Source organism: Rhipicephalus sanguineus, chromosome 2, assembly GCF_013339695.2.
Source record: "Rhipicephalus sanguineus isolate Rsan-2018 chromosome 2, BIME_Rsan_1.4, whole genome shotgun sequence".
Classification (NCBI taxonomy): Eukaryota; Metazoa; Arthropoda; class Arachnida; order Ixodida; family Ixodidae; genus Rhipicephalus; species Rhipicephalus sanguineus.
Window position 1 is genome coordinate 20,275,109 of NC_051177.1, and position 72,089 is coordinate 20,347,197.

The 72,089-nt window shown below is 47.2% G+C and overlaps 3 protein-coding genes across 3 annotated transcripts; 1 reads left to right on the plus strand and 2 right to left on the minus strand.

Moving 5' to 3' along the window:
• Positions 1-12,128: 12,128 nt before the first annotated feature.
• On the minus strand, positions 12,129-16,030 carry LOC119382501 (protein THEM6). The gene is made up of 3 exons (XM_037650212.2): positions 15,717-16,030; positions 14,778-14,989; positions 12,129-12,408 (listed from the first exon to the last, which is right to left on the minus strand). Exons 1-3 carry the CDS (start codon positions 15,859-15,861, stop codon positions 12,142-12,144), a joined length of 624 nt encoding a protein of 207 aa, XP_037506140.1. The 5' UTR covers positions 15,862-16,030; the 3' UTR covers positions 12,129-12,141.
• Positions 16,031-16,501: 471 nt separating this feature from the next.
• On the plus strand, positions 16,502-21,654 carry LOC119382500 (MIT domain-containing protein 1-like). The gene is given in 7 exon segments (XM_037650211.2): positions 16,502-16,678; positions 16,746-16,847; positions 16,935-17,071; positions 17,915-18,001; positions 18,500-18,565; positions 18,567-18,613; positions 21,458-21,654. Coding segments are annotated over 7 exon segments (741 nt in total). The 5' UTR covers positions 16,502-16,533; the 3' UTR covers positions 21,615-21,654.
• Positions 21,655-21,783: 129 nt separating this feature from the next.
• LOC125756187 (leucine-rich repeat-containing protein 24-like) lies at positions 21,784-28,079 on the minus strand. Its single transcript, XM_049412214.1, has one exon. The coding sequence runs from the start codon at positions 28,014-28,016 to the stop codon at positions 25,965-25,967; it is 2,052 nt and encodes a 683-aa protein (XP_049268171.1). The 5' UTR covers positions 28,017-28,079; the 3' UTR covers positions 21,784-25,964.
• Positions 28,080-72,089: the final 44,010 nt, after the last annotated feature.

A 72,089-nucleotide genomic window follows, 5' to 3' on the forward strand; every position in this document is an offset into this window, starting at 1 on the left:
TGGCTGCTTAAAGGGGCACTAAAGAGAAAAACGATTTCTCTCGTATTAGTAAATTACCCTTCAACATACCGAAAGCACAACTATTGCCGCGAGAAGTCGCCGGGAAAGCGAGAAGACGCCGGAAAAGGAAATGGAGGTGGTGCCGGCACCTTGAGGTTCCCGCACCAACTTTCTGTGACGTCGTGGATTTCGACGGCGTCTACAGGAACCTAAGTCGTTCTTAATCGGTAAAGATGAAGTGCATTGTCCTCGGACGTCACGCTGACGTCCATGCCCAGAGATTTCGCCGCGAAATCTAAAAATGAAAATTTGGCCTTCAGTTACTCTCCTATAAATAAGCATACGATAAAGAAATTAGAGACAGCAGAGTATCTTAAGAATAATGTAGCCGTCTTAATTGACTCATTGTTTCACTTCAGTGCCCCTTTAAAGAAAAATAGCGCAGCGCTCATTTGCGGCTTATGCGATTGAGAGATGTGCAAAAAGCTCGAGAGGTGTGCAAAAAGCATGACATCGATACTTCACGGGTAACATTGTTATGACAATACTTTCCATCTTCCTGCTTTTCCTTCATAATGAGTAAGAAAAAGTGCGTGTTGTCTGTACGATATCTATACGTACATGGTGCGCGTATTTTATTATCTTTTAAACAAATTATGTCTTGCAGTTTGACGAGCCAAAACCACGACCTGATTATTGGGCACGCTCTAGTGGATTAATATTTTTTCATTTGCTTTCATTGCTGAACCGTGAGTATGTAGACCTCCTACAATGCCCTGAATTCAAACTCATTTCTGCAAAAATCCATGCTGGGGCGGAAAGCAGTCTGCAAAAATAAAAGAGCAAGCAACATATGGTTTTGCATGTGAGTATACACCGCTACTCCGAGGAAAGGCTCGCCCCTTTTGGGGCTTATATTGTTTCCAAACGATGGCCATGTGTCTTGCATGTCTCTCCTTTAAACACTGCGCGACCAACACTTTCAGGTCACAAATGGCCTCTGTACATTAGCATGACACAGTGTTCTTGACGGGAAAGCTGCGAGTTCTCAAAAAAAAAAAAAGTAGAGAAAAAAGATTCGCACGCCAGATGGACGGCGATTATTGTTTTATAAGGCCCCGAAGAGAGGAAGTTTTCTTAACTGCGGATCAGTTTAAGGGACCGCCCTGTCGTCGTCTTGTGTCTCGCGTTGGCGTCACGCAGGTCCCATGTTTGATACACATAAGCCGAGCAGCGCGCGCCTTCCCGTGAACGCAAGCGTCGCCGAAGGGCTAGTTCGTCTGTCCGAGCCAGCGAAGCGACAGCGAAACGCCAGCGCCGGGAGTTAGACGCACCGTGCTTGGAGCAGCAAATAGTATAAAAACAAAATGAAGGAGACCATAGAACAAAGAACAGATAGTCGCAAAACAAACCAGATAATCAGAAGAACAGAAAAGGACAGAAACTATCACATAACCACACGAAAAGAATAGAAATGAGCAGGTAAACACAATATAAACACAAGGAAAACATAGGCGTATGAATGCTCCGCAGTTCGTGCAGCTTTCACTTGAGGGGGAACTGACTTTGATTTTCGTTTTTTTTTTTTTTAAAGCGTAGTGGTTCTTAACTTGATCCAAAAGGTAAATAGGCCAGCGTTCAAGTGGTGCTTCCCGGAACAAGAATCTGAGATTGTCAGAGCGTGTGCTGACCGCTGAAGACTTGGCTACGCTAAAGTCAAGCTACGCCGACTTGCAGCGCTTGCGGCATGCATGGCTGCCGTGACATCTCGGCGCTACGCCTAACTATACTCCTTTCATCGCTAAATTGCCGCACGAATAAAAGACGACGAAAACAGGCGAGGCTTATAAGAGGGGCAAGGCCCGTGCGTCCCCTTTGACTTTGCCCGCCTGCAGTCTAGCACTGATCAACATACCAAACAGTACTCGCCGTTCTATTGCACTTCATTTAGCGACATCTGGCCGTGGTCAGGCAACGCGGCGACTTAATCACAAAGCAACAAAGGTGCACCATCTAGCCTCAGAAGCCGTGTCCCGGTGCGTGGCAAACGGAAGCATATCCAAAGTAAAGAATACAAAAATTGAGTTCATTGCGCGCGTGTCGCTGGTTGGGCCAGCGTTTCATAACGGCGCAAACGTAAATGCGCCCTGGATAGATTACGTGGGTCTGCTATAAATTGCATTATTTTTTTTATGCTTCAGTCAAGAAGTAAACCGCTCTGGCGCTCTCGACAATCGAAGCCTCGTTACGGTGGCAAGTCGGGGCGGCCGTCGCTAAAGCATCGAGGCCCGAGTACAGAAGGGCCGCGAGCGGTGAATATGGATCAACGGAGTGTGCACATTCTTTTTCGTCTCTTCGAATGGAGGAAACAAGATGACTTTTAAGGGCTCGTTGTTCTTTGTTAGACACAACATTAATGAGAACTAACAGACAATAATGCCAAGGAAAGTATCTCGGGGATGTTACTTGTAGTAATTAGGATATAAATGTAAAGAAAGTAAGTTGGACGAAAAGATAACTTGCCGCCGGCAGGGTCCGACCCTGCGACCTTCGAATAACGCGTCCGATGCTCTACCACTGAGCTACGGTGGCGGTTTAGCTGCAAGCTCGTAAAAAGATCACGTGCTACGGGACGCCAACAGGCAGAAAAAGAGTGTTTCACACTCGCGGCCATGGCTCCCGTGGACGGGAGGATGATCGCCGCCGTAGCTCAGTGGTAGAACATCGGAAGTGTTATTCGAAGGTCGCAGGTTCGGTCCCTGCCACCGGTAAGTTATCTTTTCGTCCGCTTTACTTTCTTCAATTTATAGCCTAATTACTACAAATAACACCCCCTATACTTTCCTTGGCATTATTGTCTGTTAGTTCCCATTAATATTTTTTTCGTCTCTTTGTGATTCAAGTGGTCAAAAAAAATTACAGCATATCCACGGGTGAATGATGAAGAGCTTAGGCGCAGCTCCTGAAGCAATCATGGTCTCGGGATTCGCTTCTCGTTGAGCCCGTTTCGCAGCGGCGTCCTTGGCGCGCACCGTCAAGCGAGCGCCCGCCGCTGCGCATCGTCCATGCTCCGCCAACGATCCGACACGTACGGCGACGATCCAGGAGAATGAGAGAGGCGCTCGCTCCCCGCGCATCCCCGCGCAGCAGTCAATCGGAGAGCAGCGGCACTTCCAGTGCCATCTAGTGTCTATTCACACAAGCGCCATATTGCACACAATTCTATTGGACCAACGCCATCTAGGAAATGAGACGAGAAATGGTGATGACGACACAGATTGTGTACAGCGCCATCTAGAATATCGTCCCTGAACTGCAGTTTGTATGTACTTCTATGAGACAGCGCCATCTACTGCATTATACGGGAGATCCGTTTACGCCGGACAACGGAGACGTGACAAGGTTAGACTAAGAGGAGCTACGCCCCTAAAATTGCGGCAACGTATCGGAGAGTACGACTCACGGTCGCACTACATCCAAAGGCAGCTCAAACCAACGTTTTTAGATTACTTCAGTTGGCAAAGAGCGCGGCCTTCCAGTGGCGCAGGGCGGCTTGCCGCGATCGCCAACCAGGCGGGGGCGCTGCGGTCGCGTTAGGATTGGTCTCGGCGCGTCGTCTGCTACTGCGCTACTGATTGAAAGGGGCCGACAAGCGGCTACCACAAGGGTTAACTCGATGTGGTAGTCGCTCTCATTTCACTTGGCTTGAGTGAAACGCGCGGTTTTGGTTGTATCTCAGCATTATAACAAGAAACAGAGCGTAAGACAGGGCATGAAAAAAAATAAGTTAAAGTTAAGGCAAACACTACACGGTACACTTCCTTCATTCTTTTTCCCGTTGTAACCGGCTTTAATTTTTTGCCTGTATATACGCAAAACATTTTAGGCTCCCGTAAGGCTGAATCATATTCCAACCTCGACTGAACACGTATTACGCCAGCTGCTGAAAGAATTACCAAATCAAAAAGCCAGAAAAACACGTCTTGTCATTTTCATTCGATTTCGTGAAACAGAATGCAACATGTACATTATTTGCAGTTACGTATTTACGGGTTGTGTGCGAATATTCGAAAATTTCAATATTCAAATGGAACAGTGCCTTCTTCGATTCTACCATCGAATCGAATAACAGTCATTTGTAATGACTGTTATTCACATCACACATCGCTGTGCCGTGTCCACTTCTCGTCTTCGTCTCTGTTTTTTGCGCTGTTAGCCACGATTAATCTGCACCAACTCTCCCAGTATTCCATCCCACTTAATATCATGTGTATGCCCGAATATTTAAAAATGTCAACCGCAACGAAGTAATGCGAAAATTGGCGCAAAAAAAACGATAACTATCATTCCTGTCATAGAGTTTCCTAAAATGACCTAGAGGGAACTCTGGCGCTGCGATCGTTCAGCCACCATGGGAATGATGGGTAGTACACGGATTTGCCTAGTCTTCGTGCTTGTGGGCTTCGAACGCACTTGTGGCTTTGTTTATTGCTATGTTTTGGTTTTCTTTCAGATAAAAGAATGGATCGTTGTGAACTTCGTGACCAGATTTGAATCGGTGAGCCTAAAGAAGTTAAAGTGGTGAAGTGAAACTGCTGATTTTTGCTGAACTTCGTTTTGCGACAAAGCGGATGCAGGCGACGCGGAGCCAAACGGAGCCGAAAGAACGAAGTTTAGACAAATCCGTGTACTACCCATGATTCCCATGCTGGCTGCAGCGCGATGCATTGCAGCTCCCATAGACACTAGCGCCAGAGTTCCCTCTAGTAAGTATTGTAGGAAACTCTATGATTCCTGTAAGGCATATTAGAGGCATAAAAGGCGACAGCTCATGTATAAGGCACTCTACCTTGCTTGGGGAGCACGCCTTTACTAACAAGGAGCATTCGCGCTTTCTGAACAGTCATGCGAATACGTCTACTTATTCCCTCCAGTTGCTTCCCTCACTCAACTCCTGCTGTGAAAGGGCTCCAATTTTTAAATTTTTTGTTTAGAATTGCCTTCATTCACTGACCAAAGAAAAACAAGTCATCATTCCAGTGCCTACAAATGCTGTGTACCTATAGCATGCGCCCATTCTAATACGTATCGACCTTCTTTTACAGCAAAACGGGCGAAACCTAAATTTTCAACATGAATTTTCGGCAATGTATATATTTTCATGTATTCATGTACCCACTCGCACGGGCCGTGAAGGGCTTGTAGTATACTTTAAAAAAAAAGAAAAAAAATATCGAATACATTTCTATCTGACACCGTCCTAACCGACCTTTCTTTCTGGGATTACTCCTCATGTAATGTCCGGTTTTGAAACCATTGAGTATAATAAATAAATAAATAAATAAATAAATAAATAAATAAATAAATAAATAAATAAATAAATAAATAAATAAACATATGAATACGAGGACGTGAACATCAATTTGTATACATTCGTTCTAAGAACGGCTGTTTCAGATTCATGACTTGTTCAAAAAGTATACCATATTCACTTCTATTCGCTTCTGTCACTATTCGATTCGGCCTCAGAAATCACTATTCGCGCAATCGGAAAGCTGCTTATGTTGACGGAAGGGCACGGGAAGCCTTCGCGTTAGCTTTAATTTTTTGCTGATGCGACCTTTAGACCTTAGGGTTTTGCAAGCGCCTTTGGCAGCAAAATGCATCCTGAACACTATGTATGAGTGAAGAACATCTGCAGTAGAGGTCCGCCTTGGTGGTACAGTGGTTACGGTGCTCGACTTCTGACCCGAAGGTCGCGGGTTCGATCCTAGCCGCGGCGGTCGCCATTCGATGGATGTGCTAGAGGACCGTGTACTGTGCGATGTCAGTGCACGTTAAACACCCAATGGTCTAAATTTCCGGAGGCAGTACAACGGCGTGCTTCATAATCATATCGATCGTGGTTTTGGCACGTAGATACCCCAGATATTATTGCAGCAGTGGTGTTCTTGTGAACCGGACATTCGACACTTGTCACATCACAGTCCCGAAGTGCGCCAAGAAGGGCTCAAAAAGTGCCGAAACAGACACGGTTCATTTGCAGCTCAACTGAAAACTTGGTTTCAGTGCCTCTAAACATACAGAAAAGCTCCCATGAAGAAATGTCGCGGTACGGGACTGCCACAGCCGAAGCATACCCCGAACAGCTCGCGGCGCGCTGAGCTGACAGTTCGCGGTATCTACTCAAATACGTATGCACGGTCACTGCAAAGAGCTCATGCCTTGGTGGAACGCGTAAAACGTCAGAATATGAGTGATTAACGCGCGAGCACAAACCAACAACGCAGCAAAAGAACGCGGCTGAAGCACGCGTCGCCCTTCGTACTGCATCTCAACCGATCTCAACGCTACGCCAGCGCCACCTCTCGCGACGGCGACAAAACCCGGCCGCCTCTCGGAGCTAGTTTGCAAACTGAAAATAATCTAATAACGCTGGCTCAAACTAGGCATTAATGGCGTATTCGGGTGGGCGATTTTGAGCGCTCTAGAGCGCTCTGAAAAGTGGTCACGCGTTCGGTTGGCAAAATCCGAGCGCTCGAACTACCTTCGGGTGGTTCTTCCGGAGCGTCAGCCTCCGACTCGGAGCGCTCCCGACCGCTCTGACTTCGAAGTGAGAGCGTGGTGCGATCTGGCCGGGAGGGGCACTAGACGCCGCGTTTACCGGCAGGTGACAGGGTGACAGCACGAGCGCGCATTTCAGATGGGGAGAGCATCGGACGCGTAATACTTCGTACACGTGTGTTGTATTGTGTTCGTGGCGTTTTTGAGCGGTTGTGTGGTGAGTTCAGATATAGCAAGCCATAACTGCACCATGTCGAAACGGAGGCGGTTACTGAAGGCGGACGAAACGTAAATGGTGTTACAGCAGCTCGCAGACGAATGCCTTCACATCGATGACGCCGAGCAACTTAATAGCGTGTGGCAACGCATTACATGCGAGTACAAAGCTTAATCGGGTTGGCAAAAACAAGCGCTCTATGCCAAGCCCGCGTGTGATCGTGAACGGCGTAGGAGACGGCCGGCGTCCGCCATGCTAGGCCTACCTCTCGGAATCGTGAGTGACGGCGAGCTATTGCGATGTGCTTGTCGTTCGCGAAGGCGTAGTTGTAGTGATTATTTTGTTATATAACGAAGCGTGGCTGTGCAAAGTTGTTTGTTTTGTGCTTTATTACGAAGATACGAAGTCCTCCAAGTGTGCATGCCGAGGCGCCCTATGTGGGCGGAGCCGCTGATTGCTCGTTCGCCCCGTGTGTGCTGAATCGCCGTACGCCGCACGCCGGATCGGAGGCAAAAACGTACCATCTGTCTCGTCCTTAAACCAGCAACTCGGACGATGACGCCAGCTCGGATGGTTGACCGCATTTGTCGATGTTTACCCGGCGGCTTCCCGCGCTGGTTGCACGGTGGCGCTACAGGCGCGCTGCTCTCTGGCTGCTCCGAGATCGTCGATCCATTCGGTTGGTACGCTACCTCTCGCGCTCCGATTGCGGGCTGCCTCCGCATCTGCCGACTCCGAGCCAGAGGATCGGAGCGACCAACCGAATACGCCGATTTAGGTGCGAGTATCGCTTTAGCTGCCATGTCGAATGTTAACAGGTCGCCAGAAGCACAAATGCCGCACATTGCTTCTAAATGAATTGTTTGCTGGGCTAGTGTGTTCAAATAGACGTGGGGACACTGGACTTCCTCGCGTCCCCTGACATGTTTTCCTGCGCATGGGTTGCTTCTTGAAGTGCATGCCTTGAAGGGTGAATAGCATCAATTCGGACTTTTCTGGGGAGCATTTCAACCCTGTATGTTGTAGGTAATTTTCGACTGCCGATACCGCTTCTTGTAAGGCTTCTTCGAGTTGTCCATCACTTCCTTGCGTTGTCCAAATCGTGATATCGTCTGCATATATTGTGTGTTTGACTCCCTCCACGCTGGTGAGTTTGTTGGCAACCCCGATCATTACGAGATTGAACAGCAGTGGGGATATCACTGACCCTTGTGGTGTGCACAAGCGACGGGGGAGAAATCCCCAGGGTCAAAGCACTTAAAGTTCTAGGCCTGAGGCTCCGAGACAGGAATAACACCGAAAGGACCCTAATGGATGAACTACGTACAAAAATCACACGAGCCACCCAACTCATAAGCAAGGTCGCTACGAAGCAGCAAGGCATGAAAGAAGATAGCCTGCTACGACTAACACAATCCTTTGCAATTAGCCACGTGGCATACGTCGCGGCCTACCACAATTGGCAAAAAGCTGAAACGAGAATAATCGAAGCAGCCATCCGCACGGCATACAAACGTGCCATGGGACTGCACCACCACACGAGCACAGAACACATGCTCGCTTTGGGCGTACACAATACGCTCGAGGAGATCATAGAAGCCCAACAGACAGCACAATACCATCGTCTGGCTCAAACAAGAACGGGAAGAGCCATCCTGAACAGAATAGGCAAGACAGTATCGTATACGTCACCAAAAGAAGCGACTCCCCTACCCCGAGATGTAATACGCAGAATCAGAATACCACCTCTACCGAAACACATGCACCCACAAAACGACCATGAACGAAGAAGAGCACGAGCGATTGCGCTAACGAAGAACCATCGGGACGATCCACACGCCTATTACGTGGACGTGGCCAAATACCCCCACATGAAGAATGCCTATGCAGCGGCAGTTCTTAGGGCAAGCACCGGAGAAATCACCTCTGCAGGAAGTATCAGATGCAAAACACCAGCGCAGGCGGAAGAATACGCCATAGCGCTTGCAATGGACACTACAGGCTGTCACACGATACTGAGCGATGCGAAGACGGCGGTCATCAACTACTCGCACGACAGCGTCCACCCCACCACGACGAGGGTGCTAACCGCGCTAACACAACACGGAAGAATGACAAATAATGTCACAATCAAATGGTTTCCGGCACATACTGGGGACCTAAACGAACCGGACGGGCCGAACCGAAACGAGGAGGCAGACAGGGAGGCGCACGCGCTAACAAGACGCGGGCTCCCATCACTGCCCCTCGAGAGCGAACCGGCAACGGACCCAGACAGCGAAGACGTCAATTACGCCATCACCCAGTACGGCGAAGTCCTGCAGTGGTACAGGACAAGCCGCATCAAATATCCACCACCCCATAGGGATCTCACACGCAAAGAAGCGACCACCCTACGACAACTACAAGCAAGAGCGATTTGGACTCAGGGGCGGATCCAGGCGCTTGCTTTGGGGGGGGGGGGCGGTTGGTTGTTGGGGGGGGGGGGGGGAGAGGGGGGAGTTGCCCAACTTTAAAACTTCACGTTAGTAACCAAATGCTCATTATTTTTGTTCTCAGTTGCATTGCTCAGTGCCATTTCATTATCTAAAATTTCGCATATTTCCGCTAAACATTGGGGAACACGTATCAGTGTTGTTGGTAAGAGGAGGGTGAAAGAGGGAAAGGCAGGCCACCTGCTCGATAAATGAGTATTCCCACAACGGCGAGCTCTAGTATTCCTTGAACGTAGTTTCGGAGTAAGCCTCCCTTTGTTACCCCGCCCCCTCCTCCCCATTGCCTTTTTTTCTGGCCGGTCGTGTTGCCAGAAAATGCCCTTTCTATCTCCGCAGCCTAAGGACGGTCAAACGGAGCTTTCGGAGTCGCGCTCGATTATACCCCGCGCACGTGCTCTCGGAGGCTTGCTCGGTACTTCGGCGAATATAATTCACAGCACCACTGCCTGCCTTCCTTCTTTTTTTTTTTTTTTGGACCAGCCGCTGAAGGTTGACTAAAAGGTAACTTGTTCTGCACGCTTTGTGGGACCACGGCCGGGCTAGACTGCACGTGCGCGCTCAAGCGCGCACGTGCAGTCTAGCCCGGCCGTGGTGGGACGAAAGATGCCAGTTTGAATGACACAGAACAGACTCCTGTCTCTGAGAAAAGATGGGAGAATTTGAAGACCCCTCGCTTTGCTGAAGAGCTGATGGCCCTGGGAGTGGGGAGGAAACTTTAGCTCGCTTCCATAAAGGCAGCAGTTGCTTTAGCAAAATAGTTGAGGCTTGTGCTCGTCGGTGCCTATTTGAAAGATGCAGGACGCAGAAGAAATCTTTTCTAGAAAGCCTGTTTCGCTCTTAACAAAAGCGCTGGGCTGTGTGAGGGGTGCTTCCCTAGTCTCGGATTGGGATGGACACAGCGACCACCTGAAAAAATTCTACGTTCTGAAAAATGGCCTTCGGTGAGGTGAAAAGCGGGGGGGGGGGTTGGGTTGGCTTATAGCTTTGGGGGGGGGCGATCGCCCAATCGCCCCCCCCCCCTGGATCCGCCACTGTTTGGACTCCGGTACTGGCCAAACACATCAGTCCGGAAATCTACCACACAGATACGTGCCAAAGGTGCGGGAGGGCACGAGCCACCCAGAACCACATACTCTGGGAGTGCTTGCCTCCCCCACCCAACACCCAAAACGGGCAGATACCCGAAGAGATCGACAAGAAGATCACCAGCGAGGAGTACGAAACTCAACGGGACACAGTTCGGCACGTCCTCGAACTCCTGGACCTGCAGAAACCCGGCACGACGGACCGCTCGCAGGACGTCAGCTAGGGGAATCCAGGACCTCGGCTACCAACATGCAGGAAAAAAAAAAAAAAAAAAACACGAGCAAGCCTACCCAGAGAGACAAGGTCCAGCACGTGACATGCCACCCTCGCAGCGCGAGGGGCTTCCTTCGCGGCTGAGAGGCTCGCATGCACGCAAGAGTCTCCACCACCCCATTCCCCTCTCCTCGTTTTTTTTTCTTTTTTTTTTGCCGGATCGTTCATTAAAGTTGTTCACTCACACACTCCTGCGCATGCTCGGCTCGTCTCGTGCCGGCAGCAAGCCTCTCCTCCTTCCTCCTCTCCGTCCCTCCCTCGAACGCGGGCGGTGTGTATATAAGCGGCGGAGCGCGCGTTCGGAATTCAGTCAAGGGCGTCTTTACTTGGCTTTCGCTTGACTTGACGCTTTGCTTGACTCGAGTAGATACGATGGAAGCAACAGTACCTTGAACCAGCGTCCCACCACTCGTTGAAGGCAATGTTACCCCACCCTCACCGTCGTCGGCGTCAACAACAGCAAGCAACGCAGAAGACAAGGCTGCGAAGAGACGAGCATACGACGCTGAACGCAAGCGTTTGAAGCGAGCTGCGGACCCGGAACTTCGTGCACGCTGGGGCCGTTCAAGTCGTACTTGGTGTGCGCATCATGTAACAATTAAGCATTCCCAAACCATACCCAATTACGCAACATTCACGCGATACCCCCACCACTCTGCGACGCATTTACTCGAGTTCCCCCCGTGGGAAGATGCGGGCGATTTTTTTATTTTCGCATCCATTTCGGAGCTCGTTTTCTTTCGGACTCGACAAGGGGGGGGGGTGCTGCAGTAAAACGTGCCCCCCTCCCTTGCCCTCCCAAAGAAGAACCTTGCGCATGCCTATGCGCAGGGGCGCGAACATTACTGGAAGGATACACTGGAGCCCACTTCCTTGATTTTGCGACGTACTACATTGACACACGATATTGTGTAATTCGGCAAGATGGATTTGGACAGAAGGTGCAATAAATGCCATTTTTACCTGTTTGCACTACAGTGTAATTTGTCATTTGATCCTCGAGACCCCACAACGTGAAATGAAATTTTCTTACGCTGCACTGGTTTAAATATAATTTCATGTTTGTCTAAGTATCATTTATTACACAGACACATAATGACACAATAGAGAATGAGGTCCCAAAGTATAGACTGCCAGTGAGAACACCTGTGAGAATGTGATCGTTAAAAAAATGCACGCTTTTCAAGCTGCCAACAGAAGATTAAAGCAGCAAAAACAATTCGTACATGTAAACATACAGTCTCGTAAGACAACCACAGTAAGTGAAATATGACCATCCATATGTCAGTGCAGCTGGCCCTGCTATTTCAATACTACTTAAAGTATGCTGTCATGGGCCTGACACGTTCAAGGCTTCACATATGTATTTGCAGCACCAACAGTCAAGGTCCCATAGATAGCCCCCCCCCCCCCCCCCAATAAGTTGATGGTGTGGCAACTACAACTTTCCTTATGATTGCTGCAATAATGAAACTTTCAAGGAGTCCAATTGGTTTTCTGATAATTTTACTCTGAACGCTTAATGTTCAGAACCTTATCTCTTTCTGCATTTAGTTTTGCACTGCTCGCACGATTATATTCTATAAAGAGCTGAATATCACGAGGGACTGGTGTTGGCTTGGAGCTTGGATCAACATCTAGTGATGTCAGCAAATCATTCAGGGCTCCATCCACAAGTGTCATTTTTACCAAGCATACTGCTCGAACAAAACTGTCGTTGACTGTGATCAACTGCTGTTCAATAAAGATATCTCTGTCTTCCCAGTACACAATCTGCAAGAAAAGAGAACAGAACAGAGCATATCGGTTGCAGCAGTTGCACGTTACATGAATTCATATCGAAACACGCTCCTTAATTACTATACCAAGATGGAAATAAAGACCATGCAGTGCAAAAATGAGACCTGCTCCCAAGGGAAACGCTCATTAGGTCCACCACACATCTTTTAGAAGCAGTAAACTTATGCGCTCTAGCACAGAACTTCTCAAAACAAATAGATAAAAGCAATACACAGCCATTCTGAACTAAAATTCATCGCGACCACACTGACATTTCTGAATGCCATTTGAGATTGAATATATCATAGCTTCATGGTCCCTCGCCAAACCCCACTGCAAATTTTCGTAACACACTGCAAGTTTTAAGGCACTGATGACAGAGTGATTTACCTGAAGAATCCTTCAAACTGGCGCACTACTGGAGGAGATTAATGATATTGAAGAGCCCTTTTAAGATGCCACTACAAGGCAAGCTTCCCTGTCAATGTAAAGACTATCGTTAACAAGCAGAGTCCCTTCACTGGCTTCTCCCATATGGTTGCTTAGAAACCACGTCACCTTCCGGTGACACAGATGCGATCAACACCCTCCCCCCTTTTGTTATCTTTTAGTAACATTTAGTAAAGCTTTCAATCTCCATTTTGCTTCATTTACATTTGGGTACAGAACTGTAGCCAGGCTTGTGCTTCCTCCACGGTACTTGGGAGGTCCTCAAGTACACCTCACTATTCCAAGACTTCAACAGAAATCAGGTCGATGCCATCTGCACTCAATCTATTGACCTTACTCCTGTCATAACAGTAACCATACACAAATCTATATGAATGGCTCACTTAGATAAACCAGTTCTGATGGTGCTGTGGTTATACCAACAAGAACTCAAAATTCAAGGCATCACATGTCACGGCATCTATGGCCCTGAAACTCACGGCGGTGCCCAGTACACCTCCATTCATCAGTGCGTAGAGTCTGGGCCTTGTTTTCAAACTCAAAACAGACATCACATGTATGCACTTAGTTCTCTGATGGGGATTTAATGAACAAGTGATGTAAGGAATTGTCAAACTTCAGCACCATGTCGAACGAGAAAGTCACAAGGTTGACTTCCAGTGGTTACCTGGTCATTGTGGTATCAATGGCAATAATTTTGCAGATAAACCTGCTAAGGTCTCAAAGTGAAAAGAGCACAGCATTCTCATTCTGCATTCAAGGAAAGATGCTACAAGCTAGCTTCACTACCTGACACACAAACTCTCTTTCGCAAAGTGAAACACCCCAAATACAAGGCACACTAGGCTACACCAGCTGAATGCTTCACTGCAGCTCCGACTTTATTCTGGACCTCATCGACCTGAAGCATCACTGCTCTGTCAACTTTGGTGGGGGCTTGCCTTTATGAAGACATACACTACACTAATTTGAACGACCGACAGTGCTGCATGTGATACTTATGGCAGCAAAGAAAACAAAATTATTTACAACTGTCCTCAATTTAAAACAGAAAAACTATCACTTTCTAACACATTGTGACAACTGGATGATTGCCCACGTTCCTTGAAAGTGCTGCTCAAACACCATCCCCATCGCTTCACAGCCTACAAAGCACTGATGAGAAATTGTTGAACAGAGAATGTCGCTGGGCTCCAGCGGCATTCCTTGTTCAATGATTTCTAATCACTTGAAGCCTCCATCCTCCCCTCAACGTCGGTCTTGTTTGGACAAGGCAGTGCAAGCACGTTTGTGCTTCTTGAAGATGACTGGCTTGTGTAAATATCTTTGACAGTGGTTCAGTCCCACTAATTTTCTGAGCCCTTTCCTTCCCCTCTTTTTCACTCAACTTTATGTCCCCCTTATCTCTTCAGCCACGCCCCTCCCCTGCCCCAGCCAACCAGAAGCATTTCCGGTTGACCTGTCCTGCCTAATGCCTTTCCTTTTTTGTTCCTTCCATGCCCACTTTCCCTCTTTTTTCTTATTATGCCTGCATTTAAATTCAAAAGGATGGTTTATTTTTCGTAATGGCTTTCATGGCTTCATTGCATGCTGACTTAATGTGGTTTTAAATATTAGAGTGTTTCATTTGTGTGGATAGATGCAATGCACACAATTAGGCGCATCATATAAGTGACCATATTGTTACGGGAAATTGTTATGGGATTATGTTACGAATATTGTTATGGAAATTACGAGAATAATGTTACGGATTATGAACTGAAAATATTCTGTTGCCTTTGGTTGCACACGAAGCTTCCCAATACAATAAAACTGGAGATAATTGTTTTTTTCCACTGAGAATGTGGAATTAAGAACACTGATGCCAGTAATGTGCAGATAAAGGACATAGTGTGAAAAAGAAGTCAACTTGCCTTAGAATAAATTTCGAAAGCCTGGAAAAGTGTGACTGGCCTTCGATAACGCACCACTTGAGCACTGATGAGCAGATGAGCTTTCAAGTCCTTCGCCTTATGCCACAGTCTGTTCTTTAGACCAAACGCAGCTCGGCCAAACTCAAAGGCACGGAGATACTTAACATTGTTCATGTGCATCATGTGGTCAAGATCACTGAGTGAGCACCTTCCTGCAAGATAACAAGAAAGAGTGGGATGCGTCAATATTGCAACGTTCTACATCAGACTTCAGAATAGAACACATAAATTTATTACTTCACATTCATTTGGCTTTCCCATCAGAGTATAGTTATAGTGCCTAGGATATTCCAGGAACTATAGTACAGTGGAAATATGCAGTGATCAGCAAAAGTTTCCCAGAGGTACTTCATGGAATTCCAGAGAAGCTACAGATCATCCTTTAACCGTCATAAAGTGTTGGTAATGTTGTTATTACTCCAGCAGAAGCATTAGCTCAGAACAAAGCGTTTTGTTTTATTTTAACTTACTGCTGAACACTTGATAAAACTGAGTGCAATAAGTGGCGACCAGATTTTCTAATAGAAACTAAAGTTTGTATCGTCGATTTTTTTTTTTTCAATATCTACATCTCACAACAAAAGCGGACGCCACAACCTGATCAAGGGGGGGGGGGGGGGGGGGAATAGAGAGATCTGCTTGATGCGAATAGCTCACGGAACTTTAAATGTTACTTCGCGAAAGGTAGCTCGTTTACATGAAACAGTACAATAAAAAAATTCCAATGCAAGAATTGTGGTCCATTTAGGTATGATGCTTAGATGCCTTGAACTACCGCAAATGGACCCGGTGATTGATATAATTGCACATATTTCGATATCCGCGCGAATCCAAAAGTCACGATACACGTCACCCTCAGAATAACAAATCGCAACTTACCAGTGGTCACGTCGGGCTCCAAGAGGGGCCTCTTCATATGTCGCCATCGCAGAAAGCCACGCACCATCAGAACAATGTATTGTATGAAATAGTTTACATCAAACAGGACATACAGGGCCAACGCAAGAACAGTGTAAATTCCCATAGCAGATTCAGCGACAGCCAGCGAGAGTATGTCGTTTTTTCTGCGCTATGCTTCTTCTTTTCGCCACATACCTAGGACTGCGAACTCTCAATAAAGCTCGTTAACGAAGCAAATACACCTGGATACAAATACTATCCAAACTCATGCCCATTCATTCGCGCTTAGCTCATGGTGGCATAATTATGTAAGTGAAGAAACGACGCCGCGGCGCCGTTCTATGAAAGCTCTCCGAAATAAGTCTTGCGTTTTCACTATTTTCCGCAAGATGGCAAAAGAAAAAAAAGATATTTTCTCGAAGGCAGCGGTTCTCTATTTCTTTTGGACGTAACCAAGAGAAATTTTATTTCAGAGGGTGCGGAGTGGTCCGCCCGTCTGAAATTTTTACCTCCCGAGGTGCTAAAAACCAGAACTGAAGGGCTAGCTATGGGCTAGCTGTATGATGAGAGCTCGTAACCCGAAAGTATAGCCTTTGAGATTCGTAACGTACTCAAAGGACTCAAAGGTTAGGAGTTCTTGAGTTTAAACATTCGCCGCTAAAAAATGGTCGCTAATGAAGTTTAGATTTAAATACCGTTTATTTGGCAAAATTGCTACAATTCAAGTTTGGCGCAATTTTACCCATGCGCAAGCTTGCAAATTTCGTCGCAAGGCTGCCGACATCGCCTATGCATCATGGCGGCGCCCAAGCGCGGTGGTCTGGAGAAAGCAGCAGCTAGTGTTTTGACGAGAGCTGTTGAACATGACCAAGCGGCACGCTACACATCTGCACTGGTATGCTACCAAGAAGGAATACAGCTGCTTATTGACGCGCTTAAAGGTAATTTATGAAAATCTCCTCTGTAGCGCTATTGCGTCGGCAAACTCTTGCGCCTGCTTCTACGCAGAAACTACAGACACTATCAAGCGCGATCATCTTAGGAACCGGGTGAAGACGTACATGGACAGAGCCGAAAAAATTAAAGAACAGGTTCGAAAAGAAAAGGCAGGTAAGTTGCGCGCTAGAATGTGCGGTCGTCCTTCTCGGACGAATTTGAACTTCATAAGTACGAGCCAAACTATCTTTCTGCCTGAAGCTGGAACATACCACGAGCAAATCCACATCGAAAGCGGCTCTGTTGGACATAGTTATGATCAAACGTTCGGACATTTACTGGATGACATGGTGACATCCGTAGAGGTCGACGACCCTTACGTTCGGTCGGTGCACCAGGCAAGTGTGTGTTTTACTCTGAACTATGGTGCTCTTGTGTGGGGCGCAACCACAACTGCTAATATTACGAAACTGTTTCTACTGCAAAAGCGAATTGTTAGACTATGTAGTGAGGTGCCTTATTTGTCACATGCAGCTGAATTGTTTGTAAAATTACGCGTCGTAAGACTTCCATCATATTACGAATACAGGATATTCCGCTATTACAAACTGTGCACTAAAAATCAAGACAACGCTTTGCAAAGCATAGCCAATCTTAAGACCCATGCCGTTGTGTACAACACACGTAAACCGGAGCAGTGGGAACTAGCACAAAGTCGTACCAACTATGGGAAGCGAATGCTCCATTACCAGCTACTGCACCAAAAATTGGTGTTGAAATTGCAAACATAACATTACAAGAGCTTTGTGACATGTTATAAATATCCTACAATATTATTCATATTATTAGATTGTACGAATCCTTCCAGTGTTCGCGATAGTTTTATATGTTGCCTTGTTTCACAGTTGTCATTTATTTTAACTTGTAATCTGTTTCATCTAGCTAAGACTGTTTTTACACCAAGGTTTCCTGTTATACCAATGTTCCAAGGTCTTCCACTAGTGTGTATCATTATTTATTATGTGCGTTTTGTTCAATATGTTTCTTTTCGTTTTTCTTTTTTTTCGTTTTTCTTTTTTTTTTTTTCTTTCCTGTGCACTGTCTGTTGCTGTCATTCTAAGGGGGCTGTTACACTGTCAAGCTACTCATAGCAGTAGCTTTCTGTGACTGCTCCTTTCTTTCTTTGAAAGATAAATAAATATTGAATTGAATTGAAAGACGCATTTCCTTGTCGCAGGTAGGTTCAGAACTTTGTTCGTTTGTGTGAGCTACTAAAAAAAAAGTGCCCATGTTTGAGGAGTATCAAGCTGACGACGGGACTTGACCAGGTCAGTCTGCATGTGTTCGTAAAGACTGGGATTGCGCTTTCTTTTTACGAATTTTTTACCCACATTGTCATCGTTGCTACGCGTTTGTCGCAACAATTTAATGTGACATAGTACTAGGCAGACGAACATTCTGCAGCATCCTATACACCATGTACAGTACTCACGGATTGACACAGGACAATTTAGGGCTAAATAACACACAATCTTTCATTTCTGCCATCTTCAGTTCAGGTCAGGTCATATTGGCACAATTTCAACTCGAACGCATAGATCAGAGGCAACATTATCTTTCGAGAATAGATCTTGTTGCGACATGACGTGGTTATCACGAGCAATTGCGAATACCAGTGGTTACACTAAACAATTTGATGTCACGTTTGAATCCGTGAGTACTGTACTTGTGCGAACCATGATTCCTTTTGCGCCAATATATTTTGTGTGTATTTGTTGAAGGGACTGATGCGATGCTTGTGCTTTTTTACATTCACTCTCACCTAGCGTGACCAGCAGTCTCAGCTTGATAGGTTGTTGCAAGTCAAGACAAGTCTTGCTGACAATGGCATTCGTCATGGCTATTGAGTATTCTGAAACCCTGCATGATCGAGAAATAAGGTAAAGTCATCAGGAAGTGCCATTGTGGCGGGATACTGGCTTCATTTAGTGCTGACAAAGTTTGAAGTACAATCGCCTTGGAGTTGCTAAATCTGGTTGCAGATATTAATTCATGAAAATAGGAACTGAAAATTTGTAGTATGAATGGTATTGTGATGGCAGCCTTACTGTCACATTTCAGCGTAGCACAAAAATTTTGACTGCTGTATGATTTGTATATTACTTAATGATGGACCAGATTAGCTTAGCCTTGTTGGGAGGGTGCTTGAGGTTTCTTCTATTGACACAAGGTACCATTGGCGGAGAGTACGGGGGCTGCCCCCCCCCCCCCACTTCTCTGGCCCTCATTTAAAATTCGGATCATTGACCAGTGACGAGTGAAACATTCAGTTGAGCATGCCCCTCAAACGGATTTGTACGTGCAGAATATGTTGAGTCTTGAATTGTGTAGTGACTGGTTTTCAGAAAACAAGAATGCTACCGAGAATACAAAGCAATGCCGACACAATCAGACAGGGAATGTTTTTGCACAGACTTGCTCTCCAATAAAAAAAGGGTAATTTCTTGGTTGTCTACAAATAGGTACACTTCGACATGCCTGCCCATAAAAGTTGCCGAGAAAAGATGGTACGCATTCTTTATTTATCAGCAAAGGGTTTTACTACCAGTTCGGTGACCTAAAAGCAACTCAAATACTCATCCAGGAAACACCCTTTGACGGAAACATTCGTAACCCAGCGTTGCACTAGGTCTAGTGGTAACAAATGGCATTTTCTACCATCTGATAATTATTTTTGGCCATGTTAAATTGTATATTCGCTGGCATAATTAAAGTTTCCACTGCCAGCATAAGCCCATTCTCTCCTGCCTGGTGCATGTTTTAACAAAGTAAGTAAAGCATGTCAATAAAGGAATTGGCAGATCCCACGCATTGTCAGAATCAGTTTTATGCGATGCAGTGAGCGAGCAGCAGCCTATACGACCTTTTTCGCTTTGAGCCAACCATTACGAAGTGGATCGATGTTTTTGTGTAAATTGAAAAATAAATCTAGTCTCCCACTAGATATCTTAATAATGATACCGTGGTGTCGGCGCCTAAGAGACTAAAGCTGTATTCAATTCTTTAATTTGGAAGTCGGGCTCTCTCTCTCTCTCCCCCATGTGACTAGCGCATTCGTTCGCAGAGAAAATGCTGCCCTCAGCCGTGGTTTGAACCAACGAAATCAGCTGCGGTCGCGACTCGCTTACTCCGTTGCAGCAGTAGGCCGATAAGTTAACGGTGGTTTCTTGGCCTGTGCTTGCTACAGCTTGCACCATCACGCTTGCGCCAACTGGCTGACGCGGGCCAAGAAACCACCACCCACTAATCGGCCTACCGCTGCAACGGAGCCGGCGAGTCCTGGCCGCAGCTGATTTCGTTCGCTGCAAACCACGGCCTGAGGGCAGCATTTTCACTGCGCGTGAATGCGCCTAGTCACTGTTGTTCTTTTTGTATTTCGCGGCTTTCTTTGCAGCTGATAAAAAATGGTATACGTGAGACTTTCCTTTATCGCAAATATTGCAATTGGGGTTTCTGAAGACGCTCTCGAACTTTGCAAGTCGCATTTCTTGCCTAAAGTCAATATCTAGCAATTTAGTTAAATAATCCTAATTAACAAATTAGTTAATTACCAAACAAAAAATTGTCTGTAGTGCGCAAGGTGACTCAGTAACTTGCAGCTAATTTCACTCGCCTGCCTCTAATATTGTATTTTTTAACCCTTGGCTAAAGATAGCTGGGACACCCGGCGAATATATATATATATATATGTGTACGTGTGTGTGTGAAGAGAGTGAGAGAGAAATGTGGAAGAGCCAGTGCGGCCCCCGCTCCTCCGGGAAAATGAAAATGCTCTGCCTATGCTAGGTGCTGCTCCCGCTCGGTGACGGGGGGGGGGGGGGGGCTTTTCTTGGGATCATAATTGGTGCAGGAGACTCATCCGTCCATCAATCTGGGGAAAATGGGGGCGCACTGTGTGAATTGTGAATCTCTTGATGACAGATGCAAGACATGCTTGGCGTGGATTATGCGCTCTTTGTTTTTTCTTCAAGCCTTGTCGGTATGCTGAATTTTGTTTGAGACACGCACAAAAAAGGATTAAAGAACGGCTGCAAGTCATTCATCCAGGCAGCACTGTGTCGCAGTTGGCTGTATAAATTACTATGCATCCTGGTCAAACGAAGAAGCAAGAGCATGTGCAGATGGGCATAGTTTGTTTTTCTTTTTTTTTCCAATTAGTGTATGGTCACTGTAGTGCCCTCGTATCAGAAATATTGAAAGCGTTCAGAGATGTATGGTGGCTATGCTTATATTATTCAATATTCTTTGGTTGCACTTGTGTGCATTGCAGCATGCACCAAGGAAAAAAAACACTGCTTAGCTACACATGCTTATGTTATCTGCTACAAGATGGGCAACTGTCCACCAAGTTAGCTGTGGCAGGCTCTGTGTGACGTTAGTGGAAAGAGCATAGCAGGAAACAGCTACCTTTTGGGTAACGTTGTGTGTTCATTTGGTTTTCATTTCACTGCTGATGCACTGATCAGTAAGTGTTTGTGCAGTATCATTAAAATAATTGGTGCAGCGTGATAGTATGTTGTACTTGTACAGAGAAAAAAAAGCTTTTCATGATTAGAGCTTGCTATAACTGAGGCAGCATCCAAGCTTGTTTATGGGGTCTAGGAAGATGTAAAAGCTGCTCATAAGCACTGCACCTTTTGACTCCTCCTTCGTACCATTCGAGGCATGACTTGTGTCATTGCATCTGATAGTTTCAACTTTTTGTCTGCTGTGTTTTCAAACAGGCTAGACACAGGCTGGATTATCAAGATAGGAAGAGGGCTGGACTACTTTCGCCCAGCTGCCACCAAATTCAGTCTTGGTTACTTCGACCATGACCTGAGAACTTGTCACGAGACAACCATTGACATCTTTCATAGAAACTATGTTCATACATCGTAAGAATTCACTAGTTTTCAACATCTTGTCTATATAAATAAATATATTTTTACATTTATTGAATTTTGTTTGCCTTTGTCATCTGTAATGCCAGGTTATCAGAGGCTGCGTCCCAGACATCATGTCCTGTAATAAAAAAGGCTCAAACGAACCAATATAGCTGAGACAGCACTTCGTCCTGGAACACTGCAGTTTTTTATTTCAGTCCATTGTTCAATGCAGATTATTTACACACACATGCGCGCACACGTAATGACATGGTTCACATATTTATACACATCCGTTGAGCTTCTTGCAGTGCCTATTCCGAAGAGTTCTTCATGTCTGACCATCTCACAGTAGCAGCACTCCATGTGTCAAGTGTCCATCTCTGCCTGCAAAAAACTTCACACTTATAAGGCACATCTTGTCTTGCAGGATAAGAACAGTGGAGAACTTTTTCACTTGTGGGGTCACAAAAGAGCACTGTGCACTGCACAACAGCAAAACCTCATTGCACTGACTTCCGAATAGTTAGAGAGACTTTGCGTGTTTGGAAATAACCAATGCAGACAAGCCGGTCATCCCATGTGTAACTCTGTCTGTCCAGCTTGCAGCAGTCGGCTGTATAGATGCACAGATCCTTTGGCATAGGGAACTATAGTATACAAGTGGTGTCACTGGTATAATAAATAGCCGTGTAACAATCAGAATTCAGCTTATTTTGCTGTGCTCATGGACTTGTGACATGGTTGAACACGGTACTTCAATATACCTACTAATCTGAAGTTGATGTCTTTTTTTCATAAATTTTCATCAGTGACCAACATCTCCATGTAAGTGGTTCAGTAATGGCCTTACATGTAACCATTCAATGTATGCATTTCATTAGGTACAGTAGTAAAACATGCTGGATAAATATTTTCAGGTAATTAAGCTGAAACATATTCTTTGCACCAGATTTATAATTCTGCAGAGAATGAAATAAACAAGATTTCATCTGCTAGTCACACTCAATTCCACTACAACCTCGGCCTATAGATAATAAAACAGGAAATTTACACTGTTATGAACAATAAGAAATTTATATGTTATGAGTACATACTGAATTCGAGGCTCTGCCAGTAAATGATATCTGGTGTTTTGTGTGCTAAAATCGCCACATGATTATCGGGCACACTGTAGTGGATGGCTCCAGAAATTTTGGTCACGTGCACTAACATTGCACAGTAGGTGGCCCTCTAGCATCTCACCTTCATTGATATGCGACTGCTGCAGCTGGGATTGAACTCGTGACCTTCAGGTCAGCGGCTGAGCACCGTAACCACTGTACGAGAGAGGCAGACTAGGCTCTGCCAGTAAATTTGTATTCCCTTTCTATAGTGCAAATTTTAAAAAAGCTCTCTGTGACAGCAGCATTGTAATCCTAGGGCTCAATTACTTGAAGTGGCATATTGCTTGTGCAATATGCCACTTCAAATAAATAATGGGCTAACATGATCTCACTAATTAACATTTTAGTTATATCATGGCACATATTGAAATTTACAAATTTTGGCTAGAGCATTTGCAAGGCATATTTGCTTGGGACAAATTCTAGGGATGGTGCTGGTTTTGAGATATGTGCAATAAAACTTATGGTAAAAAATTCAATGTTTTACCAATGACCTTTCAACAAAATGTTTTTCTGTGCTATGAGGTAATTGAAAACAACCAATAAATTAGGAACACGGTTTTATGATGCGAATTTAGACTAGACGCAACGAGCTACACAGGACAAATGCTGAACCCCTTATATTTAAAGCATGCACATTCAGAAGAAATATATGAAGTACCTGTATTTATGCTTCTTGATAAGCTTTCTTTTGTCATGAGGCAAACTAGAGCAAATTGTTCTGCCTGACTAGCTTCGTTTGGCACTTTAGAGGAGCTTAACACTCATCAGCATCTTCTTTTTGAGCGTTTTGTCGCTTATCAAGCATCTTATCATGGCAATCATGGCGATTTTAGAGTGAAAGAGCAATTTACTAATATAAGAAAAATCGTTTTTCTCTTTAGTGACCCTTTAAAGAGACATCGTTGCTGGAAACTGCACTGTGATTATGCAAGGTGAAACAAGTCTGTAGTTTCTTTTCTGGCATGTTCTTGCAGACAATGGTTTTGTCACACTGCCATCTGTCCAGCATAATGAGTTGGTGCTTTGAATGAAGGAAGCATGGTGCAAACCTGCTTTCATTAGTCATGATGCAGCAAGGGCCTAACCAGGATATTAATTGTGGGAGGGGGAGGATCGAACCCTCCATCTCTCCCTCTGGCTATGCCAGTTTATTTATTTCATTACCCTCAGGGCCCGAAGGCATTACTGAGGGGAGTGGGTACAGCAGTTCCTGTGGGCTTAACTTTATATTTTGTAAACTTGTAGTTTTGGCTTTTAAATAGCCTTAAGATTCACAAGCTACGACTTGTTTAAGTAAAACTATATAGAAAACAAGTATTGGGTGTGTCATCTGTCAGATCTGCAATAAGATATTCGTATTTGAGTTTAGTTTAAATTTTTCGTGACTCTGCTTGTGTGCTGGCACCATTGTACCAATAGTACTTCAATGCATAAAAATGCAGGCTGTTAAAAAAATTAAACAGCGGCATTGAGTCGACAGTCATTTGACTCTTTTCACACACAGAAATAATGAAATGGCAAGCACAACCACCCTAATTCATTGTTTTTTTGTTACATAGTGCAAACGAATTCTACCCACAGTGCTGACCAATAGCCGTGGTGGTACACTATTGAATGAGAGGTCGCCTGTCTATTTCTGGCTATGGTGACCATATTGCAATGAAAGAGGAATGCAAAAATGCTTGTGTAATGACAGTGGTGGCCAGATGAAGTCCCAAGATGTGGCACAGTTATAGTCAAATCCTAATGTGGGGACGTAAAATATGTGGTCACGTGTGATAAAATCTTCTATATTTCCTGAGAAACAGGCTAGTGAAGCACAGTTCAACCATGCCAAAATCTCATGTCAACGTGAAATATCTTCCTTGCTTGCAGGTGTGTACCACACACACTTTGAGAAGTGAGTGCAACATCCTGTAGCTGTACAAAAATGAGTGAAATCTGCTTCCTCAACTTTTGGTGAAGACGAGTCACCATTCTTCTTGATTGAACTGCCACGGCGCTTTAAACTCTGCAACTAGTCAACCACTGTGAAGGTAATGAAGCTAAACTAGTAATCCGCCCCACATGGCACGACCAGTGTACGTGTAAAATGAGAACAGCGGTGTGAGGGACGGTCACAACTGACAATACACCCACATCCTTGTTGGCGGCATCAGCTTCACGCAAACACAATTCAATACTATGTGTGGTGTGACGAGTCGCATGGTGGTGGGAACAGAAACGACACATCTTTACATTGGGGAGTTACGTCCAAAAAGAAACACGCACGAACAAATGCAGAATACAATGAAGGAACAAATGCAGAGGGAGAGTGTTCATTTTCCACCCTTGGCTGCGAAAAGTTAAGTGTCTAACGCCGCATCACATCACCTTCTATGAGTGCACACAGAATAATTGGACACGTGAAAAGGTGTGTAAGCATCTCATGGCTAACACCCTCAACGATTAGACAATTTACAGGGCTTATAGTGTTGCACTGTGGGCTTGTTGGAATGTCATCTTGGAGTGCCAGTGTAACGCATGCAAACAAAAACAATAGAACACATGAACAGTTCAGTGTCTATGTTCATGTGCTTTCTGGTGACCTTGTCTGTATGTGCTAGACTAGTATTACCTGGGGCTCCATTGCAGCAGTTGTACAATTTGAAAGCAAATCCTAGTTATACTAGGATTTGCTTTCAATTCAAGCACAAGAGTAGTTGCCATTAGTGCTTGAATACGTTGCAAATGTGCCTCCGATCAGTAGCTTTTCTTCCTTGCTGCTGGTAATGCTGGAGTATTCTTTATTTTAGACACTCAATATTACCGAATTTAATGGTTTACTCCTTCAAGATGCCAATAATCAGTTTAGGTGGCTCTAGGCCATTTGTGTCTTCTTGTCCTGATGGCCTAGGTGTCGGCTTAAAATCTAATCACATAGCATAGCAGCTTTATGTGCATGCTCCAGGAAAGTGCAGTCACCGAAATGACAATTCGGCTAACGGCTTGCTTTGTAAAGAAAGTCGGAGTGTACTTAAGCTGCAGTGCTCTTAGTAGACCTCAGTAGCGTGGGATGTCCTATGAGCTAGTTATCTCGTGCACAAATGGCAATCAGTGGGTGTTGGCCACGAGACAGCAAAGCACCTTTTCGTGCCCCGGAGTGATTAGTGTGCATCGTCCTGTTCGTGAAAAGACGCTGCGTCGGGGCACTCTGACTAGACCTCGGTGCCGTCCGCCGGCGCCTCGGGTATGCTGGGCGGGTAGCAGCTCTGGGGCGTGCCAGCCGCGGCGCGGTAGTATGCCGATGGGTGCTCGTACGGCGTCCATCGCGGTGACGGCGGGGGCTGGGCGGCGCCGCCGATCTGGTCGATGAGGTCGGGCCCGCGCGGCTCCAGGTCTCGCACACGCAGCGTCTCGAGGCCCGCGTACGGCTCGAGCGGACTCTGGGCGTCGGGTCGCTCGACCAGGGGCCGCCGGTCGCCCTTGGTGCGCCGCAGCGTATCTGTCAGCTCACCGTGCAGGCGCGCATGCAGGTCGTCCGTGGGGGGCGGCACGACGGGCATGGGCACGGGGATCGGACTGCGGGCCAATGAGCGCCGGTCAATGGTGCCCGCGCGAGAAGGAATGGACGAGAGCACCGACTCGTCTGTCGAATAGTCGTGCTCTTTGACCACCCAGACGCCCGAGGACGACTCGACGCAGAGGCCCGGGTCCAGAGGCTCCAGCTCCGACGGCAGACCCTGGTAGCTGTTGGTCATGAGCAGGCGCGGCGGCTTCTGGATCGGGTTCACCAGCAACTTGACGTCAGCCGCGTCGCCAGCTGCCGGCTGCGACTGTTGCTGCTGCTTGTCGTTGTGCAGCGTCTTGTGATTGCTATTGGCCTCCGTGCGTTTGGACTTGCGTGAGCCCGCTGGCGCACCTCGGCGGCGGCCTCGCCGCCGGCACAGCCACAACGTAAGGCCGAACACAAGCAGCACGGCGAGAGCGCCAACCAAAATGCCGATGACCATGCCCAGCACGGGGTTCTCGGTGTACGAGCGCTGCTGCAGCTCGGTCGACTCACGCGCCTGCTCCGTCATCTCCACCTCGGCCGTTGAGCCCCCGGCAGACGCACGAACTTCTGTCGGGCGCCGGTTCACAGCGAGCGTGAAGTTTCTCACCACGCGGCCGGCCGCGTTCTGCGCGGCGCACGCGTATGGGCCCGCCAACGGCTCCTGCACGAAGCTGAGCGTGAGCCAGGAGAGACGCTCGCGGTCGCCGGCGTCCTGGGTGAGAACGAACGCCTGGCCCGGCTCGCTCTGGTTGGTCAGCGGCTTGTCCTTCCATAGCCACGAAATGTGGGCCGCGGGGTCGGCGCGCACGCGGCACTCGAGCGTCACGTTGTTGTTTTCTTGCACCACGATCGCGTCCATCGTGCTCGTACTCGTGTTGAGGAATGCCGGGGGACAGGCCATATCCTCGCTGGACAGGCTCTTCCACGGCCTGCCACTTAACCGAAGCGGCTTGTGACACGCGGGTGAGTAGAGAGAGATATTGTTCCTCTCCAGCCACATGCGGAAGGCCCTGAGTTCGCAGTCGCAGCGCCACTGGTTGCCGTCTAGGGCGATCTCGTGCAAAGACGGGAACGGGGCCATGGCTCTGCCCGGCAGAGTCTCCAGAAGGTTGTGGTCCAGCTTGAGAACTTTCAGCTTGGACAGCCCTTCGAATGCACGAACAGCAATGGACTCCAAGCGGCACTCAGTCAGCTCCAAGTGGGCCAGTTCCGTCAGTTCTGCGAAAGCCACGTCCGCAAGAGCTGTGATGGGATTTCGATTGATGTAGAGGGTCCTCAGATTGCGCGTGCTGCTGAGCGCCGCAGTCGGCACAACAGTCAGTTTGTTGTCCGACAGGTCGAGCTCGATGAGGTTGGTCACTTTGAATAGCGCGGAGTCGTCGATGTGGCTCAGCTCGCAGCGGGACAGGTATAGCTTCTGGACGTTGACGAGTCCCGCGGTGAAAAAAGCGCGCTTTGGCAGCGTCTGGATCAGGTTGTGGGTCAGGTTGAGCACTTGCAGGCTTTCGTCCATGCCCGAGGGGAGCGCGGTGAGCCCCTGGAGCGCACACTCGCCGTATGTCTTGCCGTTGCGCCAGATGCACTTGCAGCGGTCGCTGCACGTGAAGCATTGGGCGCGCGGTGGCAGCTGACACAGTGCCACGACGAGCCACAGCAGCTGCAGCCCGGAAGGCATGGCGGCCGCGGCGCGGCCGTGCGCTGCACGGCGCTTCATAGACGCGCACTGGTGGTCAGCGGGCCGCCGCTCCTCCTGTAGTAGTCGTCATAACCGTCGTGCGTCGCTTGATGACCTGCGTCAGGATAAATGGTAACAGAATATTAGCCAGCCGGCAACTCCTCTCGACACTCTCTGTGCGTCAGCTCATGACGGCGCAGCTCGCAATACAATGCAATCGGAAACCAAAGCAAGGAAAAGTTGGTGTGGCCTCACTGTAGAAATTGAGCTTTGCCTGCAAGCCAAATTGAAATCGCAACATTGAAACATTAGCACTAATAAGGGCATTGAGCATCTCGGAGCAAGGCCATCTGGTGAATCGCGCCTCTCACCTCAGAGATGGCCGAAGACACGGACATCTCACACCAGCGAAATTAACAATTCATCGCTCATCGCTGCTGTCACCGCAGATGATCCACGCTTTATAATCATTGTGGGGTTATGATGGCTCTTTAAAACAATGTCGTCCTAACGCTCTTCCACACGCACGTTGTAATGAGATACGACAATATCTGATTTATGACGAATAATATGAGCCGATCCCGAAGGAAGCGACTAGGACACGTGACTTTACCGTATTTTGCTTGCATACTATCAGCACTCGTTACCTCTAATGTTGGCTATATTGTCTTCATTCAATCTTAATGCAGTAATTGAGTTGTGTGCCAATATCAAAAGCGGATCGACCGTTAGCGTGCAGAGCGAACAGAAAACTATAATCTTGAACCGGCACGTGCTCTCTTCGTCCTCTTCTGCTTCGCTCCTAGAGCACGTGCGTCGATTTGTCCGACGTGGGATGCAATAACTCTGATGGGCGAGAGAACGAGTACAGAGAGACAGAAAGAAATAGAAGAAAGACAGAAAAAGGTTTTCTAGAAAGACAGAGAGATATATATATAGAAAGAAACAGACACAAAAAAGAGAGAGAAAAAAAGAGCGAGAAAGACAGAAAGAGAGAGAGATAAAGGGAAGAAAGCGAAAGAAAGATACAAAGAGCGAGAGGGAGAAAGACAGAAATAGAAATAAACAGACAAAAAATTCGGCAGATCCCACGCCTTGTGGGAATCGGTTTCATGCGAAAAAGTCGGCGAGCAGTTCTATGCTGCATTTTTTGGCTTTGAGCCAAGCGTTACGAGGTGGATCGACGTGTTTTTTGTAAGTGCAGTAGTTGTGTAGACACCGTGGTCTTACCAGGCACGTCGACAACGCTGGCGTTCAAAGGGTAACTTACGGTCTGACGAAACGTCAACACTCATGTCACAGCACATACGTTAGTATTATCGCAGCGAAGTGCACTTTACGGTGTGATGGTGTGAACACCATACGTAACTTTCGTTAGCGTATTCCTCCGGGGTCGAGCAACGCTTGAATATAGCTTGCTGAATCATATATATGTAGGAATACAAATGTAAAGTTTATTATACCGCTATAAAAGCGGAGCCAACACTGAGACCACAGACGTTAACCTGGCATGACGCCTGTGTCATAGGAGTACATATGTAGTGTTTATTGCTTTGTTATAAAATTAGATAGCCAACACCACAACCACAATTGACGTTGCACCGACATTACGCCTGCATAGGGTGTTGACCCAAAGCAGTTTCTAGACCTGGCGTGAGATCTGCCGATTTTTATTCTTTGCATTCGTCGGGTGAACGCTGCCGATGTCGGTTTCTCTTAACGTTTTCGCATTTAAATTACGAATGTCTGTTCTCGCCGTTCCTGGGTAGCTATAAACTGTCAGTCACCTGTGGCGCATACTCGTACACCGCGGCCCGTGGTAAGCGGTTATGTGCCACACGTGTCTGGAGGAAAGGGTTTGACGACGTACGCGACGGGATTTTCGCGCCAACCTCGACCACATTATCTGGACATGTCCCGCAGCGACACACACCACCAAACACAGCAAGAACCCTAAACTTAAGATAACCACGCCCGAGCAGTGGGAGGCTATGCTGCTCAGCGCGTGCCCGGATGACCAACTCTGGGCAGTCCGGCTGGCCAAAGACGCCGCCAAGACCCAAGGTCTGGCCGCCGCCTGAGGAAGGGGGGCTCCGGTAGGGCTAGTCTCCCGGCCCCCGCCTCCCTTGACCCCAGCAAGGACACAAAGTTATGTCTCTCTCTCTCTCACGTTATTCATGTCATGACCAGACAGTCATATTCGTCAAATCCTCTTACCCTCCCATGCCAATTTTGGTCTACACCAAGTTAAGGAGGCGGTCACGAGAGCATCCAGACGTAGACAGCTAGATATAGATACGTAGAGAGAGAGAGAGAGAATAACCGTTTATTAGCTATTCCTATTAGCAACTAATGTGGGTGGGGCCCTTCGTCCAGTGCTCCACTGGCTATTGCAGCTCGCCGGGCCTGGTCCAGTGTTCCCATTGGCTTTCCAAGGCCTGATCCGAGAGTCGCGCCTCCCACGACCAGTGTGGTAATGTGTGTGTTTTTATGAGTGCGGAGTTTGCCGCAACAGGACGCGAGGGACAGCTCTATGTAATGTGTGTCAGTGTTGGTATCCCTCCGCACCAGGGGCCCTCATCTCGATATTCAAAGGGGGGCATCTTAGAAAGTGTGTGTAGGTTGGGGTACGTCTCTCGATTGCTCTCTGTTCAGTTTCGGGTGAGGTGCCATAGTGCGTCGCTCCAGCCGTTGAACTTCGAGGATGTCGGCTTGACCGCTTGGTCGCTCGTCGTCGTCAGGGACTATGGTTTTATCGACAGGAGCGTCCGTCGCTTAGTATGTACTTGCGCGAACGTGTCGGTCGGCCCGTTCATTTCCGGGAACACCCATATGTGCCGGGCACCAAATAATGCCGTGGTCATATGCGATGTGTGAGCCTAGGATTCTGAGAACAGTTCGTGGTAGTGTGCCATGCATGTAAAGTCGACATGCTGTTTGTGGATCCGTGAGGACGGTGGAGTTTGTACCTGGCTTGTCCGCATCTGTGATGGCCAGGACGATTGCAGCGGCTTCCGCTGTTGCTACGGAAGAAGTGCGTATCGTCGCTGCTGCCACCAGTTGTCCTCTATTACTTGCCACTGTCGTGTACGTGCGGTACCCACTTGGAGTGGCGCCGGAGGGGCAGGCGTCCGTGTAGTACACGTCAGGATCAGTGCCGTAGTTGCGAAGCTGTCGTGCACTAGCTTGGCGTCGCGCGCTGTGGAAGTCCGCGTGCATGTGACGCGGTATTGGTGCCACGTGTATCTGTGAGCGTATAGTGGGAGGGGTTAATTCTGTGATATATCCACTGTACTGCGGGGCAAGAGGGAAGCCAAGCTTGGTCAGTATAGCCTGTCCTTATGGTGTGGTGTTTAGCCGTTCCCGCTGCGCAAGGAGGGTGGCTGTTGCATATTCTTCATACGTGTTGAGCGTCCCGAGCTGAGAAAGAGCTGCGGTGCTGGCGTTTTGCGGCAGCCCTAGGGCTGCCTTGCAGGCGATTCGAAGGAGTCGGTCCGCTTGCTCGATGTCTGTCCTACAGGTTGCTTGATAGGGCAGTGAATAGGTAATACGGCTGACAACGAAGGCGTGCACAAGCCGTAAGGTGTCAGCTTCGCGCATTTCCTTTTCTACTGCGAGCGATGCGACCCAAGAGGCTGGTTACACCCTTGACCGTGCGCTTGAGATTCGCAAGGGTGTGCGCGGTGCTCCCCGTTTCCTGGACGTGCACAGTGCACACCCAGAACTCGAAGATGCGCTACTCTCATGATCGTCTTGCCTGCAAGTGTTAGTTGGAGGTCTGGGGATCTGTCAGCCCGGGTGTACTTTGGTCTCACATAGATGTATGCCGATTTCTCCGGTGAACAAGTCATGTTCATTTTCTTCATGTGACAGTCTATAACGTCAATGGCCCTTTGCAGTACGTCCTGCCTGCTTCCGTACGAGCCCTTATTACCCCAGCATGTAATGTCATCTGCGTAAATGGCCAAGCCCGAGTCGGGATCCTCCTGTAAGTCAAGAACCATCCTTCTCATGGCGAGGTTGAAGAGAAGTAGGAAAAGGATGGAGCCTTGCGGGGTTCCCCTGTCTGGAAGGCTATATAGTGGGGAGCGTGTTGTGCCCAAACCAATGCTTGCGGTACGGCCAGTCAGAAAGTCCCGTATGTATTTGTAAATGCGTTCCCCGCATCCGATATCTCGAAGGCCTTCCAGGACTGCTTTATGAGAGACTCTGTCAAAGGTCTAGCGCTAGTAGGGATCCTGTCCACACTACCCGGTGGAGGATTGAGGACGTCCTCTCGAAGCATGAAGTAGACATCTTGGGTGGAGATGCCTTTCCGAAAATCTACCATAGAGTCTGGCAGGAGGCCGTTTCGCTCTATATGGTGTGCTAGGCGCGTGAGAATGACTCTCTCAAACAGCTTTCCTGGACACGAGGTAAGGGATATCGGCCTTAGATTCTTCAAGTCCCGGGGCTTGCCTGGTTTTGGAATGAGAACAATAGTTCCCTCCTTCCAGCGTTGCGATATTCTTCCTTCTGGTGACCAGACTTCTCTGTTAATGAAGTCTGCGAGCTGTTGGAGGGTTTGGGCGCTTAAATTTCGCAACATTGCGTTAGTTATCCCGTCCGGTCCTGTGGCTGTGTTTTTTCTAAAAGCTTGTACAGCAGCATAAAGTTCCGAAATACTGATTTCGGCGTCCAAGGTAGGGTTGGCAGGACCTCCATACTGATGGTCGTATTTTATCCCGACGTGTGCCGCATCGCTCAAAGTGGCTAGGGTTCACTAAGAAATGCTTCGCATTTGTATGATATAGAAAAAAAAAACAGGGTGAAAGAAAGACAGGAAGGAAGAAAGAGAAAAATAAAGGCAGGCCCCCCAGTTCCAAACTTCCTTCAAGCTTGGCACCACTAGTGCGAAGCTGCCCTAATTTTTGTTTACATAAGTGCCATACACTGGTGAACAAGCGGCTGCAGTGTATACGCACTGCGGTTACCATGGAACGCTCACAGCTATGCTGCTTCTTTTTTTTTTTTCAAAGCCAGACGTATTTACGGCCTGCGCTGTTGGCTATCCACCGTAAAAAACAGGGCAGCGATAGGAGCAACGCGCTTTCAGGAAGCTTCGGAGAGGTAAACAAAAAAAAAAAAAGAAAAAAAAATCGTCGATGAGGGGCATCGCTGTGGCGTCTTCTTCTGCAAGCGATGCCCAGTCGAGGAGCAAAAAGCCAGAGATCCTCCGAGGTCGGGTTGTAAAGAGCACTCGTCTCGTCAGCGATCCCTGATGGCAAAATCAATGTGACCGCCGCAGCCCGCCCTCACCAGAGTGGCTCGGGCAAAACGCGAGGTCTTCGTTTGGGCCCGAGCCCCGAACCTAAAGTGCACGCGGGCTCCTCGGCATTCAACATTCACGCCCTCATCGAACGGGCCGCTCGCTTCACGTATATCGGCCCTAATCTCAGCCCGGCCAGTGATAAACGGAACGCTATCGTTGACGGCCGTGTGTGAATGTCTTCGCGCCCCAGCTCAAATCCCGTCCAACTATTTCTCCATGCAGCAAAGGAAACGTAGTAAAGGAAGCAAAATGACAACACCAAGCCAGAACAAAACCTGTTTAACATGGCGCGCCGCTCTGATTTCGTCTGACTTTCGCAGCGGTTGGTTGTTATTGGCACATCCTGTCTCATCTGGTTCGGCTGTCCCTCCATCCTTTCCATCTGCGCCACATTCTTTCTGTTGTATCGTTCTGCGACCCCAGAGAAAAAGTTTTCTTCCCTCTCTGCGAGGCTCTCCGTCAAGGAGGGGCGCAAGATTGCCGACTATGTATGCCGTACTTCGTCGCGCACACAGTGTTTGTTTTCTCTCAGCCAGTGCTCCCCTTGGATTCCTCTCCCCCTCAAAACGAGGCTGTCGCTGAATTCGCGCCTCCTCCTTTCCCATTACGTCCCGCACAGCTCTCTTCCCCAATCGGGGGAGCTTATTTCGTGAAGATGCCCGATAGCGGCCCCCGACGCCCTTTCTTCCGAATTTCTTCTCCCTCTTCCCGAATGTACCTCCTTTCCTGCGGCGCTATCAGCTCCATCCATTTGTCACTGGATACCGGCGGCGGCGATTTTTCTTCCTTCCACACGCATATCGCTGGCCGGCGCGCTTTGTCCACTGCCGCCTGCTGCCTCACCCTCACAACATTTTCCTTCACCCGGTATAACCCTCCTTTCTGCTTCCACTTTTTATCGCTTTTATACCACAGGTATTTGTATTTTTTTTAGTTTGTTCTCCAGGTCAGGAAAAAAGGAAAAAAGAAGTGACTGTGAGGGGGGGGGGGGGGGGGGGCTTACAGCGCAATCGGCGTGCACCCCTGCGCTTTGGGTCTTTAAAAACGGTGAATTCGATTTGAACCCCGACCGGCGAAAACGCGCGCGCGCCGGACACTCCCATGTGGAAATTAATTCTTTAGGGAAACACGTAAAGCGGCCCGGGCTTATGACGTGGCCGCACTTCGCCGGCGGTCATCGCTGTCGTGCGCTGCATTTCTTTTGTTTTCGTCGATGTAGACGTTCGCTCTAAGTTCCGCAAAGCATAGAGCCAAGCAACGCAGCAGAGGGAGGACACAGCTACGAAAGAGGGCGAGTGAATGGGAAACAGAGAAAGAAATGAAGCTGCAGCGCAATTCATATACTGCACGAATCACGGCCCTATTTCGTACGGTCCTCAAGTCTCAGTAATGTGGCGCTGCCCAATGCTGAATAACTGTTGTAAAGAGTAGTACGATGTCAATGGATACTAAATATCCTCGGCGTAGCGACGAAAAGGCAAGTCCGGAAACAGGTTAGATAGTGGTCCACCTTTCGGTAATTCACAGGACATGAAATCCGATATAGTAGCAGGATTTGGATAGTAGTTGGGTTCGAATTATAACCGGTAGAATACGGGAAGTTTTAAAAGTTGCCATCCTTAGCCCCCGTAACACGCTTGTAAACCTTAAAAATAAGTTTATCGGGTGCAGGTAATATGCACACTTAGCTCTAAGTAATGTCCCTGAATAGGCGGTTTCACGGCATGCGTACCCACGCTGCAGTGAAACCACCTTTTCAGGCGGGTGACAAGCGGTAGAATACCAATATTTGTTCGTTTCGAATTATTCGTAAGTACGGTTAATTCGAATTGCAAAGTCGAGTCAAATTATTCGATTAGGCATCATTTGATTCGAATTCGAAACTCCAATACTCACACACCCCTAGATAAGATTCCTTTTGTGACGGTTAAGCATACTGCCGTCTTTCAGTTTCCATGACCCGGACAGGTTTTCCATACAATTCCCTAATGATCCCCGGACTTTTCCAGACGTGCACTGTAAGCAAAACTTAACCGAGACTGGCGTTCTTGTGGCTCATGACCTCTGAAAACGTTCTCGCTTTTAAAACCACTACCTCATGTTTGAGTAAAAAAAAAAAAAAAAAAGGCGGTACATGACATGCCATGTAGACACCCTGACTGGAAACTCTCGCCCTCAGTACCTGCGAGTGGATGCAATCACAGTATACACAGCAAGTTGACAGTTGCGCTGCATCACTTAACTCCTTAGTGCTAATGAAGCATGGCGTGCCGAGGATAGAGGGATCCGATTCCACAAAGATGAAGAGGCCATAACAGAATAAACATGGCAGGATGGCCGGAAAGGAAAGGCTGCAGTAGGGAACCACCATGGAATGCATGTGTCGCGTTAATTAAGGTAGCCCAGGACCATGTGCATATCGGTCCAGCATTAGCCGTAAACAGAAAGAAAGATAAAAAAAGAAGAAAAGAAACAAAAACTAACAATAAAACGAGGAAGCCCCAATTGTGTTCCGGCATTTGCACAGGCATTGTCACCAATGGGAACAGGTACACTGCCGACGACTGCGAATAAAATGCCGAGATACTCGGCTATAGTAACCGACCCTTCATCTGGTAGCCACCGAAGAAGCTAGAAAACGTGGTCAGCGAATGATGGACGGGATTGGAGAGAACGCCACGAGGGAGTGCGCTATTTCAAACAAATGGCGCCGTGGTAGTTCTATACGGTCCCGTAAAACTTGGCGCGTCAGGCAACCACGGACGCACGGCGCCTACCCCGTTTGCCGTCGACAAGGCGCAGAACGAGGCGTCACGCGCCTGCCTTCTACCACTGGTCTCGCTGAAGGCGAAACAATAACGCCAGTCTCGTCACGTGCGAACCACGCTCACTCGAGAGGTTAGCTGCACGGCCAGTACCCGTGAAAAGAATCCCGGACAGACACAACTGGACGCCCAAGGAAACGCAATAAACAAACACGTGAACGCAGGCATCAAATCAGGCTTTCGTTGTTTCCTCTTTTTCCTTTCCTGGCTTCCTCTGGTTGACAGCGCTTGCCTCAAAAGGTACCTCTCCAAAGAGCAGCAACGAGAAAGAACTCGGACGGCCGCTCGATCTTTAAATCGACCGGCAGATCGCGCCAACTGCCCAATTCCTTTCTTTTCTGAGCGGCGTTTTTGTCCTTCTTTGTGGCTCGCGAGAGATCACTTGACAGGTCTCAAACACTGGCCGTCCGGATTCGACGATGTGCGTACGCATAAGACGCAGTCTTCTCACAGCTGTATCGAAACGCTGGCGTATGGGTCTCGTGCGTGCGTGTGTGTATATGTATGTATGTATGTGTGAAGTAAACATAAGGGGGAAACCCTCTTTTTGAATTCCCAGCGGATGACGAGTGAGTGCGAGCGTTGAAACGGCGAATAATGGCCGATAATGCGACTGCGGACTGGCACACGCACAGAATGTCAGACTGTTTTTTCATCGGCGGTGATGCTCTTGAAAGGAGAGCACTCGGCTACATGTTAGAAATGGAGCATGCGCGCTTATATCTGTCACTAGAAAAACAAAACGAAATGCAGTGCGAGACAAACTATGCAATATATGAAGAAGCAACGCGGCGGGCAAGCGCATATTAAAAAAAAAAGAGGAAGAGCCATGTTTCATAAGAAGAAAGTGAGGTCCCTTTTAATATCTTCCGTTCGAAATCGAATGCGATGCTGCCTGCCGCCGCCTACTATTACCACTGCTTTTTGAGCTGCCAAAGGGAGGCCGCGGGCGCTGTAAACGACTCGAAGTGAAAGGAACCCAAAGAACCAAGTCGCGTGCCCCGAAGGCGAACGGCGCCCGTCCGGATCGCGCAGCGTTTGCTTCCCGAATAGGAACGTCGGCGCCACGCGCGCCTTTTTAAAATAAGGAAGCGCCTTGCGCGCTGTCCCCAACCAAAACGCCGGCGCGCGCCAAATCGAAGCGAGGCGTGTGCGCACGAAACAGATGCGTTCGCTATCGGCTGACTGAAGAAATAAGAGGAAAAAAGGGACGCGGAACAAGCACGCTAAGGAAGTAGACACGTATGGCGAACGAAGAAATTGAAGAGAAAAACAAACAATGCAAAACGGATGAGACGGAGTAAAGGAGAATACTGCGAGGGCATTCCGACTGCCTTATGAGCGCAATCTCGGCTGGCGAGCTTGAAGCGTGCACTTGGGACCGAGAGAGGGGACAGCAAAGTATGCCTGCGGCAGCGGCTGACGCTGCGCTGCAGTCCCCGGAAATGAGAGAGAGGAAAAAAGAAAGAACGTCAAATGGGACCGACGCGGAGCCAAAGCACGAAAGCGAGTCGCGAGCGCAACGATGCTCAAGAAAGAGAGAGACTCAGGAGCAACATCTGGCGATGCATAGCGCGGCGGCACCAGCTGAGCGACATAATTAGTGCAGAACCGCGTACTTTGCCCTTTCGCCGCCCCAGCGACGCGGCGTATGCACTCTGGGGACTGCGTGCGCGTGTCGCGGCAAAAGGGACACCGACAAAAGAGCAGCAAGCCACTGGAGCTACAGAAGCGGAAACCGCGCCAGCCTAACCTCGGCTAGCCGAGCCCTGTGAGTGGCTGGCCCTCGACGCGCTTGCGCTGAGCGAGCACCGTGGTGGCGGCAAAGAGCCGGTGGCCTGCCCCCTTCCGCATCAAAACATCGCGCCGCTGGAGAAGGACGCTGCCAAAAGGGTTAGGCTGCCACTCGCGTTCACTCCCAGATCTCCCGCTGCCCTTTCACCCGTCCCTCCTCCGTGCGCGCAAATCTGTGCATGCCCTCTTCCCTCACGGCCGCACCCAAAACTTTTTTCCCCGACTTGCCTCTGCCGCTAATTACAATAAATAACGTAATTAGCCGGGAGATTAAGCGCGTGCTTTCCCGCAAAAGCGTGTCCTCTCTCAGCCTTGCGCTGTCCTTCGCCGTAGCTCGGCCATCCTCTGATTCTTTTTCTACTTCTCTCTCTATTGCTGGCAGGCCCGGGAATACGCGTAGTGCTGCAGAAGTCCGAAAATCCCGAAAAATAAAAGTACGAAAGAAGCGGTGTGTCGAGATCACAAAGCGTAGCCACAGTGCCCCAACATGGCCGCCTTCCCTCTCTCCCCGACACGGCGCCGCCATCTGTTGAGTGAAGCGTTAACTTCGGGTCGTCGTAGTCGTCGTCGAACGGCGAGGCAGGCGGCGGCAGCGCGCGGTCTAATGATGCGCAACTTTGGACTAATGAACGCGAGAGAACCGGCTGCAGTGGGCGCTTTAAAGGCGAGGGAACCGCGTGGCCTTGCACAGAAAGAGGAAGAGAGGAACGCTCGATGGGCCGAGAGGGTGAAGCAGCTCCCCCGGACCGAGGCTAATGCGTAACAAATCGCGCCCACGGGTCGCAAATGACGGTTAGGTCAGCACTCAGCGGCTATCAGGCGCCGCCAACTATGAAACGCGGTGGTTGACATTTTCTCCCATCAAAGAAGAGGCAGTGGGCGTGTGCGTGTCCGTAGTTCGCTTCGGCACATATAGTTTCATACATAGCAGCAGAGGCGGTACAGAGGAGGCAGCCGCCACGGCTCATCTAGCCGCGCCAGCGATGTTGGTCAGAACTATGCATCATTCCGCGTCAGAGTCCAACATGTCTGCGCCGCCGGTCGCTGTTTTCTCCCAGCCTAATCATGGATCGACGAGGGCTCGCATTAAGCGTGACATATTAGCATCTTGCGTAAATGCGACGCTAACCGAACCGGCAAGGTGCAGTGCATTTGACAGTGCCATACGGCATATTCCTTCACTTGCTTGTCCTTGGCTGTGCTGCACGGAAATGCACTGTCGTCGCAGACCGTGGACAAGGGCCACGAGTGCTTACCGGTGAGAGCGTAAAACTACGCTGCACATCTCAAAGAGTTCGCGCGGGAATGCGAGCACGCCTAACGACGCAATGTGGCACGGATGGGACGTGTGTTGCGAAGTGCGTGTGTACTGTGGGTGTTGACTCGCGACATACCGAGCCTTTCCGCACGTGCAGTAGTGACACAACTGTACAACCAGAAACTTCGTGTCCCATCTGGCTTGATTCATTTGTGTGGACGCATTAGATGTTCCTGAGTAACCGTGTGCACAATTAATTCAAGCAATTTATCTAGCCGTGCACGGTAGTGTGCCATCACGAACGTGCATCAATGAGTCACCAATGGAAAAGTATGAAAACTGGAGCATACGAATGAAAAAAAAAAAGAATGAGGGAGAACGATAAAGAGAGAAAGAAAGAAAGTAAATACATCGCAGCATGGGAAATCAATCTTAGACAACGGCGCGTACGCGTACGCAGACAACCACAGTAAAAAAAAAAAAAGAAAAGTGGAACGCGCTAAGATGAATGCTGATAAAAGGTGAGCTTTGTAAGCCAGCCGTTGCGAAAGAAAAGAACTCCGACCAAAGTCGATTGACACCCAGAGACTTGCGACACCGTGCTTGCGACTGATACTGCCGGACGTGTTCCATACACGTGTGAATATACGGTCGAAAAAAAAAAAAAAGCAAAGCTCAGAGAGATGAGCGGTACTGTCCGCAGGTACACGGAGTATGCACTTTCCTGTCCGCGCCTATACCGATCAGTAGCCCGCTATCGATGGTTTTCAACTTGAAATTTTGCCGCGCTACTAGCGCTTACGGACAGCCAACATCATCCATCGTATAAAACATGAGCTATTTTTTCCGTTTCCCGTATTCGTTAATTTTTTCCGCAGCGGAGAGAGCTTTGAAGAGTCGAGAGGACCGAGCGCTCGTAGCTTCAAGTATGGCGTCGACATCGCGCGCGCCTGCCTCTCAGAAACGGCAAATTTCGGCGGATTCCTGGCGAGTCTAAGTCAGAATTTTTTTATGTTAGCAGCAGCGCAGACTCGGAAGATGATTTTGACTCATCTGTCTTCAGCACAGACAGCGAAAGTGCGTAGAACAGCCGCGGAACGTCAACAGGTATCTGCCGGTAACTTTCGTTTAGATCTCCGAACCAAGTCGTCGCTGCCGCGCTCCGTTCGAAAGATATCTGGCGCGTTCTCAAGGTCACAGTTCTTAACTGCGGAGTATCAACATCGTTTGGGTGGGACCACTTGCCGCCGGCAGCTGAATTTGTGGAGTTCAGCGCGAGAAAACGACCCGGAGTGGACCTCGGCATGTGCTCCGTAGTGCCGCGCGGCGTTTCGTCGGAGCCGTCGATTTCTTCATGGTCTTCTTCACCTGAGAAATAATCGCGCAGATGTGCAGCACAACTAATAAATATGCATGAATGCACACTCTTGAGCAAAAGTAGACAGAAAACGAAAGTTTTCTGCGAAACACGCTGCGCAAACCTGTGCTTCGCCGCATCACGTAACTGCATCGTGCGGTGGCTGACAGCCAGTAGGGCTAACGTTCTTTTGTATCTAATGAACGACTAGAGATAAAATGCTTATATTTGCAGGGATAATGGATATGCCATTTGTGGTTGAAATGTAATTTCAAAATTTCCTTTGTTTTCAGACATTTTCCTATTAAAGTTTTTTTTTCGGAAAATTCTTTAGAAATGTTTGCTTAAATATAATACCATTAGAAAGCGCACTTCTTGTTCTACAAGTTCATATTATATATTAGAGTATCAACGATATTCTGTGGCAGTAGAAAAGTTGTTTACTAGAGTACCCAAAATTGGCCTACTTTCCCGCGGACAGGAAAGTTTAACTCCTTGAATGCAGTTGATAGCTCGTAATGGTTTATAAAAGCTATAGTCAGCCGTACCGCGGCGGCCAGTACAAGCAGTGGTATTAAGGCTTGGACAATGAAATAAGAGAGGAGGCGTCGTGTGCGCCAAATATATCTCTTTCGTTTTAAAGATAAATAAGGAGGAGTATACAAAATACGAACAGACAGAGATCCTGTCACATTGCTCTAGACAACTTCATTCGATTGCTGCACCGTTTCTCTGCTGCTACATTTCGTAATGAGTAATACGTGTATGCGCCGATCGACTGCCTTCGCCTAACAAATGTCTACTACTGATCGATTCAAATTCATGTCTATCTCTATAGAGATAGACATGAAATAGTATACTACAAAGGAACAGAAAACCATTAGCTCCGAAGACATGGAAAAGCCACCCCAGCCAAACGTTTAAACGCATTCATCTTATGGCCGAAGCGCGGCGGTGTTATGGCCTAAGTGCGGCCGCAAACTATGAGCTATTCATGACGTTCTGCGTGCGATGCCATACAACCCCTCTTAGGCGCAAGCCTGTATACGAGCCAGACGCGGTTCGGATATGAAAAAAAGGCAACGAAGAGCGGCTTTCCATTACTATTTACACCCACTTTGCTCCACCGGTCGCGAGGAGGAAAGCTCCCGAGTCGGCTGGCAGGGACGCCGTCTCGATGAGTGACGAGTGAGGCGCCGCCCACCAGTGCGGCGACCGAGCTTGTGACCCCGAAAACTGCCGCGGCGTCTGGTGCCGTTGAATTCTCGCTCATTTGACATTGAAATGAGAGGGCCGGCGCGGTGTTTTTTAAGGCAGAGGGCGCTTTCGCAAGACGGTCTAGAACGACGTCCTCCTCTCGCTCCGTGGTCCCCTTAAGGAAAACGGGAAGGGTGGACTGCGGGTTCTCTACTGCGCCAAGGATATCGGGTGGCGAAATCAGCGTGGCCCATTGCAGCTCTGAAGAAAGCCACTCGAGCGCCCCGGCTGTGGCGGAGGCGCGACGCTGAGGGGTGCCACGGCCCCGCGGAATCGTTGCACAAGCTCAGCCGCGGCAAAAAGCCACAGGGCTGAGTGAAACCGTTTTTTGGTGAGCGGCTCAGTGGGCGCCCAGGTTTGCTACTCTAGAAGTTCTAGAAGCCATAGCAGGCGCTTTCCGGCATTGGTCTCAAAGCCATGGCCCAGAAACTACGACGGGGTCGTTGCTTCCTCCACATCTTGTGCCTGAAGAAACGTTAGCGCAACCTTTTACCAACGATCCGCAGAGCAGGCGCGATGAATTGAGTCACGATTTTCTCAGTTTTTCTCGATTTCCCCGTTTAGCTTTTTTATTATGTGCCTGATTTGCGTTCTTGCATTGCGCAGATAAACTCGCCGATAGCTTATGTGTGCGAGTGTGAGACGCAGAACGGACTGAAAAAAAAAAATAGCTTTTTTTATAGAAATCTGGTTGCCGCGAATGGCGAGACGGCATTTCCACTTCTAAAAAATAAAAATCGTTGATTCTGGTTCAAGTTAAGAGCTATATTGGATACATATCATGTCGGAGCGTAAGCTTACTTAAGGTAACGGCCAATCAAATGTTAGGCTCATTAATGGAAATTAATTGAATGAATCCCTTGAAAGAGCAGACGGCATTCTCGCGAGCAGCTGGGATCGTTGCCGCACCTGGCGGGGCAGATCGCAACTACGCGCTTCTTTCTACGTGGCCTCTGAGATCCGCTTCGGCAGCGCGCGAAACCCAAACTTAACCCAAGGAATACACTACGGCACATGGTGGAAGACGTGCGAGTGCCCTGGCAGACACCTAAGTCAACGATTAGGGTCGCCTCCAGATCCTTTTTACCTGCGCGTTAATGACGCGCCGCAGGCGAGAGAGACAGCGCTCAATCAGGCAGCGCGAGAACTTGAATTGCAACTGGGTATTCCGATGCACTTGCTTGTCTTTTGACGCATCTATCGCGCAAAGAATATGACACGTTTTTTAGGCGAAAGCCTTAGATGCCTCGTAAAACGCGAGAATTGACCGTCGGCGGCGTCAGCACGAGTGATGCAAAAGATCATCACGTGATGGCGTCACCACATGACGTCATCACGACGTCACATATCGCAAAATTTTGTGACGTCATTATGACCTAATCATATGACATCTTCGCTTGGTCAAAGGCGGGCCGATCACGGAGGCAGGGCAGACCCAGGTGAGATGAAGAAAGCTTGCAATGCCTCCAATTCTGGAGGCAGAGCTTTCGGAGGGGGGCGGGGGCCGATAAATACATCGACTGAGAAGAAAAAAAAGATTGCTTTCGCCTTCGAGCCGTCATAGGCGAATGCATCAAGCACCTTGTGAGTCTTTTTTTTTTTTTTTTTTTTTAGGGGCGAAGGTCTCGGCGTGTCTGCCTGCATCGTCGTCTGCGCTGCCGCGGCGTGCATCGTCGTCGTGACGGTCCATTTGATTGAGTGCAAGAGAGCGCCACCACCTCTGCGCTCGCCATGCGGCGAGAGAGAGCGAACGGTGCGCGTTGACTATCTGCAATGAACGTTGGACTACCAGCTCGCAAGGAACGAGAACGCGCCCTCGCCCGCGAGAGACAACGCCGACGCAGGCAGCGTCTGCTAGCTGAGCTTCTTGATTGAAAAAACCGACTGATCACGCTGCACAGCCGTTCACCAGCCACCCCTTATATATAGGCACTGGATCTTGACCTGCAATATAGTGCCGGTGGGAGATTTCTCTTGCGCGTAGTTCAACAATAAATATTCGCAGCGTGCACGTTAACTAAAAGCGTACTGCGGGTCTCTGTGTCTAATCTGTCTTCTGTCTCTTATTGCCCATCGAAAGTGATTTTGCTGTGGGAAACACCGGCGCACACTGGATGCTTCGCCCCTCCACAGGTTTCACGTTAGTGGAGCTGAAACGCGCTTTCCTACATGCCTCGCCCGTCCCCAGTTTTTCTTTTTTTAATGTCTCTTCGGAAAGTATAGTCTCGGAGGCTTGTCAACTGAACGTAGTCACAATGACTCTATTCCGCGCCGACGTGCCCCACAGTCAGCACTTGCCTTTTTCAGATGACATTCACATCGACAAAGGAGATGCGTTGGACACAGAAAATAAGTCAGGCGCGCGGGCTCAAGATGTGCTGTTCACGAGAAGACAAGCACGCGTCAGGCACGCGGCCGCGGAAGGAACTTTCTAATAGATGGCACACCCCACGAACACGTCAAGTGAGCGCCACAACCCGCTCTGCCAAACGAACGCCTTGAAAGCGCGGCGTGTTGCCTTGAAATGTGTACGCAAGCTGCCAAGCGGCACACGAAACACCGCCGCCCGACCCGTGGCGCAGTTTTGTTTCTCGGACATTTCAGCAGCAGCGCGTATCGCCATTGTTTCTGTTCCCCAAATGCAGAAGAAGCGGCGCAGGATTCACGCGCGACGGAAGCGCGAGCTGAGTAACAAGAACAGACAACGGCGGAAATGTCGGAGAAGAGGTTGCATAAGGACAGCTAGGATGCGGGGAAGAAAGGGTTCTCGGACATGGCGCGTGAAATGCGAGCGGAGGAGAGAAAAGAAGGGCGGGAAAACGAGGAAAAAGTGCGTTTGCCGTCGGTGCCGCGTATAATAAATACACATTCCGCGGCCCTCTCCGTCGTCGTAGCGTCTCTTCGTCTGGCGTAACAATGGCGGCACCGGACGAAACGACCCCTTCGTGTAGAAGCGCACGCCTGTCGCGAGGTGAAAAATTTTTGCGCCCACGGCACACCCTGAATGCATTAGGGAGGAACGCGAGCTTTACTTCTTCTTGCTCCGAATAAACGAAATGAAGAAAAGGAGATCCCGAAAGGAGTGTGAGGAGGATGGAGAGCGCTGGCTCGTTTTTACGATGATCACACACCCCGCGAGGCACACAGGCGCGTGCATCTTCGCCATACACTCGACGATTCTTCTTCAGCGCGGCCAGACGACAGTGGCGCGCGAAAGAAGGGAGCTAGGGACAGGATTCTTAAGTCTACAACTGCACTCATCTGGATAGCACACAATGTGCACTTTCATCACGGTTTGCATACGCAGCGGCGAGGTATTTCTTAATGCGAGTGCGCCGTCTACCATGAACTGGCCACTGCGCTTGCCATGCGGTTGCGCCTGGATTGTACCCAGAGCTCACTAATACTGCGCAGCACCGTTAAAAGCTGTACGGCCGTCCACAGCTAATCACGAGCATAATTTACGATGACGTTTGTTGCGAGCGCCTCGTCGCTGACCACAGCTTCGATCGCTGCGCGGTTGAGCATCGCGCTTAACAGACGGTATATACGGACGTGAGTCTAGCACGAGCTGCGATGTGCGAGCGCTGCTGCCTCAAATTGCGCTCCGATTAATGTAACGTCGGCTGGGAATGCGCTGCACAGCTTTGGTGAGGCCGGCAATACAAGGCTTGGAGGAGAAAGGGTGCAGAACGAGTTACGCACACACGCTCAGTAAGCGCAAACACAACTCGCGGGAGAGCGTTAGGCTCTGAAGCCGAAGTTTTCTGCCTCGAGGCGTCGCCGTGCATCCGTGCGAGCGGGAAAGTTTGAAATGGCGCCGCGCGGCGTCCGCAGAAATCTGCGGAACTGTTTTGTCGAGGCTCGAGATCTTTTTTTTTTCGGAAAATATACTCTACAGTGCGTGCTTGCTTGTTTCCGCCTCACTGACGTGCACAGTTCTTGTCCTCGGGCGAATGCGATTCCGCATGGTATTCTTTTCGCTGCTATTTGTCCTTCTTGTATTTAGCTTTAAAGAATTCGCTTTATCTCTGGCGACGCCTTCAGCATTTTGTTTTGCTCTTACTTGGAGTCAAAAGAAGAAAAACAAGCGGGGGGGGGGGCGGGGGGGGGGGGATAGAAACGTATATTAGCATAATATGAACCTTCATAACAGCGCGTTTCACTAGTCTTAAAAGAGCGCCATTGAAAGGGGAAAAAAAAAAATCGCCTTGTACACCACTGAAAGTACGCACGGCTTTGTAAAGTGAAGATATCACGCCCTGCGGGTTGGTGCTTGACAAAGAGTCTATTATTCTTCTAGCAGTGCATCACGCCGTTACTTTTGCGGGAATCATTCGCAAAGATTGCTGCAGCAGGGAACATGGGAACCAAGGTGAACGATTCGGCACTCAGGTATACCACAGCAACTCTGTGCGTTTCCCGTTAGGTCGGTTGCAGCCGTGTTCCCTGCGGCTGTTGCTATGCATAGCCCGGTCTCGATAACTTCACGAAGGGCTTGCGCTGTAAAATGTTCCAATTTAGCTCTTGTCTCAAACAAGCACGCACACAGTCCACCACCAGCACGCACACTGCGGAACCAATGGTACATTTTAGGCGTGTTGCTTTATTCCACGAGCTCGAACACTGCGTGTCAGGGTTGGCGGAGGAAAACCAAGTGCTCAGAATAAATCTGTAAGCCCTACTACGGCGTGTCTTAAAGCGCCGTGTTGATTTAGGACGCGATACATCGCATTAATGAATGAATGAATGAATGAATGAATGAATGAAGTAATAGTCATTGCTTATCCAAGTGACCAGAATCCAGACGGAAATGAATGAGATGCAAACGCGACGCCATAGAAACATTCACCAAGTGACCACCGTGACCACGCACTGTGCTGTCACCAGGGTCGGTGCGCCGGCTACAGAGCGGGCCGACCCAAAAGAAGCTTCGCTCACTGGCACTAGTGAAAGTGCTATAGTGCAGGCCAAAAAGTAGCTAGAAGCTAAATGTGCGCCACGAGGCTCGTGTTTAAAAGCACCAGAAAGTAATTTACATGTATAGAAACTCGTATGATTTCCCCGTTGTGAAGAAAGTTGTACATACAAGTTGCGGTTAATAGCTGCTGAAAGGTAACAACGCACCGACAGAACATATACCAATGCAACTGCACTTGCGCTGTGGTTGTAGGCAGCTCATTATGAAGAGAAACATGCATTTAACTAAGATTCAATATTATTGCAACCGCACAATTATCTGCCCTCGAGCATTCTGCAAGGCAAACGCATCACTTCATTCAGTACATGACCGAACAACTGAAGAGAAAAGAAAGCAGTGTCACATTTCCTTCACCTCGCAGTTGTGCGGTAAGAAACAAATAGCAACATCATACGAAAAATAGTCTTTAGACGTCCCAACTGCAGCATAGTTGAGGAATCGCAGTAAAATTCCACTCCGTTCGCTCGCTGCACGTAAGGGAGATAGAAATTATGTTCGTGGCGAAAGCTGCTCGCATCATGTACAAAAAAAACATTGAAGTTCACAGCGAGCGCCGAAACAAGTGCAAGGAAGTTGTCTTGCAAAGGGTCGGAAGAAAAAAAAAAGGAAAAATGTAATTTCTCGAGCGTCTTGAGTTAAACGCAAGACAAACCGATGTGCGCAGCTCCCACCGCCGTCTCCAAGATCAGTTTAATTTTCTCCGGCTCTTATTCTCCCAGCGCAGATCCCCGTCTAATATTTCTACTCTCGTTTCCGAATAAATTAGAATGTGTTACCCTAATTTTGCAACGCTCCCCCGGGATTAATGACCGACCCGCGGGAAAAGATGCGCAACATTCGAGCTGATGCATGGTGACGACACACGCACAAATTATCTTACGCAGAACTAAGCTTAGCGTTGACGTCAAACGTGGAGGGACTCAGACCGGCAATAAAAGCGGTCGTAATACAGCAAAACGCCCTGAGAGTTGCACCTGCTAAATAAATAAATAAATAAATAAATAAATAAATAAATAAATAAATAAATAAATAAATAAATAAATAAAAATTTTCTGACGTTGAACTCTTGTAAACCTAGTTATCACGTGCGAGAGGTATGCTTGGCTTGGTTTAGCAGACACATGCACACAGGCGGTAGCTTCGATCTTGACACGCTTCCGTGCTTGATAAGCTTCTCCAGATATAACGTGCTAATCCGGCCTCCCTTTGCTTTGGTGCTTCAGCAGGCAACTTTGCTTGGGATTTTTGCAGCCCGTGTTGCCCATCGAGCTCTGCTGACTTTTATGAACCAAACGGATCTGCCAAGCATTTATAGGCGTTTTTTTTTTTCTTCGTGTTTTTACTTATTTTTGTCCAAGTCTTCGTCATTTTGTTATTTACTCCCCTATCCTCTCTCCTCCTAACTCCCTTCCCTCTATCTCTTCCCTCCTCCCTAAAGAGTAGGCAGGCGTTGTGCCCCTCCAGGCGGCAGTTGTCAGCGTACTCTTTGCTCTGTGTCCTTGTGTGTGTTTGTATGCAAATGCACAAGTACATCGTTTTCTGAGGGAGCCAGATAATTAGCAAATTTCAGGAAATTTCGTTGAGCCAACGTGGCCAAAATACATAGAAACACACTGAAATCCATGACGTCACCATCGGTGATTTCGACGGGAAATTTAAAAGTGAAACTTCTGACATTGATTTTCTCATTTATTGATTGACCTATGGTGGTAACATTAACGACACTGGAGTCTAAACTAATTTATTGTTTCACACTAGTGACCCTTTGAGTGCACGCGGCTTTGAGTTACCACGCGGACTAGCGATATCGCTCGCGTTCTCTCTGATAAAATGAGTGCTGCAGCCCGACTGAGTCCTAGCTCGACATGTAGTTCAGTGTGAAACTGGCTATTATTGTTACAAATGGCTGCTTGATCAGGACCGAGCCAGATCAATTACTGTGACGGTAATTCACATTTACGAAACTCTGCATAAGCTTGCGTTACGACATCCCATTATCATGCTTCTCGCTCTCCTGTTTCTCTTGCTGGTTAGATGCGCACACGAAGCAACGCCCTCTAATTTCAAGATCGCATGAACGTAAAAAAAAAGATCAAAAGTTGAACGTGGCGCCTGACCTTTATTCGCTCTTGGTTACTTGGACAAATGGTCCTCAAGTGGCTCCGTATTGTATTGCATATTCAAAGACTGCTCGTATATGGCTACTGTCGTAACCATAGAAAACAGATGGTCCACTTTCGCAATCGCTTGATGTACGACGACTTGTCTCCATTTTTGACAGAGTCAGCAACTCGAAATATCGGACGCTGCACCTCTTGACACCAAAAAAGAACTCTTTACGTGCACTGGTTTAGCACGAGGCCTCCGAAGTGCTGTAGCAAATGTGGCTCGTCTCTCAGTTCGTGCTCGACTTTATTATATAGTTGCAGCCTTCGTAGGACTAAAAGAAGAGAGTGTGAAAGAATCGGAACAGAATCAGGAAAGAGAACTTCGAAATAAAAGCTGGATAAGCGGGCCAGATCGATACAATGGCGGGGACGCAGGGAAGTTGGCGCATCGCTCGAGCGGTGGCGCCAGCTGTCCGATGAAAGGAAACGCGAAATTTGGACGGAAATTCGCGCTGTCTTCGGATGAAGCGCTAGAACAGAAATGTTCTGAAAATTGAAGTCCAAGATGTACAGGACACGAAAACACCAACGAAAGCTTCTTGAAATCGAGCTTAGTTGAACGTAACGGTGCTTACCGGCCACGTAATTATGCAGCAAAAACACAAGTTCGCTTCATTAACCATGCTTTATTCTTTCTGATTTATTTTTTTCTTGCTTTTCGGTATATACGAGGAAGTAGTCACTGCGCCATGCAGTCTTACTTGCTTATGGCAACACGGGAATACAGAAAATAAGCTGGACTTGAGCAAAGCATTTAAGACAGGCGATAACAAGCCTCAGTAATTTCTCTAGATCAAGTCACTTTGCGGCATTTTTTGGAGCAGTACTCTTCACTGCTACCTTAGTTTAGCATCCAGCAACAACATTCCACCCAGCAAGTAAACGACCTCCGAAGGCATCGAACAACACTGCCGATAATACTCGTCGGCGACCACGTCAGCACACTTTCGGTGCCTTTCCACTACAGATGCCCAAAGAGTGAAGCATCCAAATCGACTCGAATACCGATCATTTTCTAGTTATTCAACAATGAAACATCATGTTCGGGCAGAGACTGCTCGATTAAAAGGAGGGATCTCTTACATTTTTTATGCATGTATGGCAGATGGCAATATGATCAGCTGAGCATCTTGCAAATGATAAACAACTTCTTCCGGTTATCTGGTGGATCATAACAGTGAGGGAATGAAAGAAGAGACCAGCAATTCAGAACATGCGCGAACAGAGTTTCACTCGTTGAAGGAATGAAGGGTAAAAATGTAGAGCACTAGCACGTCCATTTAAAGGGATGCAACCAGGTGAGATTAGACAAATAAAAAAGTACTTCGCCTAAATGCAGCCCCATGCGTTCGCAAAGGAACTTGTGGGTCTCTGCAGCAGAACGGTTCGGAAGTTCCGTTTTATTTGAACAGTAATAATTATTCGATGGTGAAAGTAGTCCTTTGCATCTTTATCAACATGCTGCCGAAGACAAGAACAAGAAAGCTCCTCCGCTTTCTGCTACGCTCACGCGTTATGGCAAAATTAAATACGGAATCCGCTTCCTCTTCTTGTCCAGCTACCTCGAACACAAAGCGAGAGGAATGTATGCATCAGTGCTGGGCAGTATCGAAGATACATGTATCTTAGATACTATCTTAGATACTCTTTGAGTATCTTGTATCTGTATCGCGATACGTCTCGCAAAACGTGTATCAGTATCTGTATTTCCGATACATTGAAAAATTTATCGTGTATCTTAAGATACAAGATACTGCGATCGCACCACCACCGTACGAAACAATAAACGTTGGCTGAACGCCTCATCTCAAGCTGGTACCGCTGCCACTAAGTCACCAAAATGAAACTAAAGGCCTTGACATTAATTTATCTTTCCACCAGAGCTTTCCGGCGATGATAAGTGATGAGCTGTGAGCGTCCCTATTGGGGGAGCAGAGTCACGTGGTGGCGCTCGCGTCGTCTCGATAGACAAGCGCGCGAACGTACGCCAGCCGACCTCTTGTTTTATCGCTCTTTTTTTGACACGAAAGTGTTTTATGCCGGAGTCCACCACGGCTCCACTGACGCATTTCCGTCACGGATAGTTGTAAAATATAAAGACTAACATATGGCAACGAAAAAACGAAGTTCCGTCACCGGGAGTCGAACTTACGACCCTTCGATCCCCCGCGCGCAGCGCGAAACCACTCCGCCACAGACGGCACGTTGTTCGTCATGCTAGCGGCGTGCTATTTATATACACCATTTCCCGGCTACGGCACTCAGAGATCGGGTACATCACCGTGTTTTTGTTATCACTAGCGAGATGGCGCGAAGGGCTCGAAGAGCGCGCTTTAAAGGTCGTCGCCCCACGCGTTGAGATGAGCGTTTGCCTCCACAGGGCGTGGTCGCTCCTGCGCGCGCGCTTATCTTGTACGTATTGCGCTCTCACCCCAAGTTTGCGTTGAAGCTACAGAGAGCACGAACGTCACTTCGCTCACTCCAGCGGCCGCTTTTGCGAAAGGAGCGCGCTGCTCACAAACAAATAAGTTACAACTGTGACAGTTCGCGCTCATCCTGTGTATACTTGTGCGTTCGTTGCGTGCGTCCTCCTTTGTATTTGACCAGCGCGCTTTAACTGTCGAGCTGTGACAGTTGTTAGTTCGCACTCATCCTGCGCATGTTCGTTCCGTGCGTCCTTTCTGCTTGAGCAGCGCGTTGCAAGTTTCGAGCTCCTTGCCGTTCTTCGCGTGACATTACAACTTGTTTCTATAGCATTCATTCCTTTGCCCTCGGGGCGAAACAATGCACAACAAGCGGTCAACTACGTCTGTGAAGACACGTTTACTTTCGTGTTATACCGATTCCTATGACAGAGGGATCAGCCATGTTTTAAATGCGAAGCATTTCTTAGTGAACTTCTGCGACTTTGAGCGTATCTATCTATCTATCTATCTATCTAGCCGCCTACGAATTTGTGCTCTCCTGGCCGTTTCGTTAATCGGATGTATACCAAAATTGGTGTGTCATAACATGGCCTTATTACGAACATAAATGACAGGTCATATCATGAAAATCATGACACGCATGTCATGAACAGCATGATTTACATTCCACGGCCTTTGGGCTCCCTGGCCGTTCCGTTAATCGGATGTGTACCAAAATTGGTGTGTCATAACATGGCCTTATCACGAACATAAATGACAGGTCATATCATGAAAATCATGACACGCATGTCATGAACAGCATGATTTACATTCAACGGCCTTTGGGCTCTTGCGGCCGTTCCGTTAATTTCATATTTACCAAAATTGGTACGGCGTGACAAGAGTTCATGACGAACATAATGACAGGTCCTAACATGCAAATCATGACGCGCATGTCATATGCAGCATGATTTACATGACATGGTCTCGGGGCGCTCGCGGCCATTTAAATGAAGGGATACATACGAAAACTGGTATGACGAGACATTTCTGTATGACGAACATAACTGACACGTGGTAACATGAAAATCATGATATGCATGTCATGTATGACATGATTTACATGCCACGCTCATGGCGCACTCGCGGCCGTTTCGCTAGATTGATATACACCAAAACTGGTACTGTGCGATGTGACTTTATGAAGAACATGAATAACAGGTGGTAGCGTGAAAACCATGACATCCATGACATGTATGTCATGATTTACATGCCACGCTCATGGTGCATTCGCGTCCGTTTCGCTTGCGTGATATACACCAAAATTGGTGTTACGCGACACGACAGTATGACGAACGTAAGTGCGACGTGGTAGCATGAAAATCATGACATGCAAGTCATGTACGACCTGATTTACATGCCACGCTCATGATGCGCTAGCGGCAGTTTCAGTAGATTGATATACACCAAAATTGGTATTGCGCGATGTGACTGTATGAAGAACATGAATGCCAGTTGGTAAGATGAAAACCATGACATGCATGTTATGTATGTCATGATTTAATTGCCACGCTCATGATGCATTCGCGGCCGCTTCGCTAGCTCGATGTACACCGAAATTGGTATTGCGCGAAGCGACTGTATGGCGAAGGTAAATGAGACGTGGTAACATGAAAATCATGACATGCATGACATGCACGACATGATTTACATGTCATGCTCATGACGCACTCGTGCCGTTTCGCTTGCTTGACATGCATACACCAAAATTGGTATTGCGCGATGTGACTGTATGAAGAACATGAATAACAGGTGGTAACATGAAAACTATGACATGCATGCCATGTATGTCATGACTTACATGCCACGCTCATGGTGCATTCGCGGCCATTTCGCTCCTTTGATATACACCAAAATTGGTATTGCGCGATGTGACTGTATGACGAACATAAATGGGAGGTCTTAACATGCGAATCATGTTATGCATGTCATGTACGGTATGATTTACATGCCACTGTCATGGTGTGCTTCCAGCCGTTTTCTTAACGTGATATATACCAAAATTGGTATGGCATGACACGAGTGCGTGATGAACATAAACGACAGGTCATGCATTTATATACCAGAATATGCGTTTATTGGCATGGTGTACACTAGATTGTGCATGCATGCGTGCATGGCAAACATGTGATATATGGTGGACTAGATTCCATGGCATGAATGATTTCATTTGGCTCAAGGACAAACAAGGCGACGTATGCAGCTCTTTGCTGGCTGCTTCGCATTACATCGATTCCCACAGTGCGTGGGATCTGCCGAATTTTTTTCTTTTTAATTATGTCTCTACAGTGGCATTTGGCACTTAGCAACTGTCTTGTGCCGCGTACTCCAATGCCCGCGGCGTCTTTCGCACACATTCTGATGCCACTGTAGTGTCATTATCGAAGTTTCTCTTGCGTGGTGCTTCGTTACGAAGTCTGAAGAATGAAAGCATGGGGGATTGCTTTGCGTCTCGTAGATTTCACACATCGGCGATTTGAAGGATCTCATGGATGTAAGTTTGACTTACATGCACTAAGATTAACTTATATGCAAATAATATTCCAACAGCCATAGCACCACCGGTACCGATGCTGGATCTAACAGAACAAGCATTCACATAATAACCGCCATCTTGGCGTCTTTCTCTTTCATTCAAAGAGTTTTTAAAATCTTAATTTGATTTGTTAGCAAAAGTTCTTTCTTATATAGCTGCCCTTCTTTTCCATCCCGTGCATTATATATGATTCTATCAAGTTTTGTTTCTGGTTTGCTTAATGCAATATGCCTTTAACGTACTGCCAAGGTAAGCTCTCTGCTTTATTCTTGCTTTTAACTTTCTGCGTCATTTCAGCTACTGTTCACATACTTATAGTCCACTTGAATTTACTGTTATGTAAAGGCGATCTTGAGAGCAAATATGTAATTTTCTGGGCGCGCCTGGCGTATTCAGTAACAAGAATTCTGCTTACTACTAAGTAAAATCGCGAAATTGAGTTTCCATTTTACTAACACAAATTATTAAGCGCCATTTTAATTATGTTAGCAAAGATATTCGAGAAACATTGTTATACCAAATGCTCCGTTTTTCTCATGAGCGTCCCAACGAACCGTTTGACGCTATTTTCCATAGGCACTGAATTTAATTCTCATAGCTATTAGGGGTTACCCGTCGCGGTGGTCTAGTGGTTATGGTGCTTGGGACTCGAAGGTCACGGCGGCCGTATTTCGATGGAGGGAAAATGCTAGACGCCCGTGTGCTTCTATTTAGGTTTTAAAACCCCAGGCGGTCGAAATTTCCGGAGCCCTCCATTACAGCGTCTCTCATAATCATATGGTGGTTTTGGGCCGTCAAACGCAACAATTATTACTAGCTCTTGGAGGTGCTGCCTGTATAGTGTTTCCATGCTTATTCGCTGTGCTTGATACGCAACCGCGCTTCTATTTTAGTTAGATATAATTACTTTCCTTATTTAGGCTTCTCTCAATTTTTTTACTGTTACTAAACACCAGGTAATCGGAGCTATAAGTGACATTGGTCTGAATAGCGTCGGTGTCTTGAGGCGCTTTGTGCCACTGTACAACACGTCTGAATAGTTTCTGGGCGGTACATGTTCCTGGTGACGTACACCTGTCCAGTGATCTGTTATTGCGAAAACCATAATTCGTTTACGGGCAAGGTAGAACTCCACGTTGGTATTTGCACCATCGTGCGAAGGCTTCTTGTTGAACTTCTTATGATTACATGGCAACCCGCTAGCTGGTCGGCAAGCAGAGCAGCGACTCCCATCAATTTCAAAAGCGACAAGCGAAAACCTCTATCATCGAAGAGTATAAAGTGCTGCCACGTTCAGCAGCTGAAGAAACGCCAGTTAGTTGTTTCGGAATGGAACCAATATACCTTGAGCAAGAAGTACAAAACGTTTGAGATACTAACACACATTCATTCAAATGAATCAAAATTGGTCGCAGTTAATACATTTTCGACCGAACCTTTTCGTGCATAGGCATTTAGTGCTACATTATATAGATATATAATATCAAATTTGTGAATGTCGCGAAGTATCTTAAGATACAATTGGAATGTATCGTATCGGATACAATCAGTGTTGTATCTTGTATCTGTATCTCAAATATTTCTAGCCTGAGTATCTTGTATCGTATCGCTTTACAATTTCAAAGTATCTTTGCCCAGCCCTGATATGCATATTTAATTGTGTCAGGGCTTCAAGATGTTATTTTGTTTACATTTGTTCCAGTTTCTAACTATTTGATTTCTTTACCTGTTTATATATTCTAGCGTAACCATTCTTTTTCTTTTATTACTTTTTATTTTTATCTTTTTTTTTTGCGCCCCACAAAAAAAGAAAATGGAGTAGCCGAGGTGTTGTACACCTCAATCAGCAACAAAATTAGAACACCTAGCATTGAAAGATATTGCTTTGCTACTAAATACGTCAAAGCGCAAGCGAGCGAGGTCTAAGGAGGAATGAATGAAATAAATCAATCAATTTACCAGGACGTAAGGGCAATAACTCACAGCAGAACATACATACAACACACACACACACACACACACACACACACACACACACACACACACACACACACACACATATCTATCTATCTATCTATCTATCTATCTATCTATCTATCTATCTATCTATCTATCTATCTATCTATCTATCTATCTCTATATATATATATATATATATATATATATATATATATATATATATATATATATATATATATATATATATATATATATATATATATATTCGGCGGTCGTAAAACAAAGGTTCTTGCCGTTAATTCACTAGCATGACGCTCTAATCTGTGCTGTAGTTCACAGAAGAAAAAAATGCTAATGTAAACAGTACACCCAGCACTTACTGCTTAAAAAAAAAATCGCATTCTTCTCTTTCTCGAATCATATTCTACAATTTTAATAAAAAAGTGCAAGCTCTGCCAATGTGTGTACCTTCCACCATCGCACGCAGGAGCAGGAGTATAGCCCGCGCCCCACTACGCGGCGCCAACGTCTCAGACATACTTATTAAGAAAAAAAAAATGAAGTGAAAGTTCAGAAAAAACACTGCCGGCAGTTTGCACTAAGTCGCGCAAAGCTCGGCACAGCGAAGCACGGACCCGTCGCCGCTCGTACTCCCCGTCGACCGACACGTCTAGTTTCGAGATGCGCGGCTTCCCCATCGGTGGGCGTGGCTTGGACTGGTGGTGCGGTATCTATGCGCTAGATGACGCGATGCTTGCTTCCTCTTTCTTTCTATCTTTTTTTTTCTCTCTCTACTTCTTTCTCTCTCTTTCGCTGTTGTTCTCTCGGTCTCTTTCTCTTTCTGGATTTCTTTCTCTCTATTTCATGTTCTCATTCTCTCCGTGTGAAGATTTACTCTCTCCCCTCTTCCTTTCTCTCCTCAGGCTCACATCCCTTTCCCACCCCCTTGCTACACTATACTATACAAGGATATGCTATGCTCTGCTAGCGTGCCAGTATAGCCGAGTATGGCATCCACAATTTCTCTTTAAGGCTAAAGCCTTTAATGTCTTATACTTGCGTCCGTCCGTCCGTGCCCTGGCACGGTGCCAGCTGTGGCCTCTCCCCCTCACACTCTCTCAGCAATCCGTTGTGGCACATCGGCGCATAGCAACAGCTGCGCGTTGCTCCTTTCAACGTGCGTTGCGCAACTGTTGCGCAACACGGCGGCGGCGTCCAGCGGCGGAGTCCGTCCGTCAACGCGCAAAAGTTGCGCGTTGCTCCTTCCAACGCGCGTTGCGCAACTGTTGCGCAGCGCGGCGGCGGCGTCCGTCGGCGGAGTCGAATGGCCACAGGCTTTCGCCGAACACACTTTGAAATTTACAAAGTGTCCTTTAAATTTTCGAAACCCAGAGAGCGAACGATTTTCCACAAATGATGACACAATAAGACATGGTAAATGAAGTGAGAGACGACGTTGAATCATCTCTAGTAAAAACGGATGTGCCACATCGCGAAAGTAAATACTCTTCCTGTGAAGACATGGCAAAGCACTAAAGGACTCTTTGTTCCCTGGGACGTAAATTGCAGATTGTGCAAAAAGCTGGAGATGATTGATCATTGTTTTATTGAGTGTTGTGATGCGGTCTTCTTTTGGAATGTTCTGCAGCGAACACTGAAAAAAGACTTTGAAATGAACCCTGTAAACATTAGGTACCTTGATGTGGCAAAGGACAGGACAATACCCTATGACCTAATATTTCTTATTGGTCTGCACAGTCTCTGGAGAGCGAGACTGATTGACAGAAATGCTGAGCCTCCGCGATCAACAAAAAACGTATTCCAGGAACGAGTGATTCAAATACGCGGGATATATGAACGTTCTAGTGACGCTCTAGACTGGTTTTCTGTGTTTGGTTTGTGTTTAAGTATGCCTCATTATTAATTTTTATATCATAATTCTAAGTGCAACGGTTTCCATGCCTGCAATAAAGGAAAAAAAATGGCTGCATAGACGAGTGGTTAGGACACCCGCCTTCGGATCGAGGGTAGGTGGGTTCGAATTCCGCCTCGTGAAGAACTTTTTTTTCGGCAAGAATTTTTTTCTTTCTTTGTATCTTTCTTTCAGTCTCTGTTTGTTTCTCGTTTTCATTCTTTCTTGCTCTCTCTCTCTCCGTACTCGTTCTCAGGTAGCCACACACTGGCGGCACATAACATACCGTTAAGATGACGATAGCTTTTTGCGATCGACTCACAATAAATGAACGATTTGCTAAACAGCTTCGTAGTTAAAAAAAAGAAAAAGAAAAAGCACGAAGGCCGGCACCTAAACATGATCCTCGCGAAGGAGTTCAGGGTCCAGCGGTACGAAATGCGAGTTTACAACACAGCCTTTTCTCGAGTGACCTTAAGTACAAAACGCGGGAACCGCTACCTGCTGGACAATAAGTCGGCGCTGACTTTCTTTAGTATTTCCTTACCATAATATACGTTGTAAATCCGCGAAAAGAAGAATACAGAAATGAAATTTGCCAGGCACAGATACCGCAAATACTTCGGGTGATATTACTCGGTGTCGCCTCGAAGAAGTTAAAACGAACAATGTTCAGAGAGCGCGGGCGAGCGAAGGAACATAAAAAAATAAATAGAAAAAGCTATTGTACGAAAGAAGAAAAAAAAAACAAAGAGCAAGAGCGAGGTCACTTTTAACTTTAGCTCATTAGTAATCACCAGACACGGCCGAGCGCTAATTTCCATTAACGACCGTGCTTTAGCTCATCCTTTATTTACAGTCTTTTTCTTTGTCCCAAACAAGTCTCTCATTTTCCCACCCGCACCATGGCCTACCAGATTTGGTTGTGTTTGCTCACTGGTGCCTGAAACGTGAGCTTTGAGCTTTCGGACCTTGAGCTTCGGAGCGTGAAGCGAGGAAATCAAAGCGGCGTGTAGATCGCGAGATCATAAAAAAAAAACAAGAAGTAAGAGCGAAATAAAGGGGAAAAAATACTGTAGAGAGAAAGCGCGGCACGCACTGAGCAAACGCCGCTGTTAGCCTTGCTTAATTCGGCGTGCTTAGCATAAGGCCGGGGGTTGCTCTGCCCCGCTGTATCGCTCGGTTCGCTGTAACGAGTGGACGCGCATCGGGTAAACTTGGAGTCAGCAGGAATTACAAGAGGTACGACAGGGCAAAATGATAAAAAAAAAAAAGAATGCAAGCAAAACTCTAGCTCTGTAAAGAATAACGGAAAATGAACGAGGTGCTCTGCTGAAAGACCGCCTTTTATTGGACGAGTGACAACGAGGAAATGAAACGGCCGAGAAATTCGTTTCGCTTGAGTTCAAGAAAGGAAGGAAGAAAAACGAGAGATACGAATGAGCCCTACAAAACGAAAGAAGTTTTAAATTAATGACCCTGCCGATATCTTGTCCTGCGAAGAATATTTAGTTCCTCGAGCAGAAAGGTGACTTTTAGCGACAGGGCGATACACTAGCTATAGCTAACTAAATTAGTGCGCATTACTGCGCTTGCTGTATGCATCGGCAATGATTGTTTGATTAAGAGAAAAAGCCCTCATTCGTTTCTTTCTTTCTTTCTTTCTTTCTTTCTTTCTTTCTTTCTTTCTTTCTTTCTTTCTTTCTTTCTTTCTTTCTTTCTTTCTTTCTTTCTTTCTTTTAGAAACCTTGAATCGCCGTTATACGCGAAAGTCGCAGAACACAATCCTTTATGGATGGAATAACCTTATTGTTTGTCCGGCATATTAATGGCCCGGGCTCAGGTCTCCCATGTCGGGACGTCAAGGCCTTGCCTCTCCGCCGCTTCACGGGCCTGCTGGACTGCCCAGAGTTGGTCGGCGAGCTTGGAGCTGCGCAGAGCGGCTTCCCACCTCGCCGAGACAGCATCGCGATTAATACGTTTGGCTTTAGCCTCGCATTCCCAGAGCATATGCTTAAAGGGACACTAAAGAGAAACAATGAATTGGTTTAGATTGATAAAGCGTGCTCGGAGAACTCTTGTGCAGTTTATTTCACAACCATAGTTTTATTATTAAAGGAGAAAACCAAGTTCAAAGTTTCATTTTTAAGTTTCGCGCCGAACTTTGTAATTCGTGACGTAAAAGATCTCAAAGAACATTTAACGTATTTTGGCGCCACTGGCTCGACTAAATTTCCACAAACTCGTTATGTCAAGTCTCTGGCCCCCTCCGAGGACAATGTACTTCGATTTAACCGATTAGGAACTACGTAGGCCCAAGCAGGCGCCGTCAAAAATATGTGACGTCACGGCAAATGGTGCGGGAATTCCAAGGTGGCGTCGCCACCTGTATTTTTTTTTTTTTTTTGCGCGTTTTCTCGTTTATTAAGCGTCTTCTCGCAGCAAGCGTGGTGTTTTAGGTATCGTGCAAGATTGCTTTACTAATGCGAGAAAAATCGTTTTGCTCTTTAGTGTCCCTTTAAGCGTAGCTGTGTCTGTCTGACAGACTTTACAGATGCTGGTGTTATAGATCTCGGAAACACAATCCTTTAAGAATAGAAAACTTTCTCACGGCTTATCCCTCATTAACTAGTGTACCCTGTAAAATCATGGAACACGTCATCTACTCTCAAATCGCAAGTTTCTTGGACTCCTGTAATTTTTTTCCATCTATCACAACACGGATTTCCTAAACGCCTCTCCAGCGAAACACAATTAGCGCTCTTTCTTTACGACTTGCACACTAACCTTGACCATATCATGCAGACCGATGTATTATTTCTAGACTATGCGAAAGCTTTTGATAAAGTTCCTCACCGCCCCCTTTTGCTAAAACTTTCACACCTGCGCCTACACCCTAACATTCTTCAATGGAGTGAACGGTTTCTCACCAACCGTTCTCAGTCAGTCTTTGTTGATGGCCACTTATCTAACTCTCTCCCAGTCGCATCAGGCGTTCCCCAAGGATCTGTCCTTGGCCCCCGTCTATTCCTAATATATATTAACGACTTGCCTGATCATGCATCCTGCAGCATTCGCATGTTCGCCGACGACTATGCCATTCATCACACTATCAGTAACCAGAATGATCACCTACATCTCCAAACAAATCTTAACAGCGTGTTAAGTGGTGTAACACATGGTTAATGACCCTTAATCCTTCTAAAACTCGTGTCTTTTGCTCGCCGCCACAGCCCATATCGCTTCCAGTATTCTATAGTTAACACCCCAATTGAATCAGTACCATCTTATAAATATTTTAAAATAACCTTGTCCTATGATTTATCATGGCGTACCCACGTCGCTAACGTAGCCTCGGCATCCAATAAAGCGCTTGGTTTTCTTAAGCGCCATCTAGACCTAGCCCCCCTACATGTAAGATTACTTGCGTACAAATCACTAATCAGACCGAAATTAGAATATGAATCTGCCATATGGAACCCACATCAAGCGTATTTAATCAATGCATTAAAAGCGGTACAAAACCAAATTCATTCAGTCACCTTACTCATACGATGTCAGTATTTCATCTTTGAAAGCTAACTCTGGACTGCCACCCCTTTCTTTGCGCCGCCGCACTGCAACTCTCGTGCTTAATCACAAATTCTTTCATTCTTCGCTCAATCAGCCATCTTATATAAGAGCCGCAGCACGCATATCTCATTGAACCAGTCATCCATTTCAGGTTGCCCGCCCATCATCGCGCACCACTACTTTTTCTGCTTCGTTCTTTTTTCGAGCAGCCACAGACTGGAACGGCCTCCCCCGGGACATCGTCACCGTCGCCTCATCATCTGCCTTTAAAGACCGTGTTATAGATAATCTTCAATACTAAAACAACGTTCACTGCTTATTGTTAAGATAAATAAAACCCCGCCCTTTATGTAATGGCCCCTCCTAGAAAGGGGGGCCTTTAAGGTAATAAACTGAACTGAACTACAATTGAAATCAAATAGGCTAACTTTTAAGGTGGTACGTCTGAAAACAACGATCTGACTGTGACACGCCGTATCTGGAGACGACGGTTTAATTTTGACCATCCGGGGTTTTTCAAACGGGCACATAAATCAAAGAACGCCAAAGTTGTTTACATCTCTCCGTTTTCGAAATACGGCCGCAGCAGCCTTCAAATTGAAATGTTCGGTCGGTAAACATCCTGAATGAATCACAGTGCGAATTTCGTTCTCTGGGCTGCGTAGGCAAGCCTGAACAGTGCTGAGGTTTACTTTTTTTCCTTCCTTTTCTAGCAACTGTACATCGTCTGAATGTTCATGCGCTCAGACGCACGAAATCCAAGACAGGCGAGCTCGAGACGATTGAAAGAACTGAAGCGCCGCAAGGAACCAAACACCTCGTTGAGAGGAAAGTTAGGGGCAGAAATCAAAGAGTACCGATTCTCTCCGGACAGGTGAACAAACGAGCAAACACGATAGGGACAAACCAATTACATCGCGAGCGAGGAAACCGGACTGCAGCGGTAAGGTGGAATAAGATGAGCGTTCAATTTTCAAAGCTATCTTTTATTTTTCGATTTGCCCAAGTATAGATAGCTAGACGTCTAGTACGTGGCGCTCATCTCGACCTGTTTGTCCGGCAATATAAAGCAAACAAAGATTCAAGAAAAGCCCAGAAAAAGACAAGAAAAAAAAAGAAAGCGAGCCTCGCAAATCCTTAAAACGCGCACTTCCGAAGGATCAGTGCAGAGAAGAAAGAAATAAGTGGATCCAGGGGCGGGTGTATTTGTTGGGGCCCTCGCAAATAGGAATTCCGCTGCTCACGCGGAGTGGGAAGCGAACGCTGGCCCGGCCGACGAACTGCGGTCTCGTGCGTGTGACCTCCTTTTCTGGCAACAGTGCTCTTACGCGGAGAGAATGAACAGAGAGGAAAGTAAAGGAATATACGGTGCCATAATGAAATAAACAAAACGACTGGGCGGAAAGCGATGCGCAGTGCTGGAAACTGTTGCGTCGAGTGCACGGTTCGCGCGTGAGCACCGGACGCATCCTCTCAGCAGAGAGAGTGCGTGCCGGGAAGAGCCACTCTCGATTGGAGGATCCAGCGCTCTCGAGCAGGTGTGTGTGTCGTGCAGCGACAGCGGGACGAATTAAGTGGCATTCATGCTGGAAATTTATGCGGCGAGCCATCCATGATGATGTCATTGCAACCTCTTTTATTTTCTCTCTCTTCCTCTGTTCTGCCAGAAGAGAACCAAGAATATGCCGCGTTCGGCATGCGTTTGGTTTTCGTGACCTGTAGTGCATAAGTATACTACTAACTCGCCGAGAAAAGAAATACAGGACGTGTACTGATTCCAACAACATGCGCGCGCAACGTAGCTAGTCGCCTACAAATTGAAGGTGCTTACGGAAGAAATTCTTAAGCGATCAACCTAGCGTGCAATCCTTTTCTCCCTAATATTCGCCGCTGGCTAGAACATCACCGCCGCGCCGCCTGTTTTTTCGGGATGTGCAACTGTAACACGATAGATAACAAAACAACGATGCAAAATGATATATATATATATATATAATTAAAGTACACGGTCCGAGAGCCACACGAGTACTCGAGTGGTCGGGCTAAGAGTGAAACAGCTGACTGATACAATTATATAAGTATTTACTATCATCATAATTTGTTTCACCTACCCCATATTTCGTCACCTTATGAGCGCAGTGAAAACGGTACCACCCACGGAAATGCAAAACATTAAGGCGAGAGGTTAGACGCTGGAAGTTCTCAGAACTCCCTATAATGCATTGGTGCTTCAGCTTGAAGCTGTCGTGAGGGAAGAAGCCGTATCCAGGTAGCACAAATATTGTGGAAACCACTTGCTTCTGCGCACTGGGCATGCAATGAAGGAGCGACCTGGCCAACCTCGTAAGTACAGCTCCACAATCGACAGTCGCGCGAGTATGTACTTACGTACGTACATACGTTAGTATTATCAATGACTCTGTTGTGTATACATGTGTATTTCTGACTGTATTTATTATTTATGTGTATATGTGATCACTGTATATATCAATCATCACCCGACTCTTGGAGTAGCAGCCCAGGCGATAAACCAGGCTGACACATCCAGGGATATAATTAAAATTGCTATCTAGTATGTATGTATGTATGTATGTATGTATGTATGTATGTATGTATGTATGTATGTATGTATGTATGTATGTATGTATGTATGTATGTATGTATGTATGTATGTATGTATGTATGTATGTATGTATGTATGTATGTATGTATGTATGTATGTATGTATGTATGTAACATTTTATGCAGTCGAGGTAATATTGGTTTTTGTGCACGATTTAGATCCCAGTTGTGGAAGCTTTCATATTAACTGCTTTCCTGCACGAGCCCTATGTGTGTGGGGAAGACTGCTTTCCGTTCCGTTTTAGATGCCAGGAACCCCCCCCCCCCCCCCCACACACACACACAGAGAGAGAGAGAGAGAGAAACGCTGGAGGTAGGAAGTGTGCTGCTCTTCTATAGTTTTCGAATATCAAGCTTTTTCTGAGGCTGATCTTGATGGGCTTAAGTGAACTCCGCGTTTGAAAATAAAATTAATTTCGTAGATATATCTTGAATGCTTACTGCGATCAAGGTATGACATCAGAGAAGTTCGGCCATTATTTGAAGCAGTGCCTTTATGTGAGCATTCACTTTCGGCACCGAAAGCCACAGAAAACCTACTGGCTTTCATAGGTGAAAACAAGAAAAAAAATCACAGCATGTCCACGGAGTGAATGATGATGAGTGGGCGAAGCTGCGGAGGTTCACCGGTAAACCGTGAATCTTCCGTGAATTCTGCCCAGTACATCATCACCGACGTGAGATCGGGCGCGTTTATACTAAAGGTTCGATGAGTTATGACGACTTGCAGCGCACTTTAATTTTACATGTACGCTGTGAATTTTCATTGTTTAGAAAACCAATGCTTTAGAAAACATCTGGCGTCTTTCGTTAAGCAGCTGGCGTATTTTCGTTTTGCTTTAGAAACATCTGGCGTTCTTTCGTTTTTCTTTTACAAAACATCTGGCGTCTTTCGTTGGTTTATTTCATCAATCAACGGCGTTTTGAACAAAATTTTTATTGTTTAATCACGCACAGGAGAAATCTCACCAGGCACTACCTTGGAGGTAAAGAATGGCTGCTAATGGGAATGAGAGACAGAAGAAGTCGGCTTTTAGCTAACGCTGCGAATTTTTTATTGTTCAACAACGCACAGGAAAAATCTCCCACCGGCACCACCTTGGAGGTCAAAGCGTAAGACTGGTTACTCACTACGACTACGACTACGAGGGACGAACGGGTGCCGCCTTAAGGAGCTTCGCCCCTAAAAGTCGCAGCACTCGTTCCGTCATCGTCTTCAATTGTTCTAGGAATAAGTTCTCCACGTCTGATGAAATCACGCGTCGAGAAGGCGCCTCTGAATGTAGAAGCTTCTACTGGTTGATACATAATTATGATTTCGTACTACGTTGTCTAGATGTTGTAGCATGAGCTATTTCTGAGGCACTTCGTAAAATTTCTTCCTGCCATCCTAATTATTTCATCATATTCAAAGAGCACTTCATGCTTAAAAATTTTATTCGGCTTGTAATTTTGTTAAAAGCGTTATCGCTTTCAGGAGCCATGTTTAGTCAAAGCAGAGGGGTAATATAAACTTAGTTGCCATGACGTTCTGTGGCACGAGCGCTACGCCGAACACCGCTACTATGCTAAATGCAACTATTAGCGTAGTTCAATCTGGGCAGCGTAACTTTGTGACTTGGCTCAGACGTAGACAACTCGATGTGGCTCCTGTTGCTATAGTGTTGTATCTTTGCATTCTTTTTTTTCCGCCGCAGTGATATAGCTGAATATATAATGCCACACTTGTGGAACACGCGCACCTTTGTGCCAATGGACTCCAGCATACGCAAGATAACCGTTAAGACAGCTGTTCGTATAATTACAAACATCACGATAATTAAGAACTAAACCTAAACGTAATGTTATGAGCAACATCAATAAAGAATTAGCATACAGCTATTAAGTTAAGCATAGCACGTTTACACGATTCCATCAACGCTTTTAACCGAGCACTCCTTAAGCTAATGAACTGAATTTCAAAATTCAGTAGTAAATGAACGTAACCCGTCCTGTTTTCGAGAAGCACTGTGCAGTCAACGACAGTCAACGACACACCACCAGTTGATGCTGACTGACGATATTTTGATGCATGATAAATGATCGTTGTTTACTATTAATGACTGCGTCCCCCCCCCCCCCCCCCATACTTTATAAGGGTCCCCGTTTTATTACTTTTCTCTGTCCCCGTACCCGTAACGGAAGGCAGTTTTTCCCACGAGCATGCAATTGATACAGAAAAGCAGACTATACAAAAGCTTGCACATATGTTGGAGAAATAGCAATAGGAGTTTCATTGCGTGCTTCATTGCAAGTCACGTGAGATACAACGAAAAAACAAGCCTTGTCCGCACAAGCGATTGGTCTCCACAGGGTGTATGCCATACAAACGCGGCTTCTTCCTCACGACATCCACAAGTTGAAGCCTCAATACATTAAAAAGAATTCCGCTGGCGTTCCACCTTTCGCATTAAGAATTATGCGCTTCCATGGGTGGCACCGTTTTCATTCCATACATTACGTGGCAAAATATTTCGCGATAAGAACTCGTACCAAAACGTGCATGCGCAGTCCTAGAAAAACTGCGCTTGATGTAAAAATGACGACCCTTGTACAAAAGCCCAAAGCTTGGAAATAAGCTCCGCGAGCACGAAGTTCGGTTTAGGCGGGCCGATGGCGACGCGTACCGCAACCGTTACCTAGCGCCCAACGCTTAAGCGTGATTTGTATTCATCCGAGGCAGTAAGACTCTATCGAATCCGAGAAACATAGAACACAGTTTGCCAAACGAACATGCGACGAACAGCTAACGAATATGCGAACAAAACAGAGTCTATGGGCGATGAGGACGGAGCGATGACTGGCGAAAGAGAAGCACTTATTTCAGCAGTAAGCGTCGTTACGATAAACCTTTCTTTGTTTCTGCGCACAGAACGGAGAGTTTGTTTAATAACCTCGACAACTGCCGCGCTGTATGCAAAGTGCCAGACTGCCGAACGTTCTCCTTTTACTGCAGTTAAAATAGAAAATCCGCTTCTCGACGCTTGACGAAAATGCGGGCCAGAAGCTAAGGCAGTGCCAGGATTTGACGCAGGACGAAACTTATAGCGGCGCCGCCGCGTGCTCGCAGCACTGCGGCCGTTTGGAGAGAGCCTAGTTAAACAGAGCTCGTCCCAGCAAAAGGGGAGGCCGAGCAATAAAGATTTGCAAAATAAACCACCGCGGTTCGAGGAGCGGAAAAAGAAACCGAAGCGAATAGGGCCGCCTTTTAAGAAAAAAGTCGAGAACCAGCAGCATGTGAGGAGATTGAAAGTGAAAGCCCCGAGATATCTGCCATTTCGCAGCGAATTCGCCAAGAAGGGAGAACGTTTATGCTATAACAGCGTTCTTTGAAATGCCACGGCGGCATGCACAAACGAAAGAAGTAAAAGAAAAAGTGACTAGCCATGGAATAGAGAGAGAGAGAGATCTCGTGGGCATCTGCTAAGCGATGCTGGGAAGAAATAATGGACCGTCGGAAACGAGGCCGTAAAAATCTGAATGGCACGTGAAAACGATGCAGCCAGCGGGTGCTGCTTATGTACTGCTGGCACCAGCGCGCTCTGCTGTGGACCCGGCGGCGGAGCATAAATCGTGAACTCCCTTACAGAGAGAAACGCGAGTGATGCAGCTTTGTTATCTCGAGTTCGGTATATATCTTCTTGTATTTTATACTAGGCGTGCCGCGAAACATAAAAAATAATAAATATAAAATAAAAGCGGCGGCTCGCACGCGCGCCGAGACGCCCGCGGTAGGAAGGCTTGGCAGCGAAAGAAACGAAGAAAAAGCATGCGCACTGAACACGTGCACGAATTCGTGCATGCTAAACACTAGCGCAGTAAAGAGAATAAGCAGAGAGCGTTAGCATCATCAGCACGAAAGCGCGATATCTGCGAGCGAGGCGAATGGTGGCGAAAACTTTCCCGCCTCTGCCGTTTCGCTGGCAGCGCAGCAGCGATATGGCGAGAGGAGGACGCCGCGAGAACCAAACAGTGGATTCAACAAACAAGCATGCGAGTCGTCGAGGGAGGAAAGAAAAAAAATAAAAACGCAAATATAGAGTTCAACTTTAACCGCGGTAAGTACGTACTCCTACGTATAAGTGAGCAATAAATAGCGAAAACAAAGAAATCGGGAGAGTAAAACGAACTCGAAAAGCAGCGCATATAGGAGTTAGTGCCGAGGCTCTGACGCCCCACTATGCTGTAGCTGTTGGTTCTATTCGAACATGGCGCCTCCTGTCTCCCAAACACGCAGTTTCACTTGGTTGCAAAAAATCTCCGCATTGCGCAGGAATGTCGCACGCGGCGTATGCATGCACGGGTGTATGTGCATACATTTATATCGCGCGCCGTTTCCGAGCAACAAATCTTATAAGCTTTCAATTTCTCCCCCTCTCTCTTCGCGTTCTGGTTCTTTGCGTGCCGGGCGACCGACCGATGCGCGCAGTCAATCGTGAAGGCAAGGCGGGACTGAGCGACGGAAAAAGTTTTCTTTTTTTTTTTAATCTTCTCTTAAGGAAGACTTAAGGAAAAACAGGAAAGGAACTACGTGCTCACTCAAACAGCAGAAGAGACAGGCGAGGAGAGAAAAAAAAAATAAGAAAGCGAAGGCATCGTGCCCGGCGGGAGGAAAGATTTTCGGGACGAGCATTGCTTGGAATGAATAAGCCCGAGCCAGTTTAGTACCCAGTCGAGGGTAAAAAGAAATCGCTCGGCGCCGCCGCGCCAGCGCGCGACACACAACTCGTTCCGATGCCCGTCCTTCTTCCTTCCGGATATTCGGCGCCAGCAAAGTTTCGCGCTGCCTAGCGTGTTTTTACATCCCACGCGCAGCACTGCACGCAGCGGCCGACTATTTTTCGCGGTTTCACGGCATCCTCTTCTTACAGCACCGCTCTCTCCTCGCCCACAGCTATGCGCGCAAGCAGTTGACTCCCGGTTGACAAGCAATCGCTGCCACCGCTGCAGAAGCAGCAACGCGCCTCCCGAAACATTCTCTTGTTCGCCAGCACTACATCGCCGCGAGGTGTTTCGCGAGGCCTCTCGTTCCACTCTCGTTTAGGTGTGTGTGCGCATCCTCGCTTTTTTTTTTTTTTTGTCGCTTTACGGTGATTTCTTTGCTGTTGGTCGATCAAACGGCTTCCTGGCCTGCGCCATTTTTCTCGAGAGAAACTTCGCGCTCGCCATGCTGCGCTTCATTTCGCGCTTGTGCAATCTGTCTTCCCACCCAACGCGCCGTCGGCAGCGCCCCCCCCCCCCCCCCCCCCCACCGCCCTCTCACTCTACCCCCTGCAAACACAACGGCTGACATCGACGCGTCGCTCGGAGAGACGCCGCGCGGAACGCTTCACGCGAGCGCACGACATTTCTTTAACGGAACGGGGACGAGCGAAGGAGCAGCGACAACCGCGCGGGAGAGACTCGGAGAAGTCTTGGAAGACGTACGCCAAACGGCTGACGCCTGTGCGCAACGCCGTGACAGAAGTCTTCTCGCCTTCTTCCGGGGGCCTCCGCGGCTGTCAGTAATGGAGCGACGGTTTTGGCGACGCCCTAAACAAGAAAATACACGCGACTGCTTATGGAATGCGAAACGAATGAAATCCGGGACTTCGCTGCGTAGAAGTGCTGCTTTCGCGTACAACGTCGAATCGTGAAAAACGCAGTCGGTCCTGATTTGACGATTCCTCCGTTTCGAATCAAGGGTCAGCTTCAGCGAACAAGCGAGCATCTGAGGTTCACGTTTCTGTTGCGAGAAATTGCTAGTCATGGGCGCCTAATAGAACTCAGTGCACTTGGCCCTGCTGCCTATCATGCCATCACAGGACACGCAGCCGCAACGCATGTTCCCTTAGTTAGCTAACACATTGCACTCGGCAGTTCGTTTTGTTCAAGCGAGCTGGACGTCAAGCGCCACACAACAAATTCTGACAAACAAACAAACAAACAAACAAACAAACAAACAAACAAACAAACAAACAAACAAACAAACAAACAAACAAACAAACAAACAAACAAACAAACAAACAAACAAACAAACAAACAAACAAACAAACAAACAAACAGGGCACGATGGAGAGAAAAAAATAAGAGCGGATTTCGGATCTTAAAGCAGTGCATAGTAAAAAGAAAACAGCGAAAGAAGCAGCTAGACGAACAGACGTGCAACGTTCTAACTCCGTTCTTTTTCGTGCATGTTATGTAGTTCGCGCTACTATTTTTGTTTTCCCCTTTTAAACACCTATGATATATTGCAGCTTGTTCAGTTCTCTCTTCTGCCGACAACAAGCTCTCTAGACGCGAACGTTTCTATGTATTACTATTTAAGTTATCACTTTATGTCACTTTGTGAACGATTGTTATTGATGCCATTTTCTGGTTGTTCCTATCGCTGTAACCCCCCTTCCCCTGTCTTGATCTCATATGATATTGGCAGTATTTCTAAATAAATAAATAAATAAATAAATAAATAAATAAATAAATAAATAAATAAAAATAAAATTGTGACATCAAGCCAATTCTATAGCGCACACATTAACAATAAGCTAGATGTTTTCATCTTTGCTTCCGGTTTCAGTTCACGTAGCTGCGAACAACCGAGGAAGCGGTGGTACTGCGATTGTCTTCAATGGTTAAGAGCCTGATTTGAATATGCTGAACATTCAGCACATAGAACTATATAGTACTCATCTAAATAGAATAAATGCTAGGCGGAATCAAACCCGCGTTCCACAGTTTTTTCAAGCAAATCAGCTGGATACTTCAGCGCTGCGTCACGAATGTCCGTAAGAACCGTGACGTCGTCTGTGACGTCATTATCGACCTGTAACGTCATCATGGCGTCACAGGTCGAAAAGCTTGTGACGTCATCGTCGCTTGATCAAAGGTGTGCCGATCACGGAGGCACTGAAAAACCACGTGAGCTGCAAAAAGCTTCCAATGCCTCCAATCCCGGAGGCAGTGCAATACCACGTTGGTATGCAGAAAGTTTTCGAGGGGGAGGGGAGGGGGGATCAATACAGTCGATTGGGAAGAAAGAAAAGAAGAACAAGATGGCCTTCGCCCTCGAGTTGTCTCAGGCAAATGCATGAGGGACCCTGTGAAATCGCTTTTTTTTTTTTGCCTGTCCGCCTGCTTCGCACCCACCTCTGCTTTCACTTTCAGATTTTCTGTCCACCCTGAAGCTACCTGCAGTGTAGGGTAGTAAACCGGATGTTTATCGACCAGCTGACCATTTTGCCATTTTTCGTCTCTCTCTCTCTTTCTACGCCGAGTGAGCTGGACAAACTGGCAAACTTCAACAGAAAATGCGCATCGCGGATTGCGTAACGACACATTTGACACTTTGAAAAGAACACGCTTCGCGGCAGCTGGTACGACTCCACAATTTCAGAAGACGCTCTCCAAGAAGCCGATCTGTGTCTTCTGTCAGAGCAACAGGCTTGTGGCGTGGGCTTAAATGACACTTACGAAACATGCTGCATCACCGCATCTTCATAAACACCTCAGCCGCAGGGAACGGTACTTGCGCGACTGTTGGCTCGTTGGAGAAAGAGCCATCGTTGTTTCGCCATTTTATGTTCAAATTTCCTCTTAACTTAGACTTGCCTGGGTATTAACTTGTCTTAGAGACAGACAAACTAATATCAAAATAAAGGACACAGAAACCACTCTCCGCCGTGTACCGACGTAAATTCTTTTCTCGCCCAAAAGCAAATGCCGCACAACTTTAAAAAACGTACATTTCCAGTACTCGAAATGGACGATTTCTCAGGTGAGTCTGGGATAACGATATTTTCTCTCTTTTTCGTTTTTTTTTTACTGAAGTTGAATTTTCCTGAGGCACGCACATACATTAAAAAATAATCCAGAAGGAAACAGCCCACCCTAAGACGCACTAGAGAAGTTCTGCACTTGAATTCGACGAATTCTTTCAAATTTATGTTGGCTGCAACATCGTCGCATCTACAGAGCGTTTTTTTTTTTAAGACAATACAGATTTTTTAAATAAAAATCCTATTACAGTAAGGCTCCTGCCGTTTTTGCACACGAACTCCACGTCGAGGCGGAAATACT

Excerpts from the sequence above, each read along its gene's own strand:
- LOC119382501 (XM_037650212.2), bottom strand. The coding sequence starts at position 15,861 with ATGGGAATTTACACTGTTCTTGCGTTGGCCCTGTATGTCCTGTTTGAT. Across the intron at positions 14,990-15,716 it reads GGAGCCCGACGTGACCACTG|GAAGGTGCTCACTCAGTGAT; the intron begins GTAAGTTGCGAT and ends GTTATCTTGCAG. Across the intron at positions 12,409-14,777 it reads CTTTCGAAATTTATTCTAAG|ATTGTGTACTGGGAAGACAG; the intron begins GCAAGTTGACTT and ends CTTTTCTTGCAG.
- LOC125756187 (XM_049412214.1), bottom strand. The coding sequence starts at position 28,016 with ATGAAGCGCCGTGCAGCGCACGGCCGCGCCGCGGCCGCCATGCCTTCC.